The 72,089-nt window shown below is 36.7% G+C and overlaps 5 protein-coding genes and 1 long non-coding RNA gene across 6 annotated transcripts; all 6 read right to left on the bottom strand.

The window, feature by feature from the left end:
* Positions 1–27,433: 27,433 nt before the first annotated feature.
* LOC149145949 (protein translation factor SUI1 homolog 2-like) lies at positions 27,434–29,492 on the bottom strand. The gene is made up of 4 exons (XM_089452610.1): positions 29,468–29,492; positions 28,020–28,099; positions 27,873–27,926; positions 27,434–27,761 (listed from the first exon to the last, which is right to left on the bottom strand). Exons 1-4 carry the CDS (start codon positions 29,490–29,492, stop codon positions 27,717–27,719), a joined length of 204 nt encoding a protein of 67 aa, XP_089308736.1. The 3' UTR covers positions 27,434–27,716.
* A 323-nt stretch (positions 29,493–29,815) lies between these two features.
* Positions 29,816–31,874, bottom strand: LOC149145948 (protein translation factor SUI1 homolog 2-like). Its single transcript, XM_089452609.1, has 4 exons — positions 31,850–31,874; positions 30,402–30,481; positions 30,255–30,308; positions 29,816–30,143 (listed from the first exon to the last, which is right to left on the bottom strand). Exons 1-4 carry the CDS (start codon positions 31,872–31,874, stop codon positions 30,099–30,101), a joined length of 204 nt encoding a protein of 67 aa, XP_089308735.1. The 3' UTR covers positions 29,816–30,098.
* A 323-nt stretch (positions 31,875–32,197) lies between these two features.
* On the bottom strand, positions 32,198–34,227 carry LOC149145947 (protein translation factor SUI1 homolog 2-like). Its single transcript, XM_089452608.1, has 4 exons — positions 34,203–34,227; positions 32,755–32,834; positions 32,608–32,661; positions 32,198–32,496 (listed from the first exon to the last, which is right to left on the bottom strand). Exons 1-4 carry the CDS (start codon positions 34,225–34,227, stop codon positions 32,452–32,454), a joined length of 204 nt encoding a protein of 67 aa, XP_089308734.1. The 3' UTR covers positions 32,198–32,451.
* Positions 34,228–34,550: 323 nt separating this feature from the next.
* Positions 34,551–36,609, bottom strand: LOC149145946 (protein translation factor SUI1 homolog 2-like). The gene is made up of 4 exons (XM_089452607.1): positions 36,585–36,609; positions 35,137–35,216; positions 34,990–35,043; positions 34,551–34,878 (listed from the first exon to the last, which is right to left on the bottom strand). The coding sequence occupies exons 1-4, from the start codon at positions 36,607–36,609 to the stop codon at positions 34,834–34,836; spliced, it is 204 nt and encodes a 67-aa protein (XP_089308733.1). The 3' UTR covers positions 34,551–34,833.
* Positions 36,610–36,932: 323 nt separating this feature from the next.
* Positions 36,933–38,991, bottom strand: LOC149145945 (protein translation factor SUI1 homolog 2-like). Its single transcript, XM_089452606.1, has 4 exons — positions 38,967–38,991; positions 37,519–37,598; positions 37,372–37,425; positions 36,933–37,260 (listed from the first exon to the last, which is right to left on the bottom strand). The coding sequence occupies exons 1-4, from the start codon at positions 38,989–38,991 to the stop codon at positions 37,216–37,218; spliced, it is 204 nt and encodes a 67-aa protein (XP_089308732.1). The 3' UTR covers positions 36,933–37,215.
* A 490-nt stretch (positions 38,992–39,481) lies between these two features.
* LOC149145944 (uncharacterized) lies at positions 39,482–39,782 on the bottom strand. Its single transcript, XR_016264003.1, has 2 exons — positions 39,726–39,782; positions 39,482–39,613 (listed from the first exon to the last, which is right to left on the bottom strand). It is a non-coding gene; the product is annotated as an uncharacterized LOC149145944 (long non-coding RNA).
* Positions 39,783–72,089: the final 32,307 nt, after the last annotated feature.

Raw genomic sequence — 72,089 nt, 5'->3', positions numbered from 1 at the left:
GTTGGAGTTGACATTCAACGCAGGTAGACAGTGGAGCAGTTGACATTCAGCGCAGATGCTCAGTGGAGCAGTTGACATGATCCAGAATTGGCTTGTTTTTGAGTGTTTTCAGGTGGAGAACTTCTGTGAATTGCTGTGGTTGGTTTGCCTTGTTCCTCTAGGGGTAGGAACAACATTTTTAGGGACTTTGGATCCCTTAGATTATGGACATTTCATGCTCGAGGCTATAAGGCACAAAAATGTCTATAACAATGTAGCAACTCAATTAGGGTTTGATGAGCCCTAAAAGTAATGATATGAATGATGGGAGTGATGTGCCCAAATAGACCTATAACAGCGTGGTTGGAGAGGGAATGAGAAGGCTAAAGGAAAATGGCCTTAGAAGTGAGGAAGATCTTAGGATGAAGGTGAGAAATAAAATGTGGCTCCTTACAAGAATTTCAATGCACCTCAAAAAGGAAAAGGGTCTCAAACTAGAGAACAACAAAATAAAGGTAGTGGTAGAGAATTGTTGCAATGTTGGATTTGTGGCAAAGATCATCAAAAGAAGTAATTTCCCATTGTATCAGGGTGCGAGGCCTCATATCTATAGTGCCCAAGAGGCGCAAATAGTTGGGGATGATGGTCGGAGCATTCATCAAATCTATGCAACACTTGATAACAGTGAAGTCGATCATTATGCATGCATTATTGAAATGGAAGGTAAGCTTTGTGATCAATTTGTTTCCATTTTAATTGTTATTGGATCTAACTATAGTTATGTTAGTCTTGACCTGGTGGATAAGTGTGACTTGAGTAAATAAGTGCATTCAGAATCTTGGTTGGTGCAGTTGAATATAGAGACCAATAGAAGAGTTCATCACTGGGTGAGAGGTTGTGCATTTGAGTTTAATGGTATGCTTATATGATAACATCTAAATGTGCTTCATTTGGGTTCCTATAGCATGCTTTTGGGTATGGATTGGTTGTTTACTCATGGAACTAAGGTAGATTGTTATGAGAAGTCAATTGAGTGCCTGGATGATGATAAAGAAAGGAGAATATTTCAAGGAAAAAGAAGCCTGTAACATCAGTAAGAATGGTTCCAGTTATGCAAGCTAAGCACAGTAACAAGAAGGGGTTTGTATCTTTTATACTACATATTTCCAAACACAAAGGGAAGGATGTGGGGGATGATGGTATTGAAGAGGTACTTTGTTTTGCAATAGTTTCAAGATGTGTTTCCAACAGAGATCTGAGTTATTGCCTCATAGGGAAGTGGATTTCTCTATTGAGTTGGTACTAGGAGCAGCACCAACATCAAAGGCACGTTATAGGATGAGCACTCCAGAGTTTGTGGAATTGAAGTTACAGCTTAAGGAAATGCTTGATAAAGGATACATAAGGCCAAGTGTATTTCCTTGGGGTGAACCAATGTTGTTTGTAAAGAAGAAGGGTGGTACTCTCATATTGTGCATTGATTACAAGTAGATGAACAAGGTGATGATCAAGAACATGTATCATTTGCCTCAGATTGATTAACTTTTTGATCAACTAAAGGGAGCAGAAGTGTTTTCAAATATTTATTTGAGATGAAAAAATCATTAGGTACACATCAAAGAAGAAGGAATCTATAAGACTTCATTTCGTACAAAGAGTGGGCATTATGACTTTGTGGTGGTTCCTTTTGGTCTTACTAATGATCGAGTCACCTTCATGTGTTTGATGAACAAAGTGTTTTGTCCTTACCTGGAAAAGTTTGTGATAATGTTTATTGATGATATATTGATATACTCCAAGAATGAGGAGGAGCATGCAGAGCACCTGGAAACATTGTTGAGATTGTTGAGAGAGCATCAGTTGTATGTTAAGCTGAGCAAGTGTAGTTTCTTTCAGTCTCAGATACATTACTTGGGACTTGCATTTTTCATGGAAGGCACAGCAGTGGATCTAGATAATATTAGAGCTATCATCGAGTGGCCAACTCCTGCAAATGTGGAAGAGGTCAAATCATTCATGGGACTAGTAGGTTATTATAGGAGGTTCATTAGGAACTTCTCAATGATTGCCTATCTTATTACATATTTTCTAAGAAGAGGAAATAAGCTTGAATGGGTTGAGGAGTGTGCATCTAGTTTCGAGTAGTTGAAGCATTTTCTTAAAAATGCTCCAATATTGAAGATTGCATATCTTGAAGAGGATTTTGTAGATTATACAAATGCTTGCAAGAAAGGACTTGGTGGGGTCTTGATGTAGGAAGGACAGATGGCATACTACGAGTCAAGGAATCTGAATGAACACGAGTAGAACTATGTGACTCATGATCTTGGGTTGGAAGCTATCATTCATGCCTTGAAGATGTGGAGGCATTATTTTCTTGGCAGGAGGTTTATTATGATGAGTAATAATAGTGGGTTGAGGTATTTGTTTGACCAACGTAATATGAATGTCAGGTAAGCTAGATGGTTGGTTATCCTCAGTGAGTTTGATTTTGAGATCAGATACATCAAGGGAAAGGAGAACAGGGTTGCATATTGTCTTAGTAGGAGAGTGTAGGTGAATCATATTTCAATTGTGAACTCTTATGGGACATAATTGTGAGAATGGATCTTACAGGCAAGGAATCATGATGAGGAGTATTAGCTTGAAACAAAGGTTGCAACAATAGGGTGATGGTGATAGAGATGAGGAGTATCACCTCATGGTGGATGACTTGGTCAGATTCAAGAATGGGATTTATGTGCCAAAAAATAGGAGTTGAAGAAGCACTTAAGGGAGTTTAATGTCAAGCCATAGTCAGGCCACCAAGGATATCATAAGACTTTGACAGTTGTTAAGAAGCCCTATCATTGATCGAACATGAATAAGGAATTGGTTGAGTTTGTTGCTAGATGTTTGGACTATCATTAGGTAAAATTTGAGTGCAAGCACCTAGTTGGTCTATTACAACCTATTCTAATTACAAAATGGAAATGGGAGGTCATTTCCATGGACTTTATTACAGGTTTTTCAAGGACATCGATACAACATGATTCCATCATGGTTTGGTTGATGGGTTGATAAAAGTATCTCAATTCATCGCAGTGAAGTCTACTAATTCAGCTATTGAGGTAGCTTGGATCTTCATCAAGGAGATAGTGAGATTGCATGGTGTTCCCAAGAATATTATATCAGATAGAGATGGCAAGTTCACTTCCAGGTTTTGGAAGGAGGTGTTTGCGGGCTTGGGGGCAGAGTTAGCTTTCAGTACAACTTATCATCTATATACAAATGGATAGAAAAAGAGGGTCAACAGGATTCTTGATGACAAGTTGAGGATGTAACTCATGCATCAGCAAAGAAAGTGGGAGGAGTATATTCAATTGGTGGAGTTAGCATATAATAATATGTATCATAAATCCTTGAGGATGAGTCCATTTGAGGTTTTTTTATGGGCAGAGTTGTAATACTCCTGTCATCTGGAGTGATCCAATGAACATGTTGTTGATTGGACTAGATACGTTGGAAGAGTCAGAACATGAGATGCAGGTTATCAAAAGGAATTTAAAGGAAGCACAGAACAGGAAAAGGAGTTATGTAAATCAGCATAGAGCATTCGAGTTTCAGGATGGGCAGCATGTGTACTTGTGTATGAAGCTTAAGAGAAGCTCCTAAATATTGAATCATGTGCCAAGCTAGCGCCTCGGTATTGTGGGCCTTTTGAGATCCTTTAGAGGATTGGGCTAGTGGCCTACAGAATTACACTACTACTAACATTGAAAGCCAATGATGTTTTCCATGTTTCATTAATTAAGAGAGATGTGCAAAATGTTGATTATGTGCGTGATTGGTTTGTATTGCAGGTGGAACTAGAGCGGGAGTTCTAGCCAATGCCACAATGCATCATGTAGTAGAAACAACTCATGCTTCAGAACTAGGCAATAGAGAAAGTTAAAGTGTAGTGGAAGCACTTTGGGCCGGATGAAGTTACATGGGAGATGGATGGTCAAATGAGGGCTTTGTATCCTTCATTATTTATTGGTTCAAGAAAATGAGTTTTTGGTATGTATATATATATGTATGTATGCATATGTATATGTATATGTATATGTATACATATACATATACATATACATATACATATACATATATATACATTTACATATGTATATGTATATGTATATGTATATATGTATATGTAAATGTATGTATATGTATATATATATATATATATATATAGATATGGATGTTGCTGTAAATACCCCAATGAGTTGTGTTATAAAGCTACAATAAGTCGTATGCTTGTTTTGTTTTTCAGCAGGATGGCATATTAACTATTGAATCGAGCTATATTATAAAGCTACATAGGCAGTATATATATATTTTTAGCAACTTGTTCGTCATATGTGTCATAGAACATTGAGGACCATGTTCCCCCAAGGGGGAGGGTTTTGTAATAACCCTAGGTTAAAGTTTCATGTAATAAAGGAAAAATAAGACCAAGGTCACAAGATACATATTCCAAGATAAATGTTGGACAAACACTATAGTGGGCATCACTTGTGGTTCAATAATGGCTATGGAGATTGGAAAAGGAATTGGCAAAGGCAAAGTGGCATTAATTGGAATTTAATTATGAAAATAAAGGAAACTATGAGAAAGGGAAGGTGGAGAGACACAAATATTCATGCAAGGGAAATTAGAAGGAATATGGAGGAAAATGAAGAAAAAAGGGAAATCAATGATAAATAGGCATCAGAGAAACAATTCACAGATTTTTTCAGTTCAGTCTTGGTTCTCTCCTTTCACTCGTATACGTTCTAGCACACTTAGAGTATTCTTGGAGCACTCTAGCAATCACTTGGATTTGGAGAAGGAAAGCAAATGGAAGGAAAACGAAAAGCAAAGGAAAGCAACAGAGCACAAGGAAAAGGTTGGATCAACAACTTTAGTAGTAGGATTTTGCAGGTAACAGGTTGCATCTGTTATTTCCTTGGGGCATGTGAATGCATGGTACATGCATCTGTTTATCTGGTTCATTTCTTTTCATTGGCACGGGTTTTTCTTGGTTTGAAAGTGGTTTCAACCTTTCCTTTCCATTACCCGGATAGCCATGGTGTGATGGGATTCATTTTTAGTGGAGCTTAGATTGTTAGAAGGTTTTGGAATCTGGTGAGGTGGTCTAAAGATAATCCCAAAGGTTGGGGATGGATAAATTTTTCTCTGGGAATCCCTCAACATGTGGGTGGAGACAGGAAAATTCCTCAAGGTATGGTGAAGGTTTTCTGAGGTGTCCAAGCTTGGTTTGTTTTTGTGATCTCGAGACTAGTTTAGGTGAGATTGGTGGCTTGAGGGTGCAGGTGTTTTAACCTTTTGAGTTCATGTTTGGTTATGACTTGGTTTATCCCATGAGATCTCGCATTCATGCTTGGAATATGGCATGGGGTTGATTGGCAGAAAGAGAGATTTGGCTCAACCTAATCTATGGTTGGGTGGTACATGGAAATCCATAACTTGGTTGGATTTTACATAATTTAATATGATCTACTCTTCTAATGTAATTAATGAGCACATGCACTTGTTATTATGTGTATTTTATGGTTGATTTTTCATAGCTTCTATTCTAGTTATATGCTAGTTATATGCATGGTTCTATGATGTGTTGTAGTTATGCCTCTTATTCATGATTTTATAGTGTATTGAATGGTTGATTAATACATGGGCTAACAAGTATTTTTGTAGCTATCTTGAGAGGGCACTGAGCCTTATTAGTGATCCTTAGATGAAGTTTAGAAGTTTATGATCATATATGCATTCATGACATGTAACTTTCATGTTCACCATATGTTTGACAAAATGTGTATCCTATAATAGACATGTTCTAGTCAAGATCTCGCTCAAGTAATGATTGTTTAGCATTATTTTCATCATTTCCACAATTTTGGAAAGTTATAGGAAGTTATGGGCCGTGGTATGGAGGCTAGCCTAAAAAAGTGGCATAGATCTCATGACCGAATGCAAAGAACATAGGAATTTGGGTCATAACCACATGGAGACAGGCCTATGGGTGCGATTATAGCGTCATAACCGCATGCCCATAATGTAAAGGGTGTGTTGTGGGTATTAATTCAGTGAAAAAGAGTTCCAACTCATGAATTGATCACCTCGGGTGGTTGTCAGGCTCCTATGTGATCTGTATTACCTTAGGGATGCCAATACGTTTTCAACTTGTAGGCCCGACTTCCATCAATAGAACAGGAAGGTTGGGTCATTTCATAGTAGCACTCAAATCATGTTTTCCCTGGAGAGCTTGTAAACGTGGGTAAATGTGGGAGGAGGTAGTTACAAGAGGAGCGACAATGGGTCATGAACCTCATTCCATTGATGTTCTTGTTACACAAGAGCCAACAGTTGAAGTAGAGAGGGATGGAGAAAAATAGTATGTTGTTACACAAGAACTTGTCCATTACGTTATTGTTACATAAGAACCAACAGTTGAAGCAGAGCGAGATAGAGAAAAATAGTATGTTATTCCACAAGAACATGTTCATGATGCTATTATTACACAAGAACAAGTAGTTGAAAGGCAGTAAACTGAAATAAAATTGGTCATTTCTCCACAAGAACCTATCGATTATGTCGATGTTACACAAGAACCAGAAACTAAGATATTGCAACAAGAGGAGAAAGGGAATGGAGAAATGTTCTATAAATTTGTTGAATTTGTTACTATAATAGTAAGAGCTCAGTCAAAATTTGAAGAGTCATTGAAGTCAACGTTTTTTCTTGAAGAATTAGATAAATTGAAGAAGTTAGTAATTTCATTGAAGGATGAAGTTATTCCTATAAAACAACTTAAGGAAATCGTTGATGATCTTAAGAGGACCTGGGCTGAGAAGTTGAAGGTTCAAGACTTGGTAAAATTTCATAAAGAAAGGAAGCAAGCAATGTTACAAGTAGAAGAATTGCAAGGGGAGGCACATTTGTTACTGCTAGAAAAGGAGCTAATGTATGAACTTGTCAACAACATATTGAGTTTCAGATGTCCTTCTTCATCCTATCCCATGTATCTGCAAGAGAAACACTTCATTTTTCAATTAACTTCCCTCAAGGAAAAATGACCATATGAGATGAAAGAGGCTCAATCCTTTCTACAAACATTCCTGAAGGCCACTTTTCCAAAACAAAATTTATTGTTTGAATTGTACTTGCATGATTGTGCATGTTTTGGAGCCAGAACATTTAATATTACACCATACATTGGGGATGATCAGTTGAGAGCCTTCATGTCCTATACGCTAAATCAAACCAATTGGAAGGTTACCTGTGGCATCGTAACACCTAATGAAGGAACAAAGAAATTGTTTATCAAAGATGATCCTAGACCTGTTGAAAGAGTCTCTGCAATGTATAACAGGATATGGTGATATCGAGACACCAAAAATATGTTAATGGAATTCAGGAATAAGATTTTTGAACGATGTCTCATAAATATCAAAGGGATGAAATAGAACGCATTAGAGGAGAGTAGGGTCAAATGGGATGATTGCAGGAATAAATTGAGGGATGAGGACCCTTATTTCCTTCAAAATTTCATACAGGCACATTCCAAGGTTTCTCAGTATCTAACATGCATCAAAATAAGTGGGCATGGTTGGTTTGGACTTAGGTTCATATTTCCTCTTGTTTGGCTCCCTGTCAATTAGTATCAACATCCATAACGTCTATTTGATAAATTATGAGGAATGGAATTGGTTCTTTCACGAGGCTACAAAGTAGATTTAGAGGATACCGGAGGAGCTTAGAATTTTTCATAATCCCATTATCAACACTTCAGAAACCAGTTATAAGGCTCTGCATGAGGACATGTAGATACTTAAGTTGGGAGGAGATGTTGAGATGTGGAATTGGCATCCTTTTGCATCTATTTTTCTATCCTTTATTTACCCTTTTTGACTTTCAATACCATATTTTATCACTATAACAACCACTATAAACCTAATTATGTCTCTTTTTATATGTCATACTTGTGATCTAATTCTACTTGTAATTTGGCATGAGAACTACTACTTTAGGCTACTTTTATCATAAAACTGACAAATGGGTTGGTTCAAGGTATATGGTCTATTGAGGTGTTGTTACAAGATTACGCTTTCTAGCTTTTCCTAGCTAAGGATGGGACAAGGACTCATTGAATGTTGTTGATACATGCGGGACTTATTTTGGACACGATGATCTCCTTGAATCAGTAATAAAGACCAATTTGGAAAATTATGTGGTCAAAATCAGTTCAACCATCAAAGGAGATTCATGGACAACGTAGTTGAAGTAGTTCGGATTTTCCATAGATGAATTATTATCTGGAAAAGTTGTTATAATTTTTTCCCAATCATGGAAATTGTTATTAAACTCTTAATGTGTACTCTTGATATAGATGACATGAGAATCAAGAGATTCTTATGATGATCTTTATCTTTGTAGTCTGGAATTACAAAGAGGTGTTCTCTCTACCCACAAGAAGATATAGATAAACATCGGGAGAACAAAAGGATAGAAGGGCAGAACACCCACATCATAATCATGTATATTTAATTAATGAAAATCTCAATCATTCGCGGTGCCATATCTTTCTATTTATTAGCTTGTTCGTTGTGTAGTGTACCATCCTCTACTATGGATGAAGGGCCCTCCATCTTAACAGGGATCACTGGTTAGGAAGGTACTATAGCAATTTTATTTAGTTCCTCTCATTTATGATTCATTTTTTATTATTGTTATTGTTATTGTTGATCATGTTCATACTTTAATGATTGCAAAATTTTAACCTCTATATCGTGTAACAACATAGGTCCTGGACCAGTCCCTTTGTTAGTGTGATACTTATTTAATTATTGTGAAAATTTGGTGGTGTGTTTATTTTATTTGAACTTATGTTTCTACATTTACCTGAGTAAATGGTTTCTAGGAGTGTTGTTTTCTTCTGAATAAAAGTAATTGTTGACAGAGTTGTTTATTTTGCAATGCGTGTTTATTTTCTAAAAGTGTGAGAAAGGTTTGAGAGTATAATAGCCAAAGTGTTTGATTGATGAGAGTGTCATTACAACAATTTGGTTTGAGATTCATCAACACTAGTCACCATTTTTCCTTACATATACTTTGTGTGATAGCCTTGAAATAAAAAGACCTACCCATATTAACAATTAATTTAAGAGTCAAATCTATTTATTTGAATTAAAAGAACAATTGTTCTATCCAATAGTAGATTGTAAACATAACATTATATTGAACATGCCTTGATGATTCAACATAAATACTCCAAATGCACTTTATTCTTGGCATTCAAATTGAAGTATATATGATGATTTGATTTGAAACATACTTTGTATCATTTTAACTTAAAGCATGATATAGTTTCATTTGTTTAAAGTAAAATAATGTTAAGGGTCATGACCTGCATTGCAACCAACTAATTTATGTCACTGTAGTTGTTGACCATGGATCTAACATTACCTTTCTCAACCTTTCTGATATAAGTAATGAATGGCACATGCATTATAAGATCTTTGTTGAAGTTATAAAAGGGAGTGTTAGTTGAGTTCATTAATATAAGATAAAAGTGAACTTCCATAGTATTAGTGAGTGATTAGTGTGGAAAATCCCTTTGAATAGAGCATGGAGTGCCTCATCTATATTTCATTGCTAGATTATTTTTTTAGTTGTACAAATTATGAAAGAAAGGTTCTTCCTTAACCATTAGATTTAAGCAAAGAAATGTGGTTTGTTTTAATGTGGTTTCTTCCTTCATTTTCACTTCACCTAGTTTGATCACCATTCCTCCTTTGTTCTCCAAAATATGTTCTTTCACCTCTTTATTTCAAGGAGACTAGATTTTATTGCTATTTTTTTGTAGTTCCTTAATATTAATAGTTGTCTTTGAATTATTTTAGTGATAATATAAGTATAAAAAAAAATCATTTTTGGGTTGCCTCAGTATATTCAAAGTATAATACCAAATTTAGCGTACTCTCACAAAGGCAACTTTCATGTTCTTGTTGATTTTGTGGGAAATTAAAAGAAAAAAGATCCATACATTGTTCTTATTAGGTTTTGGTGAACTTCCACTTGGTTGTTTATATTGTTGCTTTGGTCCAAAAAATTTATTGGTAAACACCTCCATTGTCCATAATTGTTCTTTATCCTTCATCAACCTTTCTTACCAATTCAATATCTCACATCATCATTATTTAAAAATGCTTTTTCCCCTCATAAAATTTCACATTAATAGTTTAAATTTCATAGGGCATCATTCTAATGTGTAATTTGTGTTCTTTTTTGCTCACATGTTCAAGTATTGTCAAAATATTTCTCATTGCTATTCTAAGTATAATATCATGGCACCCAATTTTAGGTTATCTTTCCGAAATAATTATTCGGTTTCCACAAGTTTATAAAACACATTCTACCTCATTGGCTCACTTTGGTTGATATAATGTATGCATATTTTTGAAAGAACGTCTCCTTGTTGAATATGTTGAGATCGGATGGTTTGTCTCTTTTATTTGTCCCATCTTACCATATAAGATAATGTATAAATTTTGGGTGTCTATTCTTCATTTTCTTGGTCATATTATTGGCATTGATGACCAATAGTCATAACATAAATATGGGTTCTCATTAAAGCTATGCTTATCATGACTTCTCTTCCTTGTACCTCTAAAGGATTGTAAAATCTATATATGGATTGTATGAATTCAAATCATTCTTATGATAGGAGTTTCAATGGTTAGTACTCTTTATAAAAATAATGACACCAAAAGGTTTAAATTAACTCAAGCTCTAAACACAGATGATGCATTGATTATTGCAGATTTCATCTTTCTCTTCTTCCATTCTATGGGCTTGCATTTAGTTTGATTACTATAGATTTATACCCAATAGATAAATAAGTCTACCTATTTAATGTCCTCTATTCAAATCTAATTTGTAGTTGTGAAGGTGTTTTGTATTTATCTATATTTGATATTAAAGGCTCTCGCTTCCTTATCAATATATCCATTTACATGTGTTTTGTGGATAGAATTGTTACTTTGAAAGGTAAAGGTTGTTTTCCCCTTTGGATGGCATGTATTGGTTATACTAAACGTTTAACAATTAAAGGAATTAGTTAAATTTAAAATTGGATATTTGAGATGGATATTATCATATTTTGTGTTAGTTTTAAATTCAGCAAAAAGTAATTGTAAGTGAATTCTACCTTTGATTGTTATAGATGTATTTCTAGAGTCAAAATCAACATCGTCCAGTTTGTGAAAAGGACAGTAAACATACCAAAACAATTATACTAGGAGTCGGAATAAGATCCTTTATATTGACTAAATTGTACCTTAATGTTTATGTTAAACAATTATGCATGGACTATAACTTGTAATTTATGGCATTCTAGGTTTTGCTTTAGCCATATGTTGATGTTCACTTTCGTGCTGGAATGAACTCAAATTTACTCTACACATATGCTAAAGTTGGAGGAAAATTTATCTCGTTGCTATTGTTATCACAAAATCACACACTGAAGGCTGCCAATCAGCTAGATTATGTGTAACTGTTTCAAACCAAGCTTTGGACTAAGGCTTAGCCTCCTTAGTCTGAGAGGGCTCTCTCACAGATTATGAATATTGATTAATGACAAGGAAAGATGGCTAACTCTTATAAGACACATGAAGAAAATATGCTGGCTGGACAAATATCAAATTAATTCCCATTGGGCTTATGGAGTCTCACACATCTCAACAAACAAAAACACCATCTTTTCATAGAAATCAGGGCTCTTTACATCTAATGTTCAAACACAACTTACATAAAACACAGTTTGCCAAAACATACGGGAAGTCAGAGCATGATACATGAGTTCTGAGTGATTATGCAATGACAAGACTGTAAAATAACACTAAGAGAATAAACCACCATACATTTGAACAATAAGATCTATTGAGAATCTTGAGAATAAAACAACAGTCATTTGCATTACTGAAATCTGCTTTACATAAACCAAAATAGACTAGTTCTCTATCAAAACATCCAACCCCAATTACATCCAAGTCTGATCCATATATAGGAATACATGCTTAACCACCTCGAGCTTCCTCCTCCAGCATGAGGGGAGCATCGAAGGCTGCTATTAACTATCCCTATCTACTATGTAACTAATTCATTAATTACATAATTGCTGAACTGTAATTACAAAGGGTCCTAATTTATTCAAAACTCAAAATCTGTCCTCCTCGTAGCATGATTCCTCCCTGGCTCTTGACACATGTCTTCTTTCTGTTTTGGTCGAGATATCTTGGAGGAGAATACATTGAACAAGCTGGCTTTGGATACTGGCTGCGTAGATGGCTCATTAATCAATCAAGATAAGTGCCCTGTTTTCACGGTCCTTGTCTCCCATCATTCTTCACTACTTAAAGAACATGTTCCCAGCTCTTTAATTCTTCAAAAACAACGAATATCACCATATTCCCCAATGAGCTGGAAACCTTGTGGACTGAACAGGTGTACAAACCAAAATCTCCGGTAACCTTAACCAGAACCCTAACAATTCGGTCATAAAGTACCTTTAACGAAGCTTTAGCAAAAAACAAAATATTTCACCTTTTCCAAAATGCACACCTGTCATTCTCTGAATAGCTAAGAGAGTCTTTTATGGTCTCCCTTATGTTCTTGAGGCATTTCCATCAAAAATTTGCTGACCTCATCATTAAACTCTTTGTTTTTCTTATAAAACAGCACCTACAGCAGTACAGCAGTTTCGTAGCGCGCTACGAAACTGTTGTTTTTGCTAAAACAGAGTACATTTGCACTAAAGCGTCTTTTGTTTGAACTTATGACTCTTCAAACTTCTTCTACAGGTGTCAAAGATTTAGGTGACCTCAAAATAGTGGAACTTAAACAAAATTGACCAAAACTAAGAATATCACCTTCTCCTCAAATCAGTGAGCTAGTTGACCTAGCTGTGTCTTCAAATTTGCAATCTCCTTCTTCAAAGCTTTGTTTTTAGCTCTCAGGGTCATGTTCATTTTCCTGATATGTTTAGCTTGTTTGAGGGCTGGAACCATCCATGTATATACATCAGCCACTGAATCTACATGACTCACTAGGCTTCTGCTACCCTTTAACACAGCTCTTCTATAGTTGGCATACCTAACTGCACGCTCCTTAATCACATTTTTTGCTTTGACAATTTCCTCTTTGGCTGCTCCCACTTGATTCTTTATGGCTATCACATTTCCTCCTTGGGTAATGATAACCTTTCTGTTCTTGTCTTTATGCTTGACTGCCTCCACTGTTTTGGACAATAATTCAATTACCTCTGTTCTGGCTGAAAATTATGTCTTGGGACAGAGTTCATAATTTCTCACAGAAAACATATTTGGAAAACCTGAAGGAGGTTTTTGTGAACCAATCCGTGCTTAACAAAAACCTCTTTTGGTTTTTTGAAAAACTAGTCCAGCTGCCCAGAATCGATCCTTGAAGAAGATATGTAAAACAGGAAATTAAAAACTGCATCTACAGCAGTTTCGTAGCGCAACTTTTAGTCACTCGTTTCTCCCAGCTCGTAATCAATTTGAAGAAACTGAAAGAGGTTTTTCTAGTTCAGTATGTTAGGAATAAAAACCTCTTTCAATTTTCGAAAATATTCTTTCAGCTGCTCTAAATATCTCTTGGAAGTTGACTACTTAAAACAGAGAAATATGCCTGTAAAAAACATCACCTACAGCAACAATGAAATGGACCTCCACCCCGGGAGGCTTAATTTGACCAATAGCCTTTGCTGCGCCAAGAACTACTGCAGAACCTCCCATGTCAAACTTCATGAGTTCAATAAGACATCCTGGTCCTGTCTTGATGTTGTAACCTCCACTATCAAATGTCAATCCTTCTCCAACTATGGCAAGTTTAGTCTTAACATCTCCAGTTGGAGGCTTGTAGCAAAGGTGAATGAACTTTGGAGGGTTTGCAGATGCTGCAGCCACTCCTAAATATGATCCCATTTTTAACTCTTCACATTGCTCTACATCCAATATCTTTGCAGTGAGTACATCCAATGTAGCGGGATTATATGAAAGACCCTTGAAGATGAAAAACACAGCAGTATCATTTGTATATTGATGATAAGAACCAGCACTGTGACATGTCGAGCCAGATATTCCCACAGAACCCATAGGAGACAAAGGTGATATGGGTGAGCTATGGTTTCGGACAAATCCCCAGTTTCGTAGCGCGCTACGAAACCACCTAAACATATAGCGCTGCGAAACTGCTAAAAAGGATTCATGTGCTTATTTGCAGACATTTGGCATTGAAATTTTGTCAGTGATAACAGTGGCTCCACTTGGGATAGTGTGCCCTTGTGGTACACTAAGAACCTGCAGTTCCAGTGCCTTATAAAATTTATTTGACAAACATCTTCTTTAAGCTCCTTGGGCCTTCACCTCGGGCTTTAGCTGGATGATCATTGTAGGAGAAAGAAAACTATATCTACTGAAAAAAATGCTCAGTTGACCTTGAGCTTATTTGCATTTACCTACCTACCTACCCTAACAATTTCAACTTCTTTCTGCTCAATCTATGTGAAATTTCCAATGTAGCCAATCCTCTGTTTTATCTAATATTTGATTTCTTTGACTGCATCGGAGTTCAGAGCCAATATGATAGTGTGATGACCGCTGCCACTGAAATTGTCTCTGATCTTTATAGGTAAATTGAAGCACTGGAGAGTAAAACTCTTCCATGTAATCAGCTATAGGATCCCAGAATACATGATCAGCTTGATTTTTCTTGTAACTTTCCGGCTGTGCAAACTGATCCTCAACAACAGTGTACATTTCCTCAATCGTAAAAGAGAAAGGAACCAGCATTGTCTCCTTGCGTTCTGCCATAGAAAACTTCTGAAAATAATGATCATGATTATGAAAACTATATGCCTGAATTTGACCTTCTACACCTTCAATTTCTTTCTCAATGTCCTCAGCAACTTCATCCAAAAATCTCATCTTATCCTCTGCCTTGCAGTCAAAGGATTTTAGATATGAGGACAAGGACAAAGAAAAATTTTCATCTATTTCTCCATTACTATGATCATTATTCCATTGTTTGAAACCTTGAATTGAAGGAGAGTTTACCACCACCTCTGACCTATCTATCCATTCCTCTAAAAACATAAGCCATAAATCTTGAAATGACTTAATGGATTTGATAGGAAAGCTTCCAATCCATTGTTTACATTTCCCTTGAAGTGAATCATAGAATAACATAATGCAAACATCCTCATGTTTAACTCTAAGAAGCTCAGCAAAATGACAGAAATCTGAGATATGCTTCAGAGTTAAACTCAAATCCTCTCCATTAAATTTGGGACCATTCCTTAGAAAATATGCATCCTTGGGAAAATGATTTGGGAAACCATGAATTCCTGAAAAATCTATGCATGCATACCTTGAACTAAGAATGGTAGCTTCTGGGTCCTTCATAACTCCAGTGGAATCACCATGAATGTATGAATTTTGAATTATTCAACAATGGAGTCGCCAAGGTAGTTTTGCAGCCTCAAAAACCTTCTGAGTTCCTGCTACCTTCAGAAGTTCAGCTTCATAATTTCGGGAATGAATAATCTTCAGTCTCCCGGCAGACGCACCAAAATGTTATCACAAAATCACACACTGAAGGCTACCAATCAGCTAGATTATGTGTAATTGTTTCAAACCAAGCTTTGGACTAAGGCTTAGCCTCCTTAGTCTGAGAGGGCTCTCTCACAGATTATGAATATTGATTAATGACAAGGAAAGATGGCTAACTCTTATAAGACACATGAAGAAAATATGCTGGCTGGACAAATATCAAATTAATTCCCATTGGGCTTATGGAGTCTCACACATCTCAGCAAACAAAAACACCATCTTTTCATAGAAATCAGGGCTCTTTACATCTAATGTTCAAACACAACTTACATAAAACACAGTTTGCCAAAACATATGGAAAGTCAGAGCATGATACATGAGTTCTGAGTGATTATGCAATGACAAGACTGTAAAAGAACACTAAGAGAATAAACCACCATACATTTGAACAATAAGATCTATTGAGAATCCTGAGAATAAAACAACAGTCATTTGCATTACTGAAATCTGCTTTACATAAACCAAAATAGACTAGTTCTCTATCAAAACATCCAACCCCAATTACATCCAAGTCTGATCCATATATAGGAGTACATGCTTAACCACCTCGAGCTTCCTCCTCCAGCATGAGGGGAGCATCGAAGGCTGCTATTAACTATCCCTATCTACTGTGTAACTAATTCATTAATTACATAATTGCTGAACTGTAATTACAAAGGGTCCTAATTTATTCAAAACTCAAAATCTGTCCTCCTCGTAGCATGATTCCTCCCTGGCTCTTGACACATGTCTTCTTTCTGTTTTGGTCGAGATATCTTGGAGGAGAATATACTGAACAAGCTGGCTTTGGATACTGGCTGCGTAGATGGCTCATTAATCAATCAAGATAACTGCCCTGTTTTCACGGTCCTTGTCTCCCATCATTTTTCACTACTTAAAGAACATGTTCCCAGCTCTTTAATTCTTCAAAAACAACGAATATCACCATATTCCCCAATGAGCTGGAAACCTTGTGGACTGAACAGGTGTACAAACCAAAATCTCCGGTAACCTTAACCAGAACCCTAACAATTCGGTCATAAAGTACCTTTAACGAAGCTTTAGCAAAAAACAAAATATTTCACCTTTTCCAAAATGCACACCTGTCATTCTCTGAATAGCTAAGAGAGTCTTTTATGGTCTCCCTTATGTTCTTGAGGCATTTCCCTCAAAAATTTGCTGACCTCATCATTAAACTCTTTGTTTTTCTTATAAAACAGCACCTACAGCAGTTTCGTAGCGCGCTACGAAACTGCTGTTTTTGCTAAAACAGAGTACATTTGCACTAAAGCGTCTTTTGTTTGAACTTATGACTCTTCAAACTTCTTCTACAGGTGTCAAAGACTTAGGTGACCTCAAAATAGTGGAACTTAAACAAAATTGACCAAAACTAAGAATATCACCTTCTCCTCAAATCAGTGAGCTAGTTGACCTAGCCGTGTCTTCAAATTTGCAATCTCCTTCTTCAAAGCTTTGTTTTTAGCTCTCAGGGTCATGTTCATTTTCCTGATATGTTTAGCTTGTTTGAGGGCTGGAACCATCCATGTATATACATCAGCCACTGAATCTACATGACTCACTAGGCTTCTGCTACCCTTTAACACAGCTCTTCTATAGTTGGCATACCTAACTGCACGCTCCTTAATCACATTTTTTGCTTTGACAATTTCCTCTTTGGCTGCTCCCACTTGATTCTTTATGGCTATCACATTTCCTCCTTGGGTAATGATAACCTTTCTGTTCTTGTCTTTATGCTTGACTGCCTCCACTGTTTTGGACAATACTTCAATTACCTCTGTTCTGGCTGAAAAATATGTCTTGGGACAGAGTTCATAATTTCTCACAGAAAACATATTTGGAAAAACTGAAGGAGGTTTTTGTGAACCAATCCGTGCTTAACAAAAACCTCTTTTGGTTTTTTGAAAAACTAGTCCAGCTGCCCAGAATCGATCCTTGAAGAAGATGTGTAAAACAGGAAATTAAAAATTGCATCTACAGCAGTTTCGTAGTGCAACTTTTAGTCACTCGTTTCTCCCAGCTCATAATCAATTTGAAGAAAATGAAAGAGGTTTTTCTAGTTCAGTATGTTAGGAATAAAAACCTCTTTCAATTTTCAAAAATATTCTTTCAGCTGCTCTAAATATCTCCTGGAAGTTGACTACTTAAAACAGAGAAATATGCCTGTAAAAAACATCACCTACAGCAACAATGAAATGGACCTCCACCCCGGGAGGCTTAATTTGACCAATAGCCTTTGCTGCGCCAAGAACTGCTGTAGAACCTCCCATGTCAAACTTCATGAGTTCAATAAGACATCCTGGTCCTGTCTTGATGTTGTAACCTCCACTATCAAATGTCAATCCTTCTCCAACTATGGCAAGTTTAGTCTTAACATCTCCAGTTGGAGGCTTGTAGCAAAGGTGAATGAACTTTGGAGGGTTTGCAGATGCTGCAGCCACTCCTAAATATGATCCCATTTTCAACTCTTCACATTGCTCTACATCCAATATCTTTGCAGTGAGTACATCCAATGTAGCGGGATTATATGAAAGACCCTTGAAGATGAAAAACACAGCAGTATCATTTGTATATTGATGATAAGAACCAGCAATGTGACATGTCGAGCCAGATATTCCCACAGAACCCATAGGAGACAAAGGTGATATGGGTGAGCTATGGTTTCGGATAAATCCCCAGTTTCGTAGCGCGCTACGAAACCACCTAAACATATAGCGCTGCGAAACTGCTAAAAAGGATTCATGTGCTTATTTGCAGACATTTGGCATTGAAATTTTGTCAGTGATAACAGCTATAATCATATATTTTTCATAGGACATTATGTCTTACTCTCATAAACATGATGGGTTTACTTATGGTTCAAATGTCATACGATAGATGAATGAAAATTATCACTTTTCATATGGAAAATATACTTACTTTGGGTTGGATTTTTATAACATGAGATTTTAGTATCTAATGAATTCATTTTAATCAAGTTCTTGATGTAAATCCTAGTGGCAGGTACCCCTTTGTCCTCATTTGTTGTATTTGAGTCCAAGTTAAGTTATAATCATTCTCTCTGTTTTTTAAGCTTATGCTCCTTTATCTATTATCCTATTTTTTACTAAAGAAAGTATATTATTATCAAATTCCATTGTGTAAAGTAATTCCAAACTTCCCCATGATTACACCACTTATTTTTAAGAGAAGGAAGGGGGAGAAGTGCAGTGGGGAAGTACATGTAGACCCCGACTATACTTAAAATCTTCATTTTGTACTGCATTTTTTAAGATATTTATTTTTCATTAAAGTTTAATGTAAGTGTACAGTATCAAGAAGATTCACAAGGACTTGTTAGTTAAAGAAAATATTCATTACCCTCCAAAAGGAATAATAATTTTATGCATGTGATACTTCTCATACAATACTAATTCAATGAAAGATAATTCAAGTCAATAAGATTTTAATAAATATTCATCACCCATGAAATCCCTCCTTAGTGTTTGAGACATATATTACCTTCCATAAAATCATTGTCTACTACCATCAGATGGTTTAGAAACATTGTGATATACCCAACTGGAACAAGTCCCCAGAAGATTTGATTATTCCTACTTGATTATTGAGGTCATATTTTTCTCAATAACGTTTTTCTAGAAAAATAAAATAAAACAAATTTACAAATTTTTTTGAGCATACCTTTTAATTAATTTTTTAGTTTCTGTTAATACTTTAACTTTGTTGTATTATTCATTAAAAACAAAAATAATATTTGAAATCACCAAATAGATACTATATATATATAAAAGAAACATAAATTAAATATAATAAATGGTAGTCTAAATATTCCTTATTCATTTTCTATATTTATTTTAAGAATTATAAAAACATTAAAAAACAAAAAATTGTTATAGAATATCTACTTATATTTTATTTAAACTTATAAAATTTTAACTCAATCATTGCTTTTAGGTCAATAATCTCATTATTGAAGCATTCTATTTGCTATAAATATTAAATTACCGTTTTCCACCTATTTCCCATTTTTCCGGTTGGTCTTTCATTTTCTATATTAGCTCAATCATTTTCTTAGGATCAATAATCTCATTATTGAAACATTCTATTTGCTATAAATATGAAGTTACCATTTTCCACCTATTTCCCATTTTTCATGTTGGTCTTTCAATTTCTATTTGATCATTAACACTAATAATTCTTCTGCATTTTAAATGCAACCATGACCTTATCATTTGAAATATATCTTGAATTCTACTTATGGATCCAATAGCTATTCTAAGTACTATCCTAAAAAAATGGTAACAAATGAGTTGATTGGACATGATAAAAAAAGACTTTATCATTTGAAATATATCTTGAATTCTACTTATGGATCCAATAGCTATTCTAAGTACTATCCTTAACAAAATGGTAACAAATGAGTTGATTGGACATGTCAAGAAGTAGATTTCTTTCACTAGATCAAAAAAATGTATGATCACATTCATAAAACTTTGTATGATCATCATAAAAACCTAAGGTTAAGGATAATGGACATTGTACCAATCACAAGTTTCGTGCAAAACATAGATTTTGTGAGAGAGATAAACTCTGTGTATCTTTAAAAATAATATAAATAATAATAAAAATAAATAACTAGCATTTGCACCAAATGTTGCAAAGGAAACGCCGTAAGGCATAAAATGTGGAAATCCATTATCCATGCAGTGTGTGTGTTATGTCAATGACCTAAATATCAACATATCTATTCACTTTTTCTAAATGTTGTAAACAACCAGAATTATAGAAATATTCTTAAATGTGTACCAATATTTATAGGGACACTCCCTCTACCTTAAGATTTTTGGTTGCGGCTTCAGCATTGGAAGTCTTGAGATTTACCAAAGCTTCAATTCTTGCTTCTTCTAGCTGATGTCTGAAATTTACCGAAAACTTGAATGCTCACAAATTTTGTTGTGAGAATTATAGATAACAAATGCTAGCAATCTATTAATTTAGAAAAATATTTGTCAGAGATAAAGGCCTTATCGTAAATAAACATGTTTATGAATACATAGCATTGTAGGCTAGAGCTCATTTCAACTTTAAAAACTAGAAAAAGAAAAAGGAGAAAACATAAAAGAAATTTCACAGAATTGTAATACAATATTTTAAATGCATTAACACTTAGCTAATGATACGCTCAAGGAGACTTGGAAGGTCCAAGTAGAAGACAAAGCCTGAGGCATAATTCTCTGGGGTTTTGTGGCTCGTTCCTATGGAAGTAAGTGTGAAGTCTGAGGCATATTACTCTGTGAAATAATGAGAAGTGGAACCATGTGAAGTTTGAGGCTTTTATTTTGAAATATAGTGCTAAGTTCCATGGCATAATTTGAGGCTGAGGCAACGGGAAAAATTCAGCTTTTGGAGAACTGAAGCAGACCTCCTTTATGGACAGATTTGGAAGCATTTTCTCTTGGTATGCTTGAAGGTTGACTTGGCACTTGGAGGTTGGAGATTGGTTATCTTAGCTACTTTACTGGTTGGTTTGTATGGAGTGGGGTTTTCCCATGTAACTTCTTGTGTGGTTGTCTCTTCATGTTTTTCTGTTGTACTTCTCTGTATAATTGTTTTATGTTGCATAATAAATAAGAGAAAATATCAACCTGAGTGTAAAATCATAACAAACAATTATCGAGTTAAGAGAACTACCAAAATTCAACAGGTAAGTTGTCCTGTGGCAAATTGAATTGATTTAAGTGAAGGTTCTCTTCTCAGCAGGTGGCACAATATCTGTTGGGGAGATCTAGAAAAGAAAGGTGGGACACGATCGTTTGGGTCGGTGTATTCTTTGTGAGTCCTCAGACCTTTGAAGAGCCCAGATAATAAATAATCACCAAGTTGAGATACGCAAGTAGCCCTTTCATACTTCAACAACAGACTGGCTATTATACTCGCAGATAGAAAAGTGACGCAAATATTTCTGGGAAATTGACATGTCAAAGTAAGCAAATACAGAAGGTGGAAGCAAACTGTATGATACTCTATGAGCTGGCTCTAGCCCTAGCCAGAAGCTCACACTTAAATGAAGACACTTCACATTCTAGGGTCATCCCTCAAAAGGCATCCATTCGCTTGGTTTGTATTGTAGTGAAGGATGAGGGAACTGTTCAGCAAACTTCTCGTGACATGGAGATCAGAAATACAGCTCTGGAATTCAATCTTCCAGTAGCCATCAAGCAAGAAACCCTTGGCAGACATGATTTCATTTAAGCTCAGGTTTTTATTATTTATTGCAAAGTAGTTTTTTTACCAGTTCAGTATGCTAGACATTGTACCTGTTGGCTTTACATCTATACCTCGAGAAAGGTAAGAATAGACAACGAATTTTAAATTGAGTCTTTTTGAAAGACAATTGTCATACCCTTATTTTTGTTTTGTTATCTTACTGTATGTCTTGGACACAGCCATTTTTTAATACAAATGATATCCTTTCCTGTTAAAATCAACTGTTACGACCCTTTAGCCAATGTAAAGGATCATTTGTGGAAGTAAATGGTACGTGGGTTGATTGTGAGTGTGAGATTAGTATATATAGGAGACACTCTCCTATTTATTAGAATTTGTAGGCACCAATAAAATTAGGATTAATGTGTTTTCTCTTTACATTGCAAGTCAATAGTAGAAGAGAATTCTGGAATATTTGCGTTTTTACCAACTGAGTTGACATTTCACACCACCAAGCAAGGGCCCACTTACAAATACAGTTGAGAAAACTATGTTGGCTAAAATGAAAGAAAACCCAAACCAACACCAAAGATGAAAAGTCAAGCTAAACAAGCTTAAGGAAGGAAGAAAATGAGAAACAAGAAGCTAAAAAAATTTAACACCTAAACAACAAGAAACAATTAAAAGATATAGCAGCTTTAGGGGATTGCTCAATCAGTTGAACCAAAAATCTGAACACCTGAAAGAGCCCCAAGGGTCAGCTCAATCATTTGAACCACCTGCCCAAGTATTGTTGCAGATAGGATAAGCCATAAGTCATATGATCAAATACAATAGAGTCCCTCAGGGTTACCAGCTATGGTGGCTGGCAGTTGAGTTGCCCTCTATTTTGATATTCTAGGGAAGAAGGGGCAATCATGAGAAGTTTTCCATAGAAAACAAATGTAGAAGCTAAAGGAATAAAGGCTAAACTTAAAAAACAAATTAAGTAAAAATATAAACTAAAACTAAGAAACCAAACTCTGAGGTGGCAGGTGTAGTAGGGATCATCCTTGATCCCAAAGGAAATCAAGAACTAAGTTTAAGAAAAGGGTTTAGGAGAATCCACCAAACATCAAGCAGAGGCATGCCATTGTTTCAAGGGTTGAAAATTCCCAAAGCCGAGAGAAAGAAATTGACTTAAAGTACTTGGGGACTCTACGACTATAGTTCAAAATATTCAAAACCAATCAAGCCCTCGAGATATGTGTCTGGGTAGACTCATTCGTAGTGCTCAAGTGCTAGCAAGGAGTTTCAAAAAAATAGAATTCTACCAAGTTTAGACCTTCAGGAAAATGAAGTAACTTTGATGGACAATGGAAAGTTATGCATAAATGGGCGGGCTCCAACTATTTCACATCTTCCTTTAACATTCAAAATACACAATATATCATAAGAATGAAGGAAACACGCATATTCAAGAGAAGTGGAGGAGAATCATTATGGTGAAAGAATGAGCACTAAATCCCTCCCAGTATCTGGTAACCTGTCATTTACTCTGACGCATGGTGAAGTTTATCAATTCCGAGTGATGGATTGGAAGGCTGAGGGTGGGATTCTCAATCTCTGGAGAGGTCGATCACTAGTCAATGATCAACTGGACCTTGTATCCATGTGTTCTTTGTGGCATGGTTTTGCGTTTCTCTAGTATTTGGTTCCTCCGTCTGTGGCAGGACATGGTTGCTTTTAAGTACCATTTTCTCTTTGTTTTCAAATTTTGCAGTCCAAAGTTGGATTGGGTAATGTTGGAGAATGTATAATATTATTTTATTGATGTTACTTTTGAATAATTAAAATTATTATTGACAAGCATGTTCTTCATGCTTTGTATTGGTCAAAAGAAAAATATAGAAGGGCATGTTCATCGTGACCCTTTCAAAGGAAGAAACTTGAATTTTGTTAAATGTCATTTACCCTACCAAGTTGCCAAGTTGACCCTCCTAACCCTCATGTCGGCTCATCTTAAGTGGCACCCTTTCGCATGGCTTGGAGACTATACACATTCCTCATTTGATACATCTCACACACATATTTCTGATCTCAGAGGCCGAAAACAGAAGTAAAACATATCTCTGATCTGCCCTTCCTCAAGGAGACTTGGAAGGTCAAGTAGAAGACAAAGCCTGAGGCATAATTCTCTGGGGTTTTGTGGCTCGTTCCTATGGAAGTAAGTGTGAAGTCTGAGGCATATTTCTTTGTGAAATAATGAGAAGTGGAACCATGTGAATTTGGAGGCTTTTATTTTGAAATATAGTGCTAAGCTCTGTGGCATAAAATGAGGCTGAGGTAGAAGGCAAAATTCGGCTTTTGGAGAACTGAAGCAGACCTCTTTTGTGGACAGATTTGGAAGCATTTTATCTTGGTATGCTGGAGGGTTGAGTTGGTAGTTGGAGGCTGGTTATCTTAACTACATTACTGGTTGGTTTGTATATGACTTGATGTCTTGTTGACTTGATTCCATAATGAAAGGATTGCTGGGTTTCTCCCCTTGGAGTGGGGATTTCTTGTGTAACTTCTTATGTGGCTGTCTCTTCATGTTTTTCTGTTGTACTTCTCTGTATAATTGTTTTATGTTGCATAATAAATAAAAGAAAATATCAACCTGAGTGTAAAATCATAACAAACAATTATCGAGCTAAGAGAACTACCAAAATTCAACAGGTAAGCTGTCCTGTGGAAAATTGAATTGATTTAAGTGAAGGTTCTCTTCTCAGCAGGTGGCACAATATCTATTGGGGAGATCTAGAAAAGAAAGGTGGGACACGATCATTTGGGTCGGTGTATTCTTTGTGAGTCTGCAGACCTTTGAAGAGCCCAGATAATAAATGATCACCAAGTTGAGATACGCAAGTAGCCCTTTCATACTTCAACAGCAGACTGGCTATTTGCCCTTTCATACTTCAATAGCAGACTGGCTATTCTTCTATTTGCAGATAGAAAAGTGACGCGAAGATTTTTGGGTAATTGACATGTCAAAGTAAGCAAATACAGAAGGTGGAAGCAAACTGTATGACACTCTATGAGTTGGCTCTAGGCCTAGCCAGAAGCTCACACTTAAATGAAGACACTTCACATTCTAGGGTCATCCCTCAAAAGGCATCCATTGGCTTGGTTTGTATTGTAGTGAAAGATGAGGGAACTGTTCAGCAAACTTCTCGTGACATGGAGATCAGAAATACAGCTCTGGAATTCAATCTTCCCGCAGCCATCAAGAAAGAAGCCCTTGGCAGACATGATTTCATTTAAGTTCAGGTTTTTATTATTTATTGCAAAGTAGTTTTTTTACCAGTTCAGTATGCTAGACATTGTAACTGTTGGCTTTACATCTATACCTCCAGTAAGGTAAGAATAGACGGCGATTTTTAAATTTTGAGTCTTTTTGAAAGACAATTGTCATACCATTACTTTTGTTTTGTTATCTTACTGTATGGCTTGGCCACAGTCATGTCTTAATACAAATGATATCCTTTCCTGTTAAAATCAACTAAGAAACCAAACCCAACGCTAATTAAGAATATACTCTCAGGTGCTCTGTTCTGTGTACACATAAATACTTGTCCAGAGAAGGATTGATGAATGTCTCTTGCTTATGTTGTTTGGCCGACCTCCAACTAAGAATAGCTCACCTTGGATTTTATAGCTTCCATTTTCTTTTCTGGTGTGTAAATTTATTGGTGGATATTGGAGAGAAATACAAGGATTATCTACACGTTTGTAGAAAAAAAACCCAAAATAAAATAAATCCTTAATCAAAAGTATACAAATTATTATTCTTCGTTTCCCTTAATTATTTATATAATAAAATCCAATCAATCATTCAAAATTTTGTAATAATAACAATCCTTATAGTTCACATGTAACTATTGAGAAAATTTGAGCCACTAAATTACAATTTAAGTCCAACATAACCTAGAAATTCAATATATAGAATGCACAATGTATAATGGTAGTCCAATGCTATCGTTTGTTAAAGTCTTGAATGAGTAAACATTGCTCAACTGTAAAGGATCATTTGTGAAAGTAAATGGTACGTGGGTTGATTTTGAGATTAGTATATATAGGAGACACTCTTCTGCTTATTAGAATTTGCAGGCGCCAGTAAAATTAGGATTAATGCGTTTGCTCTTTACAGATTTTACAGTGTAATTCATTAAGAAATAAAAAAATATTATAAAAGTTTAGATAGAACTTTTTTATAATTTGAATTATATATTTTCTAAAATATTTTTTAATTAATATTTTATATAATTATTACAATAAATAAATGAATGAAATTAGCATCTCTTGCAATAAAATAGAAAATGATATAATGCTTGTAAGTAACCAATCTAAAATAGAAAGTGATATAATGCTTATAAGTAACAAATTTATTAATAAAATACTAAAAATTCGTATTTAAATCAAAATGTGAGCCCGACAAATCTAAGAAGTTGTTTGGTTTTTAGAGTACTAATGAGAATTTTGTAAAAATAATATATAAAAGTTAAATGTTTTAAAGCCACAACAATGGTCATACATAAATGCCCTTGGGTTGTGTTTTTTATTTATGATGAAAATAAAAAGGACATATACAATGTAATCACATCATGATGTGATTTTGTATTAATGATAGGGATAGGGTTTTATAGATAACAATTTGATTGCATGATGCAGATTGAACTTCAATCAAATTAAAAAGCATTTTTGTTGCACTTCAAATGCTATGTTTGAGATGCATAATTTTTCATGTGACACCATAATTTTTTCCACACTTATTAGCAATATTAATGGCACAACATTATACATAGTAATTGAATTTGGAGGGGCCTTGGGTATGATTCCTCTGATATAGATTGTAAATGAGTCTCACCATGTGTATAGTCAAACAGGTCTATGCTTCAATCCTAAGTATTGTGGCATGAAAAATAGACGAAATCCATTATATGAAGATCATCAAGTCCATTTGGGATCTAAAGCCATTATGGAATATTTGAGGCTTTTCTTTTTTGTTTTTTTATATGACCACCATAGGCATAATCACAGACAATGCATTTGATTTTGAAGTAGATTTTTTAAATGATATGAGATTTTTTAACTCCTAAATTTGGGTGCAGTAAGTTCTACGACATATAAAAAATGTCGTTTTCTCTTCTTATTCTCGATCCTCTTACTCAGAAGCAACTCATCCCTCGGCATCCTATGACCCCCAAAATATATGGGTAATCAATGGTTCATAAATAAGATATCCCGTTAAGACCCATCCTTACGGTGCTTCCTTTGCAACATCTGATGCAAATGCTAATAATAAAATCCATCCAAACAAGTTGATGCTAATATCATGCAATGCCAAAGAAAAAACACTCTTAAAGATCCATCTGATTAAGCAGACAAATTGAAAAATATGCATCCTTCTGTATTTTAAGATAACTCTCAAACCATAGCATTCTGCCTCATGTTGCGCACCCCCAAACTAATGTCTTGTAATATCATCAAAATAAAAATAAAATATCAAGAACAAATTTTTGGAAACATAATTTCGCAGTTTTTCTGATATTTATAATTGGAAGAGTACAGAGGTTTACAGACAACATATGATACCAGATTTGACTCAGGAGAGGACATTCCTTACAACGTTAAAATCCCTAAGAAAACAAAGAAAATAATTTATCCGCCACCTATACATGAGGCGATCACCAACACAGTAGTAACAGTACATATGTACTGTCAAAAGTACAATTTGAAATCTAAAAACAGCACATTAATGCATTTTTTACTGATCTACGTCTTCATCAAATAAGTCGTTTAAAATCCATGAATTTTGATCTTATCTTTCTTCACCAAACTAGCCTGCAAGAGTAAATTCATCAATCAGAAAAAAATTGTTTTAAACTAACAGAAACCATGTTTCAACTTTTAAACTATAAAAGAAGTTGCAATTGTGCATGGTTAGGAAATTACATTGATAAGGAACTGAGAAACGTTCTTCCTTTGATCACCTTGAAGCTGGATAACCTAAAAAACAAGTAAACTTGTATGAGGAACAATACCAGAAATATCTTCCAAAATCCCTAATTGAAATGGATCATAAGATGACTTGTGCAATACCTTCCCCAGCTCTAGATCCTGCACAACAGTACCATTGCAACAGAACTCTTTTTTGAAATCTTTAAGAATCTTATTATTCCCTTAATTATTTATATAATAAAATCCAATCAATCATTCAAAATTTTGTAATAATAACAATCCTTATAGTTCACATGTAACTATTGAGAAAATTTGAGCCACTAAATTACAATTTAAGTCCAACATAACCTAGAAATTCAATATATAGAATGCACAATGTATAATGGTAGTTCAATGCTATCGTTTGTTAAAGTCTTGAATGAGTAAACATTGCTCAACTGTAAAGGATCATTTGTGAAAGTAAATGGTACGTGGGTTGATTTTGAGATTAGTATATATAGGAGACACTCTTCTGGTTATTAGAATTTGCAGGCGCCAGTAAAATTAGGATTAATGCGTTTGCTCTTTACAGATTTTACAGTGTAATTCATTAAGAAATAAAAAAATATTATAAAAGTTTAGATAGAACTTTTTTATAATTTGAATTATATATTTTCTAAAATATTTTTTAATTAATATTTTATATAATTATTACAATAAATAAATGAATGAAATTAGCATCTCTTGCAATAAAATAGAAAATGATATAATGCTTGTAAGTAACCAATCTAAAATAGAAAGTGATATAATGCTTATAAGTAACAAATTTATTAATCAAATACTAAAAATTCGTATTTAAATCAAAATGTGAGCCCGACAAATCTAAGAAGTTGTTTGGTTTTTAGAGTACTAATGAGAATTTTGTAAAAATAATATATAAAAGTTAAATGTTTTAAAGCCACAACAATGGTCATACATAAATGCCCTTGGGTTGTGATTTTTATTTATGATGAAAATAAAAAGGACATATACAATGTAATCACATCATGATGTGATTTTGTATTAATGATAGGGATAGGGTTTTATAGATAACAATTTGATTGCATGATGCAGATGGAACTTCAATCAAATTAAAAAGCATTTTTGTTGCACTTCAAATGCTATGTTTGAGATGCATAATTTTTCATGTGACATCATAATTTTTTCCACACTTATTAGCAATATTAATGGCACAACATTATACATAGTAATTGAATTTGGAGGGGCCTTGGGTATGATTCCTCTGATATAGATTGTAAATGAGTCTCACCATGTGTATAGTCAAACAGGTCTATGCTTCAATCCTAAGTATTGTGGCATGAAAAATAGACGAAATCCATTATATGAAGATCATCAAGTCCATTTGGGATCTAAAGCCATTATGGAATATTTGAGGCTTTTCTTTTTTGTTTTTTTATATGACCACCATAGGCATAATCACAGACAATGCATTTGATTTTGAAGTAGATTTTTTAAATGATATGAGATTTTTTAACTCCTAAATTTGGGTGCAGTAAGTTCTACGACATATAAAAAATGTCGTTTTCTCTTCTTATTCTCGATCCTCTTACTCAGAAGCAACTCATCCCTCGGCATCCTATGACCCCCAAAATATATGGGCAATCAATGGTTCATAAATAAGATATCCCGTTAAGACCCATCCTTACGGTGTTTCCTTTGCAACATCTGATGCAAATGCTAATAATAAAATCCATCCAAACAAGTTGATGCTAATATCATGCAATGCCAAAGAAAAAACAGTCTTAAAGATCCATCTGATTAAGCAGACAAATTGAAAAATATGCATCCTTCTGTATTTTAAGATAATTCTCAAACCATAGCATTCTGCCTCATGTTGCGCACCCCCAAACTAATGTCTTGTAATATCATCAAAATAAAAATAAAATATCAAGAACAAATTTTTGGAAACATAATTTCGCAGTTTTTCTGATATTTATAATTGGAAGAGTACAGAGGTTTACAGACAACATATGATACCAGATTTGACTCAGGAGAGGACATTCCTTACAACGTTAAAATCCCTAAGAAAACAAAGAAAATAATTTATCCGCCACCTATACATGAGGCGATCACCAACACAGTAGCAACAGTACATATGTACTGTCAAAAGTATAATTTGAAATCTAAAAACAGCACATTAATGCATTTTTTACTGATCTACGTCTTCATCAAATAAGTCGTTTAAAATCCATGAATTTTGATCTTATCTTTCTTCACCAAACTAGCCTGCAAGAGTAAATTCATCAATCAGAAAAAAATTGTTTTAAACTAACAGAAACCATGTTTCAACTTTTAAACTATAAAAGAAGTTGCAATTGTGCATGGTTAGGAAATTACATTGATAAGGAACTGAGAAACGTTCTTCCTTTGATCACCTTGAAGCTGGATAACCTAAAAAACAAGTAAACTTGTATGAGGAACAATACCAGAAATATCTTCCAAAATCCCTAATTGAAATGGATCATAAGATGACTTGTGCAATACCTTCCCCAGCTCTAGATCCTGCACAACAGTACCATTGCAACAGAACTCTTTTTTGAAATCTTTAAGAATCTTATTATTCCCTTAATTATTTATATAATAAAATCCAATCAATCATTCAAAATTTTGTAATAATAACAATCCTTATAGTTCACATGTAACTATTGAGAAAATTTGAGCCACTAAATTACAATTTAAGTCCAACATAACCTAGAAATTCAATATATAGAATGCACAATGTATAATGGTAGTTCAATGCTATCGTTTGTTAAAGTCTTGAATGAGTAAACATTGCTCAACTGTAAAGGATCATTTGTGAAAGTAAATGGTACGTGGGTTGATTTTGAGATTAGTATATATAGGAGACACTCTTCTGCTTATTAGAATTTGCAGGCGCCAGTAAAATTAGGATTAATGCGTTTGCTCTTTACAGATTTTACAGTGTAATTCATTAAGAAATAAAAAAATATTATAAAAGTTTAGATAGAACTTTTTTATAATTTGAATTATATATTTTCTAAAATATTTTTTAATTAATATTTTATATAATTATTACAATAAATAAATGAATGAAATTAGCATCTCTTGCAATAAAATAGAAAATGATATAATGCTTGTAAGTAACCAATCTAAAATAGAAAGTGATATAATGCTTATAAGTAACAAATTTATTAATCAAATACTAAAAATTCGTATTTAAATCAAAATGTGAGCCCGACAAATCTAAGAAGTTGTTTGGTTTTTAGAGTACTAATGAGAATTTTGTAAAAATAATATATAAAAGTTAAATGTTTTAAAGCCACAACAATGGTCATACATAAATGCCCTTGGGTTGTGTTTTTTATTTATGATGAAAATAAAAAGGACATATACAATGTAATCACATCATGATGTGATTTTGTATTAATGATAGGGATAGGGTTTTATAGATAACAATTTGATTGCATGATGCAGATGGAACTTCAATCAAATTAAAAAGCATTTTTGTTGCACTTCAAATGCTATGTTTGAGATGCATAATTTTTCATGTGACACCATAATTTTTTCCACACTTATTAGCAATATTAATGGCACAACATTATACATAGTAATTGAATTTGGAGGGGCCTTGGGTATGATTCCTCTGATATAGATTGTAAATGAGTCTCACCATGTGTATAGTCAAACAGGTCTATGCTTCAATCCTAAGTATTGTGGCATGAAAAATAGACGAAATCCATTATATGAAGATCATCAAGTCCATTTGGGATCTAAAGCCATTATGGAATATTTGAGGCTTTTCTTTTTTGTTTTTTTATATGACCACCATAGGCATAATCACAGACAATGCATTTGATTTTGAAGTAGATTTTTTAAATGATATGAGATTTTTTAACTCCTAAATTTGGGTGCAGTAAGTTCTACGACATATAAAAAATGTCGTTTTCTCTTCTTATTCTCGATCCTCTTACTCAGAAGCAACTCATCCCTCGGCATCCTATGACCCCCAAAATATATGGGCAATCAATGGTTCATAAATAAGATATCCCGTTAAGACCCATCCTTACGGTGTTTCCTTTGCAACATCTGATGCAAATGCTAATAATAAAATCCATCCAAACAAGTTGATGCTAATATCATGCAATGCCAAAGAAAAAACAGTCTTAAAGATCCATCTGATTAAGCAGACAAATTGAAAAATATGCATCCTTCTGTATTTTAAGATAACTCTCAAACCATAGCATTCTGCCTCATGTTGCGCACCCCCAAACTAATGTCTTGTAATATCATCAAAATAAAAATAAAATATTAAGAACAAATTTTTGGAAACATAATTTCGCAGTTTTTCTGATATTTATAATTGGAAGAGTACAGAGGTTTACAGACAACATATGATACCAGATTTGACTCAGGAGAGGACAACAAAGAAAATAATTTATCCGCCACCTATACATGAGGCGATCACCAACACAGTAGTAACAGTACATATGTACTGTCAAAAGTACAATTTGAAATCTAAAAACAGCACATTAATGCATTTTTTACTGATCTACGTCTTCATCAAATAAGTCGTTTAAAATCCATGAATTTTGATCTTATCTTTCTTCACCAAACTAGCCTGCAAGAGTAAATTCATCAATCAGAAAAAAATTGTTTTAAACTAACAGAAACCATGTTTCAACTTTTAAACTATAAAAGAAGTTGCAATTGTGCATGGTTAGGAAATTACATTGATAAGGAACTGAGAAACGTTCTTCCTTTGATCACCTTGAAGCTGGATAACCTAAAAAACAAGTAAACTTGTATGAGGAACAATACCAGAAATATCTTCCAAAATCCCTAATTGAAATGGATCATAAGATGACTTGTGCAATACCTTCCCCAGCTCTAGATCCTGCACAACAGTACCATTGCAACAGAACTCTTTTTTGAAATCTTTAAGAATCTTATTATTCCCTTAATTATTTATATAATAAAATCCAATCAATCATTCAAAATTTTGTAATAATAACAATCCTTATAGTTCACATGTAACTATTGAGAAAATTTGAGCCACTAAATTACAATTTAAGTCCAACATAACCTAGAAATTCAATATATAGAATGCACAATGTATAATGGTAGTTCAATGCTATCGTTTGTTAAAGTCTTGAATGAGTAAACATTGCTCAACTGTAAAGGATCATTTGTGAAAGTAAATGGTACGTGGGTTGATTTTGAGATTAGTATATATAGGAGACACTCTTCTGCTTATTAGAATTTGCAGGCGCCAGTAAAATTAGGATTAATGCGTTTGCTCTTTACAGATTTTACAGTGTAATTCATTAAGAAATAAAAAAATATTATAAAAGTTTAGATAGAACTTTTTTATAATTTGAATTATATATTTTCTAAAATATTTTTTAATTAATATTTTATATAATTATTACAATAAATAAATGAATGAAATTAGCATCTCTTGCAATAAAATAGAAAATGATATAATGCTTGTAAGTAACCAATCTAAAATAGAAAGTGATATAATGCTTATAAGTAACAAATTTATTAATCAAATACTAAAAATTCGTATTTAAATCAAAATGTGAGCCCGACAAATCTAAGAAGTTGTTTGGTTTTTAGAGTACTAATGAGAATTTTGTAAAAATAATATATAAAAGTTAAATGTTTTAAAGCCACAACAATGGTCATACATAAATGCCCTTGGGTTGTGTTTTTTATTTATGATGAAAATAAAAAGGACATATACAATGTAATCACATCATGATGTGATTTTGTATTAATGATAGGGATAGGGTTTTATAGATAACAATTTGATTGCATGATGCAGATGGAACTTCAATCAAATTAAAAAGCATTTTTGTTGCACTTCAAATGCTATGTTTGAGATGCATAATTTTTCATGTGACACCATAATTTTTTCCACACTTATTAGCAATATTAATGGCACAACATTATACATAGTAATTGAATTTGGAGGGGCCTTGGGTATGATTCCTCTGATATAGATTGTAAATGAGTCTCACCATGTGTATAGTCAAACAGGTCTATGCTTCAATCCTAAGTATTGTGGCATGAAAAATAGACGAAATCCATTATATGAAGATCATCAAGTCCATTTGGGATCTAAAGCCATTATGGAATATTTGAGGCTTTTCTTTTTTGTTTTTTTATATGACCACCATAGGCATAATCACAGACAATGCATTTGATTTTGAAGTAGATTTTTTAAATGATATGAGATTTTTTAACTCCTAAATTTGGGTGCAGTAAGTTCTACGACATATAAAAAATGTCGTTTTCTCTTCTTATTCTCGATCCTCTTACTCAGAAGCAACTCATCCCTCGGCATCCTATGACCCCCAAAATATATGGGCAATCAATGGTTCATAAATAAGATATCCCGTTAAGACCCATCCTTACGGTGTTTCCTTTGCAACATCTGATGCAAATGCTAATAATAAAATCCATCCAAACAAGTTGATGCTAATATCATGCAATGCCAAAGAAAAAACAGTCTTAAAGATCCATCTGATTAAGCAGACAAATTGAAAAATATGCATCCTTCTGTATTTTAAGATAATTCTCAAACCATAGCATTCTGCCTCATGTTGCGCACCCCCAAACTAATGTCTTGTAATATCATCAAAATAAAAATAAAATATCAAGAACAAATTTTTGGAAACATAATTTCGCAGTTTTTCTGATATTTATAATTGGAAGAGTACAGAGGTTTACAGACAACATATGATACCAGATTTGACTCAGGAGAGGACATTCCTTACAACGTTAAAATCCCTAAGAAAACAAAGAAAATAATTTATCCGCCACCTATACATGAGGCGATCACCAACACAGTAGCAACAGTACATATGTACTGTCAAAAGTACAATTTGAAATCTAAAAACAGCACATTAATGCATTTTTTACTTATCTACGTCTTCATCAAATAAGTCGTTTAAAATCCATGAATTTTGATCTTATCTTTCTTCACCAAACTAGCCTGCAAGAGTAAATTCATCAATCAGAAAAAAATTGTTTTAAACTAACAGAAACCATGTTTCAACTTTTAAACTATAAAAGAAGTTGCAATTGTGCATGGTTAGGAAATTACATTGATAAGGAACTGAGAAACGTTCTTCCTTTGATCACCTTGAAGCTGGATAACCTAAAAAACAAGTAAACTTGTATGAGGAACAATACCAGAAATATCTTCCAAAATCCCTAATTGAAATGGATCATAAGATGACTTGTGCAATACCTTCCCCAGCTCTAGATCCTGCACAACAGTACCATTGCAACAGAACTCTTTTTTGAAATCTTTAAGAATCTTATTATTCCCTTAATTATTTATATAATAAAATCCAATCAATCATTCAAAATTTTGTAATAATAACAATCCTTATAGTTCACATGTAACTATTGAGAAAATTTGAGCCACTAAATTACAATTTAAGTCCAACATAACCTAGAAATTCAATATATAGAATGCACAATGTATAATGGTAGTTCAATGCTATCGTTTGTTAAAGTCTTGAATGAGTAAACATTGCTCAACTGTAAAGGATCATTTGTGAAAGTAAATGGTACGTGGGTTGATTTTGAGATTAGTATATATAGGAGACACTCTTCTGCTTATTAGAATTTGCAGGCGCCAGTAAAATTAGGATTAATGCGTTTGCTCTTTACAGATTTTACAGTGTAATTCATTAAGAAATAAAAAAATATTATAAAAGTTTAGATAGAACTTTTTTATAATTTGAATTATATATTTTCTAAAATATTTTTTAATTAATATTTTATATAATTATTACAATAAATAAATGAATGAAATTAGCATCTCTTGCAATAAAATAGAAAATGATATAATGCTTGTAAGTAACCAATCTAAAATAGAAAGTGATATAATGCTTATAAGTAACAAATTTATTAATCAAATACTAAAAATTCGTATTTAAATCAAAATGTGAGCCCGACAAATCTAAGAAGTTGTTTGGTTTTTAGAGTACTAATGAGAATTTTGTAAAAATAATATATAAAAGTTAAATGTTTTAAAGCCACAACAATGGTCATACATAAATGCCCTTGGGTTGTGTTTTTTATTTATGATGAAAATAAAAAGGACATATACAATGTAATCACATCATGATGTGATTTTGTATTAATGATAGGGATAGGGTTTTATAGATAACAATTTGATTGCATGATGCAGATGGAACTTCAATCAAATTAAAAAGCATTTTTGTTGCACTTCAAATGCTATGTTTGAGATGCATAATTTTTCATGTGACACCATAATTTTTTCCACACTTATTAGCAATATTAATGGCACAACATTATACATAGTAATTGAATTTGGAGGGGCCTTGGGTATGATTCCTCTGATATAGATTGTAAATGAGTCTCACCATGTGTATAGTCAAACAGGTCTATGCTTCAATCCTAAGTATTGTGGCATGAAAAATAGACGAAATCCATTATATGAAGATCATCAAGTCCATTTGGGATCTAAAGCCATTATGGAATATTTGAGGCTTTTCTTTTTTGTTTTTTTATATGACCACCATAGGCATAATCACAGACAATGCATTTGATTTTGAAGTAGATTTTTTAAATGATATGAGATTTTTTAACTCCTAAATTTGGGTGCAGTAAGTTCTACGACATATAAAAAATGTCGTTTTCTCTTCTTATTCTTGATCCTCTTACTCAGAAGCAACTCATCCCTCGGCATCCTATGACCCCCAAAATATATGGGCAATCAATGGTTCATAAATAAGATATCCCGTTAAGACCCATCCTTACGGTGTTTCCTTTGCAACATCTGATGCAAATGCTAATAATAAAATCCATCCAAACAAGTTGATGCTAATATCATGCAATGCCAAAGAAAAAACAGTCTTAAAGATCCATCTGATTAAGCAGACAAATTGAAAAATATGCATCCTTCTGTATTTTAAGATAATTCTCAAACCATAGCATTCTGCCTCATGTTGCGCACCCCCAAACTAATGTCTTGTAATATCATCAAAATAAAAATAAAATATCAAGAACAAATTTTTGGAAACATAATTTCGCAGTTTTTCTGATATTTATAATTGGAAGAGTACAGAGGTTTACAGACAACATATGATACCAGATTTGACTCAGGAGAGGACATTCCTTACAACGTTAAAATCCCTAAGAAAACAAAGAAAATAATTTATCCGCCACCTATACATGAGGCGATCACCAACACAGTAGCAACAGTACATATGTACTGTCAAAAGTACAATTTGAAATCTAAAAACAGCACATTAATGCATTTTTTACTGATCTACGTCTTCATCAAATAAGTCGTTTAAAATCCATGAATTTTGATCTTATCTTTCTTCACCAAACTAGCCTGCAAGAGTAAATTCATCAATCAGAAAAAAATTGTTTTAAACTAACAGAAACCATGTTTCAACTTTTAAACTATAAAAGAAGTTGCAATTGTGCATGGTTAGGAAATTACATTGATAAGGAACTGAGAAACGTTCTTCCTTTGATCACCTTGAAGCTGGATAACCTAAAAAACAAGTAAACTTGTATGAGGAACAATACCAGAAATATCTTCCAAAATCCCTAATTGAAATGGATCATAAGATGACTTGTGCAATACCTTCCCCAGCTCTAGATCCTGCACAACAGTACCATTGCAACAGAACTCTTTTTTGAAATCTTTAAGAATCTTATTATTCCCTTAATTATTTATATAATAAAATCCAATCAATCATTCAAAATTTTGTAATAATAACAATCCTTATAGTTCACATGTAACTATTGAGAAAATTTGAGCCACTAAATTACAATTTAAGTCCAACATAACCTAGAAATTCAATATATAGAATTCACAATGTATAATGGTAGTTCAATGCTATCGTTTGTTAAAGTCTTGAATGAGTAAACATTGCTTAACTGTAAAGGATCATTTGTGAAAGTAAATGGTACGTGGGTTGATTTTGAGATTAGTATATATAGGAGACACTCTTCTGCTTATTAGAATTTGCAGGCGCCAGTAAAATTAGGATTAATGCGTTTGCTCTTTACAGATTTTACAGTGTAATTCATTAAGAAATAAAAAAATATTATAAAAGTTTAGATAGAACTTTTTTATAATTTGAATTATATATTTTCTAAAATATTTTTTAATTAATATTTTATATAATTATTACAATAAATAAATGAATGAAATTAGCATCTCTTGCAATAAAATAGAAAATGATATAATGCTTGTAAGTAACCAATCTAAAATAGAAAGTGATATAATGCTTATAAGTAACAAATTTATTAATCAAATACTAAAAATTCGTATTTAAATCAAAATGTGAGCCCGACAAATCTAAGAAGTTGTTTGGTTTTTAGAGTACTAATGAGAATTTTGTAAAAATAATATATAAAAGTTAAATGTTTTAAAGCCACAACAATGGTCATACATAAATGCCCTTGGGTTGTGTTTTTTATTTATGATGAAAATAAAAAGGACATATACAATGTAATCACATCATGATGTGATTTTGTATTAATGATAGGGATAGGGTTTTATAGATAACAATTTGATTGCATGATGCAGATGGAACTTCAATCAAATTAAAAAGCATTTTTGTTGCACTTCAAATGCTATGTTTGAGATGCATAATTTTTCATGTGACACCATAATTTTTTCCACACTTATTAGCAATATTAATGGCACAACATTATACATAGTAATTGAATTTGGAGGGGCCTTGGGTATGATTCCTCTGATATAGATTGTAAATGAGTCTCACCATGTGTATAGTCAAACAGGTCTATGCTTCAATCCTAAGTATTGTGGCATGAAAAATAGACGAAATCCATTATATGAAGATCATCAAGTCCATTTGGGATCTAAAGCCATTATGGAATATTTGAGGCTTTTCTTTTTTGTTTTTTTATATGACCACCATAGGCATAATCACAGACAATACATTTGATTTTGAAGTAGATTTTTTAAATGATATGAGATTTTTTAACTCCTAAATTTGGGTGCAGTAAGTTCTACGACATATAAAAAATGTCGTTTTCTCTTCTTATTCTCGATCCTCTTACTCAGAAGCAACTCATCCCTCGGCATCCTATGACCCCCAAAATATATGGGCAATCAATGGTTCATAAATAAGATATCCCGTTAAGACCCATCCTTACGGTGTTTCCTTTGCAACATCTGATGCAAATGCTAATAATAAAATCCATCCAAACAAGTTGATGCTAATATCATGCAATGCCAAAGAAAAAACAGTCTTAAAGATCCATCTGATTAAGCAGACAAATTGAAAAATATGCATCCTTCTGTATTTTAAGATAACTCTCAAACCATAGCATTCTGCCTCATGTTGCGCACCCCCAAACTAATGTCTTGTAATATCATCAAAATAAAAATAAAATATTAAGAACAAATTTTTGGAAACATAATTTAGCAGTTTTTCTGATATTTATAATTGGAAGAGTACAGAGGTTTACAGACAACATATGATACCAGATTTGACTCAGGAGAGGACAACAAAGAAAATAATTTATCCGCCACCTATACATGAGGCGATCACCAACACAGTAGTAACAGTACATATGTACTGTCAAAAGTACAATTTGAAATCTAAAAACAGCACATTAATGCATTTTTTACTGATCTACGTCTTCATCAAATAAGTCGTTTAAAATCCATGAATTTTGATCTTATCTTTCTTCACCAAACCAGCCTGCAAGAGTAAATTCATCAATCAGAAAAAAAATTGTTTTAAACTAACAGAAACCATGTTTTAACTTTTAAACTATAAAAGAAGTTGCAATTGTGCATGGTTAGGAAATTACATTGATAAGGAACTGAGAAATGTTCTTCCTTTGATCACCTTGAAGCTGGATAACCTAAAAAACAAGTAAACTTGTATGAGGAACAATACTAGAAATATCTTCCAAAATCCCTAATTGAAATGGATCATAAGACGACTTGTGCAATACCTGCCCCAGCTCTAGATCTTGCACAACAGTACCATTGCAAAAGAACTCTTTTTTGAAATCTTTAAGAATCTTATTATAATTATAATCCTTCCGAAGACCTTGAATTGTAGTCAAGCACTTTCTTCCATTCCTCTGTTGTATATGAACATGTACATAATCCTTTGTACCCGGTCCAGCATCTTCCGCTTCTGGGTCCTTGAATGGGTCTGTGACATGAAAAGGGAATCAGGCTTCAGCATGTAATAAGGGGGTGGGGCAGCGGGCCTTTAATTGTCAAACATTATATAATTGTCCTAGTGATTTCCCTTTTCACAGTCAAAATCTGGAACCCAAAATAAATGTGAGCATAACGAGATTTCAGACCTCAAGAAAGAGATGACTCAAACATGTATCGTTTCACATCTGATAATAAAACGGGCCTTAAAGAACAGGGTTCGGTTGCATTCAAAAAAAACGCAAGGGAGATACCTCATCTAACTGAAATAAGAATTATTGCATAACTAAACCCAGTTATACAAGAAACATAGTTTTCAAACTATGGAATGCCTCTTGTGCAGGCAAACATGATTAAAAAAGCAACACACAACAAAATGCAAAGTTAACTTGGTGGATGGATAATTAATCTTTGCACCAGGGTTTTATTCTCTCGGTGATCTGGACCACCTCTATAGCACGAAACGAAGGCACAAGACTGAGATTAAACCCCCATCAATTTTAGCAGAATAACTACCCATCAAGCCTGTAATCTAAGCTGTGAAGGAATTTGGTCATGTTTCTCCAATTACTTGTAAACCAAAATTCAGATCTATTTCACTCTTGTGAGCCAAAAGGTTGTCATATAATACTGAGAATGTAATCAGATCCCAGGAATTCATACAGCATACAAACGCTTACACTGAAGTCAAATGTGAAGCAAATAAACCCTGATTTGATCTTTGTTCACAATCTTTAAACTAAACATTATATATAGAATAAAAGCTACGGGGCATAAAATCCTGTCTGAAAAACAGAAAGATCGCCAAAAAGGACCACACACGCTGAAGCTTACTATATCCATACCCAGATAAAGTCGTCGTTAGCTAAGGCATCAGTAATAGTTCTAATATTGGGATGGTGCAACTGAGAGGTCAAACATAACCTGGTGATTATTAGGAACCCATTGTACCCTGGATTAGGTAGTCTGTATCATCACTTACAAGAATTCCATCGTGAATTTTAACATTTACAAATTCAATCATAGCAATCTCAGTGGCCCAAAAAAGCCTTGAAATCAACGGTGATGTGGGTACAAATACATCCGAAAAACAACGAAAAATGCTGGCAAAAACAATACATCAGAAAGTACCCTTCTATTGACATAATAGCGTCCAAACTTCCTTATAAAAAAAAAGATACATAGAACACAAGAGCACTGCAACTACCAACCAAATAATGGCCGGATGTTTTACTTTTTCGATGTCAGCACTTCCACAGAATTTTAAGCCCAGCAGATTAGCGATCCAGACATCATAGAAACCCAAATAACCCTAACCCTAACAGTCACTAATTCAAGGGACTCCCATGAGGACAATGAACCCTAATTTCGCAGTTTTTCTAATATTTATAATTGGAAGAGTACAGAGGTTTATAGACAACATATGATACCAGATTTGACTCAGGAGAGGACATTCCTTACAACGTTAAAATCCCTAAGAAAACAAAGAAAATAATTTATCCGCCACCTATACATGAGGCGATCACCAACACAGTAGTAACAGTACATATGTACTGTCAAAAGTACAATTTGAAATCTAAAAACAGCACATTAATGCATTTTTTACTGATCTACGTCTTCATCAAATAAGTCGTTTAAAATCCATGAATTTTGATCTTATCTTTCTTCACCAAACCAACCTGCAAGAGTAAATTCATCAATCAGAAAAAAAATTGTTTTAAACTCACAGAAACCATGTTTTAACTTTTAAACTATAAAAGAAGTTGCAATTGTGCATGGTTAGGAAATTACATTGATAAGGAACTGAGAAATGTTCTTCCTTTGATCACCTTGAAGCTGGATAACCTAAAAAACAAGTAAACTTGTATGAGGAACAATACCAGAAATATCTTCCAAAATCCCTAATTGAAATGGATCATAAGACGACTTGTGCAATACCTGCCCCAGCTCTAGATCCTGCACAACAGTACCATTGCAACAGAACTCTTTTTTGAAATCTTTAAGAATCTTATTATAATTATAATCCTTCCAAAGACCTTGAATTGTAGTCAAGCACTTTCTTCCATTCCTCTGTTGTATACGAACATGTACATAATCCTTTGTACCCGGTCCAGCATCTTCCGCTTCTGGGTCCTTGAATGGGTTTGTGACATGAAAAGGGAATCAGGCTTCAGCATGTAATAAGGGGGTGGGGCAGCGGGCCTTTAATTGTCAAACATTATATAATTGTCCTAGTGATTTCCCTTTTCACAGTCAAAATCTGGAACCCAAAATAAATGTGAGCATAACGAGATTTCAGACCTCAAGAAAGAGATGACTCAAACGTGTATCGTTTCACATCTGATAATAAAACGGGCCTTAAAGAACAGGGTTTGGTTGCATTCAAAAAAACGCAAGGGAGATACCTCATCTAACTGAAATAAGAATTATTGCATAACTAAACCCAGTTATACAAGAAACATAGTTTTCAAACTATGGAATGCCTCTTGTGCAGGCAAACATGATTAAAAAAGCAACACACAACAAAATGCAAAGTTAACTTGGTGGATGGATAATTAATCTTTGCACCAGGGTTTTATTCTCTCGGTGATCTGGACCACCTCTATAGCACGAAACGAAGGCACAAGATCGAGATTAAACCCCCATCAATTTTAGCAGAATAACTACCCATGAGGCCTGTAATCTAAGCTGTGAAGGAATTCGGTCATGTTTCTCCAATTACTTGTAAACCAAAATTTAGAGCTATTTCACTCTTGTGAGCCAAAAGGTTGTCATATAATACTGAGAATGTAATCAGATCCCAGGAATTCATACAACATACAAACGCTTACACTGAAGTCAAATGTGAAGCAAATAAACCCTGATTTGATCTTTGTTCACAATCTTTAAACTAAACATTATAAATAGAATAAAAGCTACGGGGCATAAAATCCTGTCTGAAAAACAGAAAGATCGCCAAAAAGGACCACACACGCTGAAGCTTACTATATCCATACCCAGATAAAGCCGTCGTTAGCTAAGGCATCAGTAATAATTCTGATATTGGGATGGTGCAACTGAGAGGTCAAACATAACCTGGTGATTATTAGGAACCCATTGTACCCTGGATTAGGTGGTCTGTATCATCACTTACAAGAATTCCATCGTGAATTTTAACATTTACAAATTCAATCATAGCAATCTCAGTGACCCAAAAAAGCCTTGAAATCAACGGTGATGTGGGTACAAATACATCCGAAAAACAACGAAAAATGCTGGCAAAAACAATACATCAGAAAGTATCCTTCTATTGACATAATAGCGTCCAAACTTCCCTATAAAAAAAAAAGATACATAGAACACAAGAGCACTGCAACTACCAACCAAATAATGGCCGGATGTTTTACTTTTCCGATGTCAGCACTTCCACAGAATTTTAAGCCCAGCAGATTAGCGATCCAAACATCATAGAAACCCAAATAACCCTAACCCTAACAGTCACTAATTCAAGGGACTCCCATGAGGACAATGAACCCTAATTTCGCAGTTTTTCTGATATTTATAATTGGAAGAGTACAGAGGTTTACAGACAACATATGATACCAGATTTGACTCAGGAGAGGACATTCCTTACAACCTAATAATTAAATCAAGATTCTAATAATCCGAAAGCCAGAGCATAGAACTATCAATCATAGCTCAAACCAAGCAAAAATTCAAGTTACAGAAGAATTAAAAAAACCCTGACCTGCAAGTGGGAGTGAAAGCCCCCCGGGACGCCGAAGAGAATAATCTTCTTCCCAACGGCCAAAGAGTGGACGGAAACTTGCTGGAGCTTGCTCTCTTCGTCAAAATAGGCCAGAACGCCATCTGGAATCTTATCACCGACTGCTATGGGTGCCATTGTAAACTCTCTTATCAAAATCTAACGCAGCCCACGGGGATTCGAACTCAAGCGCAGCTGCAAATACTTGATCCCAATACCTGAGGACTCTATGGAACAATGTAACTCATTACACTGTGAATTCGGCCAACTGAATAAAACCCTCGTTTAGAAATTAAATAGAATGGTGTCCAAAAATAAAACCCTCGTTCTGTACCCTGGATGATCTTTCTTCTCTGCGATCTGGTCTGGTTGTGCCGCTGCGGCCAACCACTAGAAAGGGCTTGCGCTAATCTAGAGTTCGAAATTGTGCTGTTATGATCACTGAGTGTCTCTTTGTGATGCAGTTACATGAAGGGAAAGCAACGGGCCCAGCGAGTCCCAACCGGTCACCAACCAATTCAAATCAATGGCTAAGGATAATATAATCGTCTAACAAAGGATCTAACGGCGTAAAGTGATGACAGAGAAGCAGTTGAGAGAATTGATTTCAAAGGGGAACGCCTTACGGTGTAAAAATTTTAAAATAATATGAATAATAATATAAATAAATAAATAAAACTAATAAAAAATAAAATAAACATAAACATATCTAATATATAAAAATCTATGAAATACTTATCACAAATCACCCAATTTTATAAATTATTTAGTTTAATTAAAAATTAATATACAATTTTTCAAAACCTATCATAATTTTATATATATAACAAAACAATATTGAAAAACATGTATATTTGATCGAACTTAATGACTAAATCCAACTCACGTGGCCCAATAATAACGTAATTATTATATTGCATAGCCTATCTTTCCACATAAATGTAACTCCAAAATTTTCAAAAAAACAAAGAAAATCGTACAAAGTGACGGGAACGTGAATTTACCTCCACTTGATGCTTTATGGTTTGTCAGCCCTGAACACTTTAGTGCTGACAACATGGAAAACGAGGCCTTATAAAGTAAAATGCATTCCCCTTTCTCTGCGGAGTACTTTCTATGAGGTGATGTTAAATGTAAGAAGTTTTACCTTTACTTTATCCTTTTGCACTATGGAGAATGGCTTTATAGAGTTAAAAGGGTTTATCTTTATTTGTGGAAACTTTAGATGAAATGATATTAAAAGGTAAGAAAATAGTGCATTGTATGAAGAACATTACTTCCCATTTCCACTAATCTTAAGGTCCCTTCTAAGTTTGATAGGGTGTAAATGTCACTATTATGTGAAAATAGTAAGGTAGAAATTACATAAATTTAGGTGGTTTTCATTGAAGGTGTCAACACCAATTTGGAAAAAAATAATCATTTTCCAGGTAAATAGGATATAATTCAATGGAATTATTTTATTAAATTTATTTTAATTATTGTTTTTCAAAATAAAAATAAATAAAGTTGGTTATTAGTGATATTTTAATTATATTAATTTTTTTTTTTATTAATTTTTTTTTTTTTTTTATAATTTAAATATAAGAGATATTCATTTTTGACTTAATTGGTAAATTACTTTTATATTTAGGATTAATTTGCCATCAATAATTATTAATAATAAATAAATAAAAACATATGAATTTATGATAGAGAAATAGTGTGCAAATCTTTTACAACACAATACTATTTTCTCTAACATTCATGAATATGTGTTCTTTCTAATTATAAGTAAAATGTTCACTAAAAATGTTGGGAGAGCTCATGTTGTTATATCTTTAAATATCTCTGCAATATGTACAACTATGAAAATATGCATTTGAAATAGTAATTCTCTTTTAAAAGGTGATTGATGCAAAGACGTTGCTTACATTCTTGCTTGTTGTGTCTTGATGCAATGCTTTAAGGGGAGGGTTGGGGTTTTGTTGTGGAGTAACCTTCAAGGACGGTGTTTATTTAATAAAACAATCTTTGGGTCCAAGGGAGTAACGTTCAAGGTTGATTTTTATTTAAAAGCACAATCCCCTAGTTCATGGTGTTGTAGTATGGTGGTAAATCAATATAGTTTACTTTACTAGACCAAGTTAGTTTTTTTTGTTTTGTGTTGTTTTTTTGTTTTTTTTTTTTGTTTTTTTCTGTTTTTTTGTTTTTTTTTAAGGCGCGTTGTATTAATGTGGCGAAAAATTACATAATCAGTTATTTCCTACCTTTAGCCTACCCTGTGGGAAACTAGACCAGAGGCTTAGTTTTAAATTCTTGAGGTTACATATTCTCATATGACTATAGCATCTGATAAACAAAAATAACAATACATAGATTAATTATACCTGCTTTCAACATACCATGGTCTAACTAGATAGAAAACATTACAAGAACGAAAGAAAAAAATTGAGAATGAATAGAAGCTATTATCCTGAGTTCTCTGACTTAGGGGGTTGTTGTGGAATAGCCTCAATCCTAGAGAATAGGATATTGGTGAACTTGTTGAGGATAATGTTTATTTTATGATCCATTCCATCTGATTTCTCCTCCAATTCTACCAACTTGTAAGCATTATTTTGTTCAGCATTATTGTTATCTATAAGGATGCACTCCATAAGGAGTATGTTGATAAACATTGATTGCTTGCATATAGCCTGAGAATATCAAGTGAGTGGTGGTGCCTAGATTAGGAATCTAGTATTTGGTCTTGGCTTGAACATGGTGGTCGAGAGTACAATGCCGCTTCTGGTGCACAACAACTTCTATCATATAAATTTCTCGGCGAACAAGGTCAAGGATGAGTTGCTCATAACAAGCCATAGATTCCCTTTCTTGTGCCTGAGCTTGTAGTTTAAAATTTGAAGCCATATAGTTGGGGGTTAGTAAAGAGATAGAGGAACGACTCCTACCCCTCCCTTTGCGAGAAACCACAAATCTTCCATGAGGCATTGTGGTCCAAGGAAATCTAGGAGTAGAGGGTTGACGATGAGGGGAATAACAAAGGATGGGAGAGTTAACAAGTTGAGAGTTTAGCGAGTCAAGATGGACGAGTAGAGACAAACAAATGTGAGAGGGGCTAACAAGGGAGGAGATAGAGCAAAAACTGATGATAATTGTCGAAAGAGTCCAAGAAGGCAATTGAGAGCGCTATCAACGAATTATGAGGGGATAATTACATAGAACAAAGGATGGTCAAGAGACCGATATGAATAAAAGAATTTTGTAGGATATACAAATCCATAGACTAGAGAAACCACTAAATGTCCCAACCAAACACAAGTCAATGCGAAGGAAGAAAAATTTGACTAAGAATAGGCTTACTCAAAATGCCAAGGAGCTCATGACCAACTTGGAAACAAGAACACTGAAACACATAACATGGAAAACACTAGTGAGAAGGGACACAACTCCCTGAGAATTCGACATCTTCCTTATACAAATTCGTGGGTACCATGATTCACTCAATATTTCCAATATCAAGGATGTCTGCATGGTCAGGAGTCTAAGTACACTAGTCAATATATGAGAATTTTACTCACTACCTTGAATTGTTATGCAACGTGTCATTGATCCTACAGTGAAGGACTTCCATGATCTCCACTTCCCAGCAAGATTGTGATGAAGTAATCTGGCTATGAGTGTAATACATCATACTTGTATAAGAATTTAACCCCACCACCATCCACCATAAAACTAACCTGTGCAACATGGTACCTACATGGTTCTTGACTCGATGTTGGAGCCTTAGTTTCATATTTGAGCGACCCTCTAAGGTGACCCACAAGCTTGAAACTCACTAGGTAGATTGCATGTTGCGGTGTCTTCTTTCATATGCGTTCATGATGTTAAGGCAAGATGGGAGGGCCTGTGCTACTAAACCCTCCTTGGGGGAACTCTACTAAACCAAGTTCAATTCCAACCAGATCATGCTTATGCTATTCATATGGGAATCATAAAAGTGACACATCTTGATAGTTCATACTATTTATATGGGAAATATATTCTAACTCCATCGAATTATCGGTTGTCCATTGACTAACAATGTATTAGTACCGACACTAGAAGTGGGACATTGTGTAGGTACCAAACTAGATTTATCTTCTTCAACACACTACAAGGGGATTACAAATGAAAGAAAAGGAGAGAGCAAGGGGTCTTCTAACTCAATGGAATGTTGTCCTTAGGTGCATGATCTGTGTTGGGCATCGAATCCCCCCACAGCATGTTTTGGGGCTCAAAGCCTAAGCTTTTGATCAAATATGTTGTAAGACTCCGCAAAGTGCGGGCGCGGAGCGCGAAATGTATATTGAGTCATAAGGTTGTCTGCCCTAAGTTGTGTAGTGTAATGTAATGTGTTGTAATGTCATGTCAGCCTACCCATGGTCTGCAGACCATGGGATTGCATAAATAGAGCGAGGCTCTAAGTTGTAAAGATAGCGAACTGGAGATAGATGGTTACGGATGGTTCAAGCATAGAGTAAGAGTCTAAGTGTATTGGGTCATAGTAGTAGGAAGAGGCTCTGCAGCTGAGTGCACAGAGGCATAGTAGAGTCCGCAGCAGAGTGCGCGGGCCCCTGTAGCTGAGTGCGTAGGGCGAAGTTGAGTCTGTAATCGAAGAAGAAGATAAATAAAGAGAAGTGTGATTCTAAATACTGTGTATCGAGTCTTGCATGATTTTCTATGTATTTATATTGTTTTGCTTATCACGCGCACTTATATGAATGTTGAATATACTGTTAAATATCATTATACTTACACAGATAAGTTAAGTAATCGGATAATAACAGGTTAATAGTAAGGAACTTGGGTAATAATACGGATCTCGCCCCGAGTAGTGCTGCGTAAAGGCAACATCACAGGGTGCAAGGGACTAATAGATGCATGTAATGACATGCGCACAGGGTCAAACCGCAGACAGTCAGAGCTCATCAGACATCCCCAGGGTGCGGAAACCTGGTTCTAGCACCCTCCCATACTACTTCGAGTGAGACCTCAATCCGCGCTCCACGGACTGTTGCCGAAAGGACTAGTAGTACCGGGATTTGTTTAGCTAAATCACCTCTAAATCTGGGTCAAGCCCCTACAAACCAACAAATGGTTCCGTTGCTAGGACTAGGATCTACATAAGGGATGTCTGATGTTGTGCCACTGGAATCCAACAAAGAAAGAAATTGAAGGGTGGTTGGACAAGAAGATTCACAAGTTCGTGGCGCAGGAAAACAGAAATCCGTGAGTATCTAAGTAATAGTGGTTGGAGCGCTAATTGTATACAGAAATCCATGAAATTTTCTTTACATCCTTTCCTTCAAAGTTGTATGAGTGGATCGCGAAGCTAGCAGACAATCAGGGAAGGTGTAGGCTCGACAAACCAATCAAGTGGACTCTGGAATTAGTGCGCAAACTAGAAGCTTTAGGGGATAAGGTCACGCGAGCTCTGGACCATTGGCTCGAACGAATTATAGGAGGATTTATCACTAAGTTCGCGGTAGATACGACCATCAGCTACAGTGAGGCAGAGCAACGTTTCCTCAAGGGACCATGAGGTAAGTATATTAAATCTTTGAACACTTGGATTAAGATGCTATTGTGTGAAAAGCGGGTTATGCAAATAAATTAATGTTTGGGACTACGTGAAGTGGGAAGATCTATAGAAGCGGAAGTAGTGAAGAAGTGGAAACCAGTCCCTTAATTTCCCCCTCGTGGGAAAGCGAGGAAGAGATCTCGAAAGTTTCTCCGAGAAGCGCGGTTATTCTGATAAGGCAGAAAATTCCGTGCTTACCACCTCCACCTACACTACCACCTGTCTCACCCTCCTCACCTCCATCTCCAACCACCGCACCTCCACCACCACCACAATTTAGTATGGCAAGTGCAATCAAACTACTAGTATTCAGAGTAGTAGGGAATGAAGATCCAGACCAATTCTGGTTCGTGGTAAGATCAATATGGGAAGCACAAGGAGTCATGGATGACAATATCCAAAAGGCTACGCTGATAAGTGCATTGCAGGATCGCGCATTAGCATGGTACATCAAGCATGCTAATGACCATCCAAATCCAGGAATCACAGAAATCCAGACTGCGTTGAACAGGGAATTTAGCAGGCCAAAGTCAGAAACACAATCAATCATTGGGTTTAAGGAGATCGCGATGCTCTCGGGCAAGACCCCCTGGGATTTGGACCAAAGACTGAAGGGTATGATTCGCGAAGCCAACATGACGTTGACGGATGGACAACACCGCACATGGTTTGCAGCGTCACTAACACTGCACTTAAGGACGACGTTGTCACAGCAAAAAATTTCCACCCAGGTCGAAGCTTTGGAGATGGCAATGAGATTGCATGAGATCCATATACAAGACCTTGGTCTGGGAGTCCAACAAATCCATGCGCAACTACAAAATCTATGCCTAGAGATGCAGAGTTTGAAACAGGATAGGACACCTCGTCCAGAGGCGCGCGAGGAGGTATGGTGCATAAAATGCAAAGGCCAGGGGCATGACAAGGACCATTGTCCAGTGTTCGCAAATTACTTGGCAGGAGGAGGGCCGATGCCATTAAGACCTAAGGCACAGGCAAGACCAAGCGTAACACCGGTATTATGGTGCGCGATCTATCAAATAGGAGAAAAAAACACTACGGATAATTGTCATGTATTACAGAAGCATACGTAGACGTCCCAGTAATTTTTTTGTAATTTCTGCGGGTTGGTAGGCCATGATTAATGCACTTGCAGAAGCTATAAACTAATGATGGATCAGACTCCTACCTACAGGGTGCAGACTGAAACACAAGCCCTCGACCCAAATGCAGGAATGGCGTGCGCTGGATTTCAGGGGCGTTGTCAAGGTCAAGGTGGAATGGGACCAGGAAGGGGTCGCAGACAGCTAATTTTTTACAATTGCAGAGGGCCAGGGCACTATGCCCATGATTGTACAAACTTGACAAGGACATCATGTTTGTATTGTACTCAGTTTGATCATGAGGCAGAAGACTGCCCTACATTGATAGTGAGACTATGCGAAAAAGGGGTACTTCAGCCCCCTCCGACTTAGAATTTGCAAATGATGAGTTCTGAGCTGCACGAAGAAGACCCGAATGTAAACATGATGCTCAGAAGTGATATGACCACTGGCAATGATAAAGGTAAACAATCAGAAGAAAGTGTGTGGGTTCGCAAGGCTCCTACAAAGGAACTTGAATTAATTTAGAACAAGCAAAGGAGACATTCTTGGAAGCTAAGAAGAGCTTCATGGAGGCCTCCACTTCAGGTAGTAAGGATCGACTAGAACCAGGGATGGATCCTTAAATTCTCACTACCTTTCTAAAGACATGCATGAAACTACTACACGACAACAATACAGTAAAAGGACTATAGGAACTTATCACTAGGTGCGCGGGGTGAGGAGAACCGCGCATGGTACGGAAACTTGGAATGCATGCATTGCGCACAGGAAGGGAAATGAGGTTAACTGCGCAAATCGGCGAGTATGAAATGGATTAGGTAATCCTGGATCTTGGATCGGACACAAATGTACTGCCAAAACAAACATGGGAACGCATGGGCAAACCCGTGCTACAGTGGTCTCCTATTCAATTACAAATGGTGAACCAACAAAAGATCTTTCCCATGGGAAGATTGCAAGGTGTGACAGTAGATATTGAAGGTGCGAACGCGCAGACAGATTTTGAAGTGATAGAGATTGTCGATGACAGTAATCACTATCCTGCACTACTAGGAATAGACTGGTCCACCGATATGAACAGAGTCATAAATTTGAAGAAGCGCAAAATGATCTTTCAAAAAAAGTCACTACGCATAGTAATACCGCTAGATCTAGCCGAAGGAGTGTGATACATTGAACCGATGCGCAATGAGGATAATGATGACAATATTGATTGTATTTACAAGATAACCGCGCAAGAAGAGGATTGGGTGAATCTGACTGCAGATGGAAGGATTTCATGGGAGCATGAAAGCTCCTGCACTTGAATTCAGACAAAGAGAAGAGTGATGGCAGAATCGGCTGCACAAAGTAACAACGCTTAATTGCAACATGATGGTTAGATCATTGCACTACGTGACAACAGAGGCAAGGGATTTGCCTACATATGATGGGTTGACAGCGATGGATGAATTCCTGAACAAATTTGAAAGCGCAGTACTAGAACAATAATGGTTTGATGCTCTGAAGTGGGAACTGCGCACAACGCCCGCATGATGGTGGGGTACGCATCCAGGAATTTTTGAGGACTAGCGAAGATGCAGAAGAATGATGCGCCTATGATTTGGGAAACCACAGATACGGCTAGTAAACAAATATGACAGACAAGATGATCCACGCACACACCTTGCAAAATGGACCAAGGTCTACAAGGAAGAGCCACACCCTGAATGGGTACATTTATTCTATCATTCCATGAATGTCATACCCATGAATTAGTATACTGAGACGGAGCTCCGCCATGGTACAAGAAAATGGGATGTCTTGCATGAGGTATTTATGTTAACTTTCACGTTTGAAGATCGTTGGTCAGATACTATTAATGATGCGCTACAGATAGTAAAAGCAGTTATCTTCAAAATACCCCAGGAACCAATGGAAGTACTTCAGCTAGAATGGGCAACACAGTTGAGCTGCATGCTAGAGTGTTACAACGTAAATGTTGAGGAGGATGATGAGGACCCACAAAATATTCACATTTCAGAAACATAAGGTTGTCATGAGATTCGAGGACCATCACTTGAAGACCCTGACATCACCACGCCGTTAAAGACAAAGTAGGTAAACATTGGAATGGAGGCAGAGCTGAAGTACGCAATGCTTGGGGACTATTGGGACGATGCCATGGTGGATAAGATCGTTGAGTTACTCCTCAAATACCAAGACTTGTTCCCAACCAAAATTATAGACTTAAAAGGGATCGTCGGCAACTTAGGGATGATGAAGATCACCCTAAAACCCGATGCAAAGCCAGTTAAGCAGCAGCCTTACCGCTTGAATCTAAAGTATAAAGAAAAGGTCCGCGACTAATTAGACAAAATGCTCATAACCAGAATTATTGAACGAGTGGAAGAATCCGACTGGGTGAGTCCTATGGTAGTACAGGGGAAAAAACAGAAGTGCGAAATAAGAATATGCGTGGACCTCAGAAAGCTAAATGAAACCTGTGTACACGATCCATTCCCAACACCATTCACAAATGAAGTACTGGAGAATGTTGGCGGTCAAGAAGCATACTCATTCATAGATGGGTTGTTGAATTGAGGCTTTTGTGATCCATAATAGGTTTAAGAGAGATTTTTCTACGTAAATCACAAGATATTTCATTTGTCGATGCGTTTCGAACCAACAAGTGTGGTTCATCATCAAGACAAGTTGACCCACACTTGTTGGTTCGAAACACGTCGAAAAATGAAATATCTTGTGATTTATGCCAAAAAATCACAGATGGGTTCTCGGGGTACCATCAAATCAAGATCGTGCCAGAAGATAGGATCAAAATAACCTTCGCAATAGAATGGGGCCACTTTCAATACACCATTATGCCGTTTGGACTTAAGAATGCGCCATTTATATTTTCACGCATCGTTGTGGTTGCGTTCAAAGAATACATCCACAAGTTCTTGGAGGTCTATCTGGATGATTAGATTGTCTTTGGATTAGTTAAGCACCATGTAGCAAGCTTACGCTTGATGCTGGATACTTGTCGTCGACACCAGATTGCGCTAAACCTTAAGAAGTGCACATTCCTCATTCCCTTTGGAAACATGCTGGGACATGTGGTCTGCAAAACAAGGATTGATGGTGGACCCTGCGAAGATTGGTTTTATTCTAAATTTGGAAGCACTGCAAAGTGTTAAACAACTTCGTGCTACTTTGGGATACACTGGATACTATAGGAAGTTCATCAAAAGTTATGCCCAAATAATAGTGCTGATGGAAAAGCTATTGAAAAAGGATGTTACATATTGCTGGAATGATGATTGCATGAAGAGTTTGGATGTCCTAAAGGGGAAACTGGCCTCCGCTCCAATCCTGGTCTTCCCAAAATGGGATGTGGAATTTCATGTACATGTTGATGCATCGTGTATTGCGCTGGGAGCCATACTCACACAGGAGGGCATGGAGGGCATGGATCACCTGATCGCGTTTGCAAGTCGGAGATTGTCCAAAGCAGAAAAGAACTATTCTACCACTGAGCGCAAGGGGTTGGCAATGGTGTACGTGCTCCAAAAATACCGACACTATTTACTCGGAGGACATTTCAAGATGTATACCGACCATTCTGTGTTGAAATACCTGGTGAATAAGCCTGTGTTGGGGGGGCGCATATGTAAATGACTCTTACTATTTCAAGCATATGATTTTAAGGTCATAGTCAAGCCGGGACGCCCAAATGCAGGACCAAATCACTTGTCACAAATTGAGACGGGCTAGGAACCAACAAATTTGGAGAAGGGACTACCTGATGCACAACCCTTTGTAGTGCGCGTCGCGGACAGACACTTTGAAGATATAATCCATTTTCTAACAACAAGGACTATGCCGAAGGAATACTCAGTCCAATAGAAGAAGGAATTGGTGGTGCGCGTGGCGGACTTTTCTGTCATCATGAGGCACCTCTAAAAAATGGGCAACGATGAGATATTGCGAAGATATGTGCCTAAATTTGAACGAGGTTAGATCCTCGCAGAAGCACATGGGGGCACTGTAGGAGGACACTATGCAGTATGCGTGACCACACAGAAGATTCTTCGCGTAGGGTTATGGTGGCCAACCCTGCACTAGAATTCGAAAGCACATTGTAAGGCCTACAATATATGTCAAAGGACTGGAAAACCATCACGAAGGGATGAGATGTCACTAAATCCACAAATGACACTGTAGCCATTTGAAAAATGGGCAATCAATTTTGTGGGACTGATCAAACCTCAGGGAAAGATGGGCGCGCGCTACATCATCACCACAATGGAGTACCTAACATGATGGGTGAAAGTGCAATTGATCAAGGACTGCACGGCCACTATAGTTACAAAGTTTTTGTTTGAAAACGTGTTGACATGATTTGGCTGTCTGAAAATATTAATGAGTGATCGCGGAACACATTTCCTGAATGAAACCATCAGTACGCTCACAAAAGAGTTCCAGGTGTATCATCAGAAAAGTACACCATACCACCCACAAGTTAATGGGACAGTAGAGGCATTCAACAAAATAATAGAGACAACGTTGACAAAAGTATGTAACGCGCATCAAAATGACTGGGACCTGCATGTACCTGCTGTATTATGGGCTTACAGGACAATGTGCAATAAATTGACGATACAGACACCTTTTCGGTTAGTCAATGGCACGGAAGCTGTCATGCTGATGGAATACATCGTACCTAGTCTGCGAATAGCAATGCTCACAGGCATGATAGACGGCAAAGCCCTGGAAGAAAGGCTCGTGCAATTAGAAGAACTCGAGAAAGAACTGTTTCTGGCTAGATTTCATCAGCAGGTACAAAAATAGCGTGAAAATGCCTAGCACGACCGCCATATCAAGTTGCACACCTTCAAAGTAAATGACTTAGTGTTGTTGTATGATAGTAAGTTTGAAATTTTTTTGGGAAAGTTCAGAATGCACTGGCTAGGACGATACATGGTTAAGGAAGTCACAGACGGAGCCATGGTCTAGCTAGCCAAACTAAATGGAGAACCCTTCCTAGGCAAAGTCAACGGCAGTCGCTTGAAGCCCTACACGGGTGGGTAGGCGATCTGACTAACCGGCCGAAGCACAGTCTTCACGACCCGAGGAGCCGGACAAGGGTGCAGGACTATAAACACATGTAGCAGATGCCGGTACCAAGGTAAGGACACAATTCACACACAGATGATTTAGAAGCAAGAATGCAGCAGGTACAATAGGCAGCAACTCAGTGCGCTGCCGCCATTCAGGCCGTTCTGGACCAGTTGGAGGGACTTCGTGCAAAGATTGTCGCACTGACAGAGTGACTCAAGGGCGAGTCATGATGTTTGTGTTGGGGGCTTGTTGGGCATCGAATCCCCCCACAGCATGTTTTGGGGCTCAAAGCCCAAGTTTTGGTCAAATATGTTGTAAGACTCCGCGAAGTGTGGGCGTGGAGCGTGAAATGTATATTGAGTCATAGGGTTGTCTGTCATAAGTGGTGTAATGTAATGTAATGTCACGTCGGCCTACCCATGGTCCGCAGACCATGGGATTGTATAAATAGAGCGAGGCTCTAAGTTGTAAAGATAACGAACTGGAGATAGATGAATACGGATGGTTCGAGCATAGAGTAAGAGTCTAAGTGTATTCGGTGGTAGTAGTAGGAAGAGGCTCTGCGGCTGAGTGCGCAGAGGCCTAGTAGAGTCCACACCTGAGTGCGCGGACCCCTGCAGCTGAGTGCGCAGGGCGAAGTTGAGTCTGTAACCGAAGAAGAAGAGTAATAAAGAGAAGTGTGATTCTAAAAACTGTGTATCGGGTCTTGTATGATTTTCTATGTATTTATATTTTTTTTCTTATCACGTGCACTTATATGAATGTTGAATATACTGTTAAATATCACTAGACTTACATAGATAAGTTAAGTAATCGGATAATAACAAGTTAATAGTAAGGAACTTGGGTAATAATATGGATCGCACCCCGAGTAGGGTTGCGTGAAGGCAACATCACAGGGTGCAAGGGACTAATAGATGCGCGTAGCGATGTTCACGCAGGGTCAAACCACGGACCGCCAGAGTTCATCAGACATCCCCAGGGTGCGGAAACCTGGTTCTAGGACCCTCCCATACTACTTCGGGTGAGACCTCAGTCTGCACTCCGCTGACTGTTGCCGAAAGGGCCAGTAGTACCGGGATTTGTTTGGCTAAGTCACCTCTGAACCTGGGTCAGGCCCCTACAAGCGAACAATCTATGGATCCTTCAATCAACTATTTTGTAACAATAACCCAACTCTTTCATTGATGTTGCCTCGATGGGATTGCAGATGACATTGTGAATCACATATGGAAGTGGAATTATGTAATTGTTCACCTTCCCAGAGAAAAATTTCAACATATGGATGAGGTGGTTAAAAGCACATCAAGCACTAGCCTATTCGTGGATGGATTTGGAAGGGAAGAACAAATTGACGACTTCAAAGGACATTGGAGTAGGACTTTACCAATGTGTTCAAAACAAATATTGCAACATATATCATTCTTTTGGAATCATAACGAGTGTTTATTTTTTATATATCTAAAAATAATGAAATACAAATTACAAAACAAATATACAAGTTGAACGTTATCTTAATCATTACTTAGTTAGTTAACAATGTTCAAACCTATGCACTAAACCATAATAGTTAAACAAAACACCTCAATCAATAAACAAATATAGTCATTGTGAAGCCCAAATAAATTCTTGTGAACGTGGATATGCCTAATTGTGATTTGGTTGGGATTTTAATGTGTTTCTTCCTTTTTCTGCACAACATCACATTTTCAAAAAAACACGATGACTTACAAATATCACAATCGCTCGTAGAATATATCTTCCCCCTATGGCCTCCCCTTCATCCTTCGTGCAAATTTCAAAGCCAGTCAAGTTGTGTCTAGTTTCCTTATTGAAACGCACAAAGGTGTGTATGGTTCACTTAGTTAAACGCCCGCACACTTAACCCATTATTAATACAATGTTTTTCGAGTTTGATTATATCCCTGTCTCTTTCAAGTATGGTCGTTTGTTAGAATGATAAGGAAAGCATGAAAATATGCTTGGTCAAATGCTTGGAATTTGTTCGACCAACATAATTGAGTGGGTCGAAGTTGTCTATCTAAAACAGAGAACTCTTCGTCATGTCACACAGGTGTCCTTTTCTTTTTTTTTATCTACATAATAGTGGGTGCCCATGGAGACAATAGAATATCAACTTATACTTCACTTACCTGCTTGATCCATTTTGCAGATGTAGGTTTTAGTTATGACTGAACCATTCACCTTGCAATAAGCCATCCCTTCGATCAGTTAGGAATTCTGCAAGGTTTGCGGTTTGTAACTCTTCTGTCAATTCTTCTCCTCATGGAGTGGTCTCATTTTTATGCCCATTGTTGGCTCATAAAGGAAATCGTTTTACAACGTGGATCAATTAAAATCACTTCTTTTAATCGCACTCATGTGAGAAACTAGAACAGGGTTCTATCATTGTTTCCTTTAAACATCATATTTGACACCTATCTCTGATGGTATGTGAATCTCACTCTCCCATGGCAACCTTTAGTCACACCTTCCATGCCCTTTATTATTTATGCCCCCATGCATCACTTTGGTGTGTTTGTTGGCTTTTCATGGCTTTTAATCCTTCTTAGCAAAGAGACCTCTCATACAACTTCTGGGTGCATTATGATGGTTCCAAATCAAAAGCATAACCCATTTATCAATTTCAAATATCCATCATGCCATGTATTAATAATTTCCATGTGTAAAAGAGTGTTTTGTCTCATAATCACCCTTTGTTTTCCTTAAACTCCTTGAAAGAGTATATGGGGCTCATATGGAAAGTTAAAACCTTCGGCATCAGAGCATCTTAGCAATGTCATGTCAAGGGACTACTTGATGCAATTGTAGCATAGTTCACTATATCTCCATGACATCTTCAACTAATGCCTTGAAAAGAAGATGAGGTGAAAATAAGTTAATCTACGATAGTGATATTTTCGTTTGAAAACAAGTGAGTAAATCAAATAAACCATTTGAGGAGCCTAAACAATAAATGATCCAAACTAAGACGTTATCAATTATATTGGTTGATAAAATCATGCTTAAGTTTGGAGGCCAACTCAAAATTTAGGTGCTTTCATGGATCTATCAATTGTAGTGGATTTTGACATTAGATAACGTCCAAGGGGATGATGCACTTGTAGAGCGAGTTCCTTGAAACATTTATGACCATGTAAATGTGAAGCATAATTGGACTATTGATTACAACAATCTAAGGCTTTTAATATTCATGGGAACGAAATCCTAGTTATAAACCTAGGGTCAAATGCTCTGCAATGACTCTCCCCATGATGCCACGTGATGCTGATGCGAATGCACCCCTAAAGGGATGTGAATTAGGTAACAAGAGGGAGGGGAGTAATCTTTTGACAATCCATGGTTTCTCCCAAACCCTAATATTATCAATCATAAGAAAAGCCAAATTGAATGCATGCTTGTCCAAATATAGGGAAACTACTGATCACGATGCATATCATGAAAATATGAGTTTCAAAATCATGGGAGACTCTTAACGTATCAATGGAGCTATTGACCTTCAAAACCCTATGGCAATCCTAAGGCCTATATCTAATATAAACAATGATGTGTAGATGCAATGTATGAAGCGTGAGTAGGTGCATCAACAGGGTTTTCTAGGAAGGGTCATGGGGAGAGTAACTAGTTGAATGCCTTATTGAAACCTTAGTAGCCTGGGGCAAGAAGTGCGGTACCCAAAATTTTGGATATGCTTGAAAATTTTGGGTGGTGTTGTAGTGGCTACAACAATTGGCAAACCACTAGTAGAATCCAGTATCTCTGTCGACATCCCTGTAATAGCTCGAGTTCGGATAATGATGCAGGGGAAATATTGAATAGTCACTATGGGTACCTCTTGTGTTGCCTCGCCCTTTGGAGATATGCCTTCCCTTTGCAGATATGCCTTCCCTTTGTGTATCAGCTAGGTCTTGCTAGTTAGTAAACACCCGATTAGAAGTTTCCACATGCCAGTGGTTGTTAATGATGCAAAGAATGAGACAAAAGACTTATTTTATTTGGAATTTTAAAAATAAGTTTCTTGTGTTGCTCTGCTGCTAGCAGGCCTAGACAGTACCCTGGTGGAGTCACTTCAATAAATCATAGACATTGCTCCGCTTCTATCAAGCCTGGTTAGTAGCCCGTTGGAGTCATTGTATCACCTCTTTGCGTAGGAAGCCTTCCTCAATCCTTTACCCTTTATTTAATTCCATTTTCTTTCATGTGTGCATTTGCATTTTTTACTGGGAATTCATTACGCCAAGGTGGATGATGGATCCCGCTTATTTTACGAGTAAGAGAGGTTGTTTCTTGTTTAACAGAAATTAGCAGATATCATGATTTAAGTTTTCCATCATGCCAGGCTTCCACATCTCATCTCCAGTTAACAAGCGAACAATGAAAACAAGCCATTGAAACATTCAAGACCACGTTTAGCACAAGGTTTAGGCTATGGGTATATGTCATTTAAACTTATTAGGGTTTCCCACATGCAATATGTTCTTATTTTCCTTGTTAATAAGTTAGACTCATCGGAGAGATATCCAGGATATAACTTTGATGGTTGGTTCTAAGAGAAGCTACCTCTTGGAGTAACCATCACAACCACACATGATCATTAGGGTTAGGGTTTTAATGTTAGGGAAAGCATGACCATGTAACCATCTTAGGGTGTTAACATTTGCGAGGAGGCTAAGAAATATTCCTTTAGGGTTTGATCATGTGAAAACACGTGTGAGAAATCTATTCACAGTACCAAAGGTTCGAAAGCTTCAAGTTCATGAAGGCTCATGCAGTGGTATGCAACATAGAGGGAAATCTCAGCATAGGTCAAAGGTGAGTGTATGCCAAGCAAGAAGAAAGATGCATGATGAAATGCAGTAGACAAGGTTTATGATGTAATGTAATGTTATGTGCATATGAGATTAGCTAGTACCAGGGAAAAAAATCATGCAAAGACATTATGCATGCTATGCAGCAATGAGTAGTGTAAGAATGTGAATGCAAGCCAATGGAAAATCAAAATGTAGGAAACTACACTACCTTGTTATACGAATTTATGCCTACGGATAAATATATCTTCCCTAAGTGGGTAGTTACACTTAGAACAACTGAAGTAAAGATGTTTAACCTTTTCCTACAATAAACAGATAAGATAAAGGAACCTACTTGTGATCCTTTGCTTCCTTTGATCTCCTTTGAGTTTCTCTTGTCATTCTCGCTCAAACTGAATTCACTCAATTGGTGCCTGCCAACAGAAACAAAAGATGCCAACAATCAAAGCATATGATCTATTTATTGTAAACAAATGGAATTGACAACATTTGAACATACATTCATCATAGATATAGACAAAAGTATTGGAAAAGGAACAAAAAACTTTATTGATTGATAGAAGGAGAAGTTACACCCAATGTGGTTCGATCTTGTGTCACTCATCCAGCTTAGTCCAAACCCTCATCACACCAATAGCAACATCAATCTAGCAGCATAAAATTACTTGACAATGATTTAAAGTCTCTAAACCAACAGTATTTCTCTATAATATCCAAGCTCCTTGGCTCTATGATGGTAAGCCAATTTATAGATGAATGGAAGTGGTTTTTGGCATTGAATGGTTTTCCATAATTGGATGATTAGTTTCCATGTTCAAAGGGATGAGAGGATAGAGGATTAGATTATCTAAGGCTATCCTAATTCAAGCTCATCTTGATAGGATAGGAGCTAGGTTCCTTCTAGAATGCTCTAGAAAGGAGGAATATACTGAGGATCCAATGAACATTTCAAGGATTCTCGCCCAGCGCAAGCTTGACTGGGCTTAGGTGCTCTGCAACGTAACCTTGAATGGGGCTACCTGTTCTGCAGAGCACTTACCCCTGACCAAGGGTGTGCTGGTGACAAAAGAAAGCACTTCAGTAGGGTTTGAAGTCAGGAAACTCTCATGGATGAAAGAACTCAATGAGGTGGCATGTCTAGGGTATGTAGAAACTGAATTAGGGTTTGATAGACCCTGTTTACACTGATCTGATCATCGGGAGTAATGTGACCAAATAGACTTGTAACAATTTCCCTCTAAAGCAAGAAGTCATAAATGATAATGTTGAGTGATATGCTTTATGATGTGATGAGGAGGATCTGAAGCAGACAGTGACCTGGATCAATTACAATATATAATATCATGATATCTTTGAATTTTTCATGAATTACTGAGGGAAGGCATACCCATGCTCATCATATAAACTTTTCATTACATGTACATAAATCAGATAGTCGTCTATAGATATAGACCCATGATAAGATGACCATCTGTGTAAAGCCATCGTACAGATGATTTAGCACTCTTCTAAAATCACAGCCTAAAATGATGAAACTAGATCTGGGGTCCTCTATCCCATCTAATCGTTTCCTCAAGTACGAGTCTAACCATGTGAAAATGTGATCTGAAGTCGAACATGGGAAGACACCGTCTAATTACCAACCAATGATGTAAGCTGTTAACATATGCAAGAGAAATCACCAATGATTCTCAAGGTACTACAATACATTCTGCATGGTGTGAATAGATGTTTTGATGTCGAACACCATACAAATTCTTTCGGTCGAAGGCCTATGATGTCAACCTGTCGCCAAAAACAAGAAACTTGCCATTGATGTATGCAAGCCCCAAGGTACTGGAAGGGTGTTTCTAACTCAACTTCCTAGATAATGTGCTGATGTTGACAACAAGCGACTCATCCCGTAAGGACCTTGAAGTATCCCCCGTCAACGACATGAAACAAGTGTAATCATTTTGAAGACAGAATGTGAATGATGACACAATGTTCAGGAATGGCAGTCATGAAAATGAAGGTTTATAAGTATTGCAAAGGATGAAGTTTACTGAGTGACTTCTCTTGAACATGTCGGCGACACTGAATGAATTGGCAGCATTGACCCAAAACCAAAGTGATGGATGGTGTGATAGACCATAGGTATGATAACCATGAAGCAAATAACCCAACCCAAATAGTCATGGAGATGAAGTGAAAGTGTCATGTTCAAGAGCGACTTGCTACCATAAAGTGATTTATCACTTTTCCCATTTTCCCCAGTCATTGCTAACCAGTACCTCTTTATTTTTTTTGACAAGCTTGAGGAGGATAACATATGCTTGATGTATAATTCTACCCTTCGGGTTAATCCATCACTATGTGATGTTTCAACGAGTCTAGCAAAGGTGAAATTCGGTCTCGTCATGATGGACAAGTTTGTCTCTATTTGATGTTTTAATGAGTTTAACGACAATGAGAACTCGGTCCTTTTCATGTTTAGAGAGTTTGAAAAGGGACAAAAAGAAAACTCCATAAGTTCTTTTTCATCAATTTGTCTCTCAAGTCTGAAAAAGCATAAAATAATACAAGAGAGAACCTATTGTCCATGTTCAATCAATATATTCCTTTTTCATAAGTAATCTATCCCAGTCCGGAAAAGGGTTAAACTCATATTGAGTAGATGTCATTTCCAATCCATTTATGAGCTGAAAAGGACAAGCACTTGGCAATGTTTTCATATTTTGAGAGTCTAAAAAGATCTAAAAGAGGGCTCTAGGGTGGTTCCTTTTTCGATGTTTAACAAAGCTCAAACAAGAGATCAAAGTATGATCTGTGCTCAAAAGTACATTTTACGATCATGCACGTCAAATTCACTATGTCAGCTATAAACCTACTCAAAGAACCACTAGACAGATTAAACATACCTGTTTCATTGGTAAAGATAAGTGAAAACTATATTTTATTCATTTAATGAAAATAAAATAAAATAACCATAAAACAAGAATTTACCAAGTCATTTTACCATTTGACATTTACCATTCAGTTTTGTGCTCTGAACCAGTTTTTACCTCAAACTACAGCAACTGATTGCAAGAGATTCTAGGGATCATTCTTCGTGTCGTCAGGACCAGGTAGGAGATCTACCTCTTCTCTTTAATTTAAGGTGATTCTTTTTCAATTTCGGGTAAAATGTTTAGGGTTTTGGGGTCCCTAGGGTAAATATACCATGCCCTCGAATCAGCACACCCTGATGCACTGAAAATTGTGCTACAGGGCAGTCAAACAGAAGGGAAATTGCTCTACAGTGCACTCTCTACAGACCAGGGGTGCGTTGGGCACAATTTAGAATTTTGATTCATCATTCTTACCCAAAATCTCTTTGGTTTTTTGCATGAAATGGATCTTAACTAAGCCTATGGTGTGATTTCAGACTTTGATCGGATCAGAATGGCTATCACATGGCGTGAAAGAGAACATGAAGAATAGGATATGGTTTCCCTAAATGATCTTGGTACTGTTGAGGCCCTTAGAGATTGTGGGTTACTCAAATATTTCAGGCTATCTAAGATGAGGCAACAGATAGAACTATTGCAGTTCTTGGTTCATTCATGGGATCCAACGGAACAGGTTTTTCACATAGGGGACTGTTATCACCCCAAGAAACTCTCCTAGGTTGTATCTCGGAGATGCTCGGGAACATTAAAAACTCAACAAAATGTTGGAGATGGATGAATGGAAGCAATGATGCATATTCAAGCCAGATAACCACTTCTACTATGCTTAACCCCAGATATGGGTGAACACCCCCAAACTACAAGGCTTTTAACCACCATTCACTCACAGTCTAGGAAATAGGTGATAGGGAGAATACTGACCACACCAGCAGATGCACAGGACCCTATGATTGTCGGCTACAACCAGTTAAAGGTCTGTAAATCTATTGACTAATGCATAGACAGGATGACAGCTCTCTAGCATTAAACAAATAGAAACCTACATTACACATTCAATAATATATACAAGAATCTAACACAAAGGTGGGATGACAGCCCCTCAAATGCTAAATAACAAGAGTACATGAACAAATGCAATACAGGCACAACATAGAACAGAGAAGAAGTGGAAAGTGAGCAATTAACAGCAAAAGAAGATTGTATTAGCTGAAAATGAAGACCCGACGCTGCAGGTATCACAGTAGTTACAGTCTCCAGAAGTTGAATCTTACATCAGAGCAAAAACCATCCACCTAGATTACATCTCTGTTGTGGGTATATATAGAGTTTGTTTTACAAAAATATCTACTATTCTACGTGTGGAGGGGTCATAATGGACCACCAACCACCTTAACTCTCTAATGGAGTCTTTGGTCAAAATGTGCTTGCTACAATGAATGAATTTGATATTTCCTGATGCTCTGCGGTTCAACGGTCCTTCTCTGAGCAGGTAGAGTGTTAACTGAAAGACACCCCATAACTGATAAGTGCCTTTAACTGCTCGAGGTTATCCTTTTTCTTCTCAGCCACACTGTTAGTTGAATGCAGTTGTTGGAGAATAATTGTGCCGGGTATAGGTACTGGATGTCTTTGTCCTTCGGTAGCAGAGGACAGTCGAGAGTGGTACAGGTAGTATGGCGGAAGCGTGTATATGACGAGAACAACTATTGGCCGTCTGATCCAATAGAAGAACGACGGAGATCAAATCAGAGGGAGCTATCGGGAGGAAATGTGGATGGAGGAACGAGGGTCGTTGGATCTAGACAAGGCGGATCTGATGGTGATCGGGCGCTCAGGAGGGCAGACATTAACAAGCGGAAGGACGGCGGTTTCACGGGCGGGCGATATTCCCCGCACCACCTTTGGAGCTGCAGTGGTATTCGTACGAGGGCGTGCAATGGAATGAAAATGCGACGCATGGCCGATGGGATGCACGGGAAACCGCTTTCCCTGCGCCTTAACAAGTGTGCAGGTTGTGCGATGGGAATGAACGAATGTCGTCGGATCATGTGACGGACGGCGGAGATCTGTCGGCAGAAGGTATCGGGAGGTATGGGATCGAGATGGATGAGGGCCGTTGGATCGTCGGGACTGATCGGAAGGTAGAGGAGTGATCACGATATCACATCGGCGGAAGACGGGGGGGCGTAGCCTTATACATATTTGCGATCAGCGACTGGAGACCGGACCCGAAAAGGAATTAACCATATTTAAGACTTTATCGCATCGACGGAGGTGAGGGGCATAGCCTTATACACTTGTGCATCCAATTTGCTGATTGCGATGAGGAATGAAAGCGCCGAGGTTATATGGTAGGGCCTTATGTAAATTTGAACTCGGTGCCCGGGGCTAAAGAAATATGGTTATGCAGCAATTATAAGAATAAAACAAAGGCAGCGGGTAGAATAAATCAAGCGGGGAAATAGGGAAAGGTGAGGAATGAAGAGTTTTTCAAAGGAAAACATAGATACGGAGGGCTAAGAGAGTATGAGGAAGCTAAAGTAGAAGGTGGTAAATGACTGCTACGAGCTCCCTCTTCTGCATGAACACATGGCCGAGCCGAATTTGACCTTCTTCTGTTAAAGTTTGTAGCAGATCTAACATTGGCTCCTTCTGGGGATGAGATCCTCCCTGTGAGGTCTCAAGAACTGCAGACCAATGCCTTCATTCACAACCAGCTTCAAAAACATTGCCTAGTATCCATTGGGCATGGAGTCAAATTAAGTCTACACTAAAATCTATAAAAGAAAAATTCTTACAATCGTTAAGGCCTGAGGACCTTAAACAACATAAAATATTCAAAACTGGCCGACTGATGGGCCATCAAAACTATTTCTCCTCTCAGTTGGTTCATCATAGAGCAGAAAAACTGGATTTATTTCATCATCTACCTCAAAAATTTTGGGGGATTTGAGCTCATTAGGTAGAGATGAATCAACTTTCATTCCCTTTCTGTATATTTTCTTCCTTGGATGTTCTTTATGGGAGCCTCTGTACACCTACTGAATAACCATGGTAGCTGTGTACTTCTCTATGTCATTTGTGGTCTGCACAACTAAAATAAATGATGAACCAATACGCTCTTGTGCAGTAGACACAGAGACTTCATTTGCTCCTTCATTTTTCTTAGAACAGTCCTCATCCAAGGAGGAGTCCCAAGACTGCACTTCTTCTTCCTCTGTCATCTGGCAAGCAGCCCTTTCAATCTGTGTAGGGGCCACCTGATCAAGCATCAAAATATCAAGACTGAGATGATCAATATTAGCCTTGGGCACTCGAACATGGCTTGCCTCAGTGTTTAGGAGGCAGCTATGAGGGAATGTCATTGAAGCAGACAGAGAAACATAAGATGATGGAGAGCTTTCCTCTCCCTTTTTGATTGCTGGACTGGGGATAATAGTAGGATGGACAATCAGAAGATCTGCATAGTCATTGGAAGCTTGGCTAGCTTCGAGCTCTTCGAGGATGGTGGGGCCTGCTTCTAGTTGCCTCTGCTAATCAGCTTGTTGTTCTGCAGGCACAACAAACTGATGAGCAGTGCCTCTAGATAATGCTTCTTCATAGGCAGCTCTGGTTAGGAATGGGGCACTACCCTTGTCTTCCAAACCATGGACCTCATCCTCTTCTTCATATAGCTCCTCTTCCATGACTATATTTTGAAAAAGGGTTTTCACCCTTTTGTCTTCGTTTGTATCTCTGCTTCTTTGCAGAATCTGCAACTGCTCCACTCCTTAATGCTACTCAACTCTTAACTTGGAAACTTCAAAGGCCAATGACTCAATCATTCTGGCCATTTCATCAATCCTATGATCCAAGGATGATGAGAGTCCATCCCTCTGAAAGTTCCCAAACTCAGTATAATCATAGAGCAGATCTTCCTTATCCCCCCAGTGCTTTAAAAACACATCATCTAGGGCCTCAATATCTGCAATGGACCTAGGGGGTAATTCATTGAACCATTTTCTAGCGTCCCCATCTAGGCTTCGGACAAAAACCCTCATCCAAACGTCCTCTTCATATATATCTAGGTTATCAACATAGTTATAATAGGATTTGAGGTGCTCTTCAGCTGATACTCCTTCTGCACCAGTAAACTTCACCATGTATTCCTAATAATCTCCTGCAGGCATGGCATTTAAAGGAGAAGGCAAGACCAAAGGTCCATACCTGGCATCAACTATTCGTTCTATCTTTGTGAGAGCTTGCTGGCCTACCATGGCTCAGGTAAATGAAAGGATACTGGTAGGCTAAGTGAATGGGTCAATGAAAAGGATAGCAGCGATAGAGGAAAATGATGGACAACACAGGTTCCTTTTATGGACTGAGATCCGAAAGGGAAATGAATGTACATGAGCTAAATGAATCTCAAAAGGTATTTCTACACTAGCAGAGATACACGGGACTTTTAAGGATTACCTGATCCTGATGCTCCTATCTGCAATATTTTCTTCTGATTAACGACCTTCTCAGGATCAGGCACTGTAGTGATTTCTGAAGATTTCTCTAAACATGCTTCACGAACTGGACCAGAACTGCAATGTGGAGTCGCCACCAGGTAGGTCCTCCAGTAGAGTCGCTAGGCAGATGATTACAACCAGCGATGTGTCCAGACCTTGTCTATCATCAAAATCTGGAACTGTGTCGTTCTCCCAAGGAAGTTGAGCTTCAATTCTCCTTTCCCCGACAACAACGCCATTTGATGTTATCACCCCAAGAAACTCTCCTAGGTTGTATCTCGGAGATGCTTGAGAACATCACAATCTCAACAAAATGTTGGAGATGGATGAATGGAAGGAATGATGCATATTCAAGCCAGATAACCACTTCTACTATGCTTAACCCCAGACATGGTGAACACCCCCAAACTACAAGGCTTTTAACCACCAATCACTCACAGTCTAGGAAATAGGTGATATGGAGAATACTGACCACACCAGTAGATGCACAGGACCCTGTGATGGTTGGCTGCAACCAGTTAAAGGTCTGTAAATCTATTGACTAATGCACAGACAGGATGACAGCTCTCTGGCATTAAACAAACAGAAACATACATTACACATTCAATAATACATACAAGAATCTAACACAGAGGTGGGATGACAGCCCCTCAAATGCTAAATAACAAGAGTACATGAACAAATGCAATACAGGCACATCCTAGAACAAAGAAGAAGTGGAAAGTGAGCAATTAACAGCAAAAGAAGCTTGTATTAGCTGAAAATGAAGACCAGACACTGCAAGTATCACAGCAGTTACGGTCTCCAGAAGTTGAATCTTACATCAGAGCCAAAACCATCCACCTAGATTACATCTCTGTTGTGGGTGTATATAGAGTTTGTTTTACAAAAATATCTGCTATTCTACGTGTGGAGGAGTCATAATGGACCACCAACCACCTTAACTCTCTAATGGAGTCGTTGGTCAAAATGTGCTTGCTACAATGAATGAATTTGATATTTCCTGATGCTCTATTGTTCAACGGTCCTTCTCTGAGCAGGTAGAGTGTTAACTGAATGATGCCCCATAACTGATAAGTGCCTTTAACTGCTCAAGGCTATCCTTTTTCTTCTCGGCCACAGTGTTAGTTGAATGCGGTTGTTGGAGAATAATTGTGTCGGGTACAGGTACTGGCAGTCTTTGTCCTTTGGTAGCAGAGGACAGTCGGGAGTGGTACAGGTAGTATGGCGAAAGCGTGCATATGACGAGAACAACTATTGGCCGTCGGATCCAATAGAAGAATGGCGGAGATCGAATCAGAGGGAGCTATCGGGAGGAAATGTGGATGGAGGAACAAGGGTCGTTGGATCTGGACACGGTGGATCCGACGGTGATCGGGCGTGATGGGAGGGCGGCTGTTAACAAGTGGAAGGACGACGGTTTCGCGGGCGGGCGGTATTCCCCGCACCGCCTTTGGAGCTGCGGTGGTATTCATACATGGGCGTGTGATGGAATGAAAATGCGACGCGTGGCCGATGGGATGCACAGGAAACCGCTTTCCCCGCGCCTTAACAGGTGTGCAGGTTGTACAATGGGAATGAGCGAATGTCGTCGGATCATGCGACGGATGGCGGAGATCTGTCGGTAGAAGGTATCGGGAGATATAGGATCAGGATGGACGAGGACCATTGGATCGTCGGGACTGATCGGACGGCAGAGGAGCGATCGTAATATCGCGTCGGCGGAAGACAGGGGGGCGTAGCCTTATACATATGCAATCTGCGATCAGCGACTGGAGCCCGGACCCGAAAAGGAATTAACCATATTTAAGACTTTATCGCATCGGCGGAGGTCAAGGGCATAGCCTTATACACTTGTGCATGCAATTTGCTGATTGCGATGAGGAATGAAAGCGTTGAGGTTATATGGTAGGGCCTTATGGACGTTTGAACTCGGTGCCCGAGGCTAAAGAAATATGGTTATGTAGCAATTATAAGAATAAAACAGAGGCAACAGAGTAGAAGAAATCAAGCAGGGAAATAGAGAAAGGTGAGGAATGAAGAGGTTTTCAAAGGAAAACAGAGATACGAAGGGCTAAGAGAGTATGAGGAAGCTGAAGTAGAAGGTGGTAAATGACTGCTGCGAGCTCCCTCTTTTGCATAAACACATGGCCGAGCCGAATTTGACCTTCTTCTGTTAAAGTTTGTAGCAAAGCTAACAGGGACAAAGTGCTTCCTATATTGATCGATGATATTTACTTCCTCACAGGATTGTCGATACGTGGTGCCCCCATTTCTCTTTCAGGTTCTACCTGTGGAGGTGAATCAGTGAGGGACTACATTCAACAATTCTGTCGGCCAGATACACAGCCTAGCAAAGATGGAAAGATAAACATCAGGAATGTTCATGATTTACCCTTGCGAACAATCCTCTTTACTATCATAAAGTTGGCAGGTAGCGTGACACTTCATGTCACGAATAGATCATACATGTAGTATGTCCTCGAGTGTCTCGAGCCAACTATGTTCAACTAGTGTGAGGAAATACTCTCTTTGATGAAAGAGCAACTAACTAAAGTAAAAAGTGGTAAGACAAAAAATTTCAAATGTGGATCAATCTTGATCGCTTTTACTTTTGAGAGAATTCCATTGATGCAACCTCAGCATGTGACACTGAGTTTAGCTGGTCCTAGAGATCCACGGATGCAGAGATGGGTAGAGTTGATGGCTAGAAATGTTGGTCAGTCATCAATCTCATTTCTACCACATTCTTCAGTTGGATTCATTGACAACATATTGTCATCAAGGAGCATCCATATGCAGTGATGGATTTTCGTGGAGATCCAGATTTGAGATTATCAGTGGGTGCTCAATGGGGTGCTATAGGTAAATTGTTTTGACCATGTATTTTTTATTTTTTGAGTTTTTACATGTTTTTGTGTTTTTTGATGTTTCCATGACTAAACTAAAATTTTTCTCATGTATACAGATGTTGGCACCATTCGACCAATGGGTCATCAACAGGAGGCAGGTGAACCAGCAGAGAGAAATGTCGGAAGAGAAGTTCAGCAGGATTTAGATCTGATTGCGACACTAGCGAAGTTGAAGGATCATATAGAGGGGTTAACCCTCGGCATACCAGAAGTTCAGATCGAGAAGTTAACAAGGAGACTACAGTGCCATACTATTGGTGTACCTAGCGATTGGATGAGGTTATTGCGCACGATAGCTCCAGCAGTGACCTATTATCATGAGCATCATTATATCTTCTTAGGATGATTTACTGTATGCATTTTTAGGTTTTTGTTGAAATGTGGCAACAAGAATATTCCAATTTAATTTGTCCTTGAATTAAATTGTGAATTAAAATCGAATTTAGTCTTAACAGCTACTTGGAAATAATTAATTAAGTTATTTTGACTTAATTAGTTTGATAAATTCAAGTTAGAAGTCTTTCTGAAGTCATGCAAGAGTTATCCCTTAAATTAAGGAGATAAGATTGAGTTATATTTGAGTTGTAATTAGCTAACTCGGTTTACTGAGTTAATTCCAGTTAAATTAGTTCCAAACTGTTTGAGGAACTAATGGTGAGTCAACAGTTAGTTGATGCATGCATGCACTCAACTAGTGTACTATAGTTAACTGAAGATTCCCTCATCATAAACTCATGCATGTCTATTCTGAGAAAGATCCAGTTGAGATTAAAGTCAAGGACAATGTACTATATGTTGCATGTGTTTTCCTATAAAGAAAAATCATGCATGCATAAGGAATATTCCTTGAGGATTGCGCAGTTCTGATAGTGTGTGAGATCAGGAGATCATCCACTTGGTAAATCGAGTTTTTCCACTTGGTTGAAGGAGATCATCCCAGAGGAACAGCGCAAGGAAATAAGAGCTTGGAGGGTAGAGAGGAAGGCTTGTGAGAAGCCAGGATTACCTGTGAGCATATGTGAGGATTGCACTGAGAGCTGGCTAGCTGTGAGAGCTAAGGCTTTGTATAATTCCTATGTATTTCCACCTTGTATGATAATACAAATAGTGGGGTTTTTAGCTGAGGCTTTCCCTGAAGTATTTTCATGTTTATTGTGCATTAATTCTTCTTCTTTTGGTTATATTGTTCAGCTCGATCTTTAAGCTTCCACAAATTGATAGTAGAAGTAGGTTATAGTATTTTGCTTTGATGTATATTACATTATCGGGTTAAC

This window comes from Pinus tabuliformis, chromosome X (assembly GCF_031772625.1).
Source record: "Pinus tabuliformis cultivar Carrire ecotype Pingquan chromosome X, CPIR1, whole genome shotgun sequence".
Taxonomy (NCBI): Eukaryota; Viridiplantae; Streptophyta; class Pinopsida; order Pinales; family Pinaceae; genus Pinus; species Pinus tabuliformis.
The sequence above is the reverse complement of the archived record's forward strand: the minus strand, read 5'-3'. Positions and strand labels throughout refer to the sequence as shown.

Excerpts from the sequence above, each read along its gene's own strand:
- LOC149145946 (XM_089452607.1), bottom strand. The coding sequence starts at position 36,609 with ATGCCGAGGGATGAGTTGCTTCTGA. Across the intron at positions 35,044-35,136 it reads AGGATCTAGAGCTGGGGAAG|GTTATCCAGCTTCAAGGTGA; the intron begins GTATTGCACAAG and ends CTTGTTTTTTAG. Across the intron at positions 34,879-34,989 it reads TTTCTCAGTTCCTTATCAAT|GCTAGTTTGGTGAAGAAAGA; the intron begins GTAATTTCCTAA and ends TTACTCTTGCAG.
- LOC149145947 (XM_089452608.1), bottom strand. The coding sequence starts at position 34,227 with ATGCCGAGGGATGAGTTGCTTCTGA. Across the intron at positions 32,835-34,202 it reads GAGGGATGAGTTGCTTCTGA|GGAATAATAAGATTCTTAAA; the intron begins GTAAGAGGATCG and ends TAAATAATTAAG. Across the intron at positions 32,497-32,607 it reads TTTCTCAGTTCCTTATCAAT|GCTAGTTTGGTGAAGAAAGA; the intron begins GTAATTTCCTAA and ends TTACTCTTGCAG.
- LOC149145945 (XM_089452606.1), bottom strand. The coding sequence starts at position 38,991 with ATGCCGAGGGATGAGTTGCTTCTGA. Across the intron at positions 37,426-37,518 it reads AGGATCTAGAGCTGGGGAAG|GTTATCCAGCTTCAAGGTGA; the intron begins GTATTGCACAAG and ends CTTGTTTTTTAG. Across the intron at positions 37,261-37,371 it reads TTTCTCAGTTCCTTATCAAT|GCTAGTTTGGTGAAGAAAGA; the intron begins GTAATTTCCTAA and ends TTACTCTTGCAG.
- LOC149145948 (XM_089452609.1), bottom strand. The coding sequence starts at position 31,874 with ATGCCGAGGGATGAGTTGCTTCTGA. Across the intron at positions 30,309-30,401 it reads AGGATCTAGAGCTGGGGAAG|GTTATCCAGCTTCAAGGTGA; the intron begins GTATTGCACAAG and ends CTTGTTTTTTAG. Across the intron at positions 30,144-30,254 it reads TTTCTCAGTTCCTTATCAAT|GCTAGTTTGGTGAAGAAAGA; the intron begins GTAATTTCCTAA and ends TTACTCTTGCAG.
- LOC149145949 (XM_089452610.1), bottom strand. The coding sequence starts at position 29,492 with ATGCCGAGGGATGAGTTGCTTCTGA. Across the intron at positions 27,927-28,019 it reads AGGATCTAGAGCTGGGGAAG|GTTATCCAGCTTCAAGGTGA; the intron begins GTATTGCACAAG and ends CTTGTTTTTTAG. Across the intron at positions 27,762-27,872 it reads TTTCTCAGTTCCTTATCAAT|GCTAGTTTGGTGAAGAAAGA; the intron begins GTAATTTCCTAA and ends TTACTCTTGCAG.